The 69,640-nt window shown below is 53.0% G+C and overlaps 1 protein-coding gene and 1 non-coding gene across 2 annotated transcripts; one reads left to right on the top strand and one right to left on the bottom strand.

The window, feature by feature from the left end:
• Positions 1 to 9,125: 9,125 nt before the first annotated feature.
• LOC128062199 (immunoglobulin lambda-1 light chain-like) lies at positions 9,126 to 44,682 on the bottom strand. The gene is made up of 4 exons (XM_052654577.1): positions 44,615 to 44,682; positions 44,150 to 44,455; positions 17,268 to 17,294; positions 9,126 to 9,556 (listed from the first exon to the last, which is right to left on the bottom strand). The coding sequence occupies exons 1-4, from the start codon at positions 44,658 to 44,660 to the stop codon at positions 9,237 to 9,239; spliced, it is 699 nt and encodes a 232-aa protein (XP_052510537.1). The 5' UTR covers positions 44,661 to 44,682; the 3' UTR covers positions 9,126 to 9,236.
• Positions 44,683 to 45,907: 1,225 nt separating this feature from the next.
• TRNAS-GGA (transfer RNA serine (anticodon GGA)) lies at positions 45,908 to 45,979 on the top strand. Its single transcript has one exon. It is a non-coding gene; the product is annotated as a tRNA-Ser (tRNA).
• Positions 45,980 to 69,640: the final 23,661 nt, after the last annotated feature.

The following is a 69,640-nucleotide window of genomic DNA, read 5'->3' as shown; positions in this document are numbered from 1 at the left end:
CCGCTGTTAAAAGTCATGCCAGCTTGGTACTGAACTCAGGGAGCCTGACTTCCAGCTCCATTTTCCTTTCTCAAGATTGCTTGGGCTCTTTAGGATCTTTCTTGTTTCCCTGCAACTTGTAAAACTGTTTGTTCTAATTCTAATTCTGTGAAGAATGCCTTTGGGAGTTTGATAGGTGTTGTACTGAATCTACGGGTTGCTTTGGGTAGTATAGGCATTGTCACAGTCTTGATTCTTGTAATCCAAGAGCGTGCTATCTCTCTCTCTCTGTGTCGTCTTTGATTTCTATTTTACGGTTTTCTGAGTGCAGGTCTTTGCCTCCTTAGGTAGACTTATTCCTAAGTCTGATGCGATGGTAAATGGGATGGTTTCCTTAATTTCTCTTTCAGACCTTTCGTTGTCAGTCTATAGGAGCGCAGGAGGTTTCTGTGTATTAGTTTTATCCTGCAACACACTTGGTGATGAGCTCTAATAGTTATCCGGGAGCACCCCTAGGGTCTGCTGTGTGTGAGCGCCCCGTCATTTGCACACAGTGACAGGTTTACTCCCTCTTTTCCAATCTGGGTTCGTTAATGTCTTTCTCTTCTCTGACTGCCATGGCTAAGACTTGCAGAGCCGTGCTGAGTAGAGATGGAGCGAGTGGGCATCCTTATCTTGTTTCTGATTTCAGAGGAAATGCTTTCAAGTTTTCACTGCTGAGCATGTTTGCCCTGGGTTTGTCGCTTATGTGCAGACTCTAAAAAAGTGGCATAAATGAACTTGTTTACAAAACAGAAATAGAGTCACAGATGTAGAAAACAAACTTATGGCTCCCAAGTGGCGGGGGTGGGGGGGTGATAAATTGTGAGAGTGGGGCTGCCGTGTGCGCACTGCTGTATATAAAATAGATAACTAATAAGGGCTCTCCATACTGTCCATGGGGTTCTCAAGGCCAGAATACCGAAGTGGTTTGCCATTCCCTTCTCTAGTGGATGCTGGGAAAGATTGAAGGCAGGAGGAGAAGGGGATGGCAGAGGATGAGATGGTGGGATGGGCATCACCGACTCGATGGACACGAGTTTGAATATGCTCCCAGAGTTGGTGATGGACAGGGGAGCCTGGCGTGCTGCAGTCCATGGGGTCACAAAGAGTCAGACACGACTGAGCTGAAGTGGACAGGGACCTTCTGCACAGCACAGGAAACGCTACTTGATACTCCGCAGAGACCTATATGGGAAGAGAGTCTTAAGAGAGCTGGACACATATATGCGTACCTGATTCACTTTGCTGTTCAGCAGAGACACACACAAACACTGTCAATCTACAGAAATTAATTTACCAAATCACGGACTTGTTAAGACTCAGGCGTGAGCTGGGACTGTAGGGGAAATGCAGGAGGCAAGTCCACCCCCTGGAGCCCCCACTGGGCCCGATGTTCTGGGGGAGGCCGTCACTGGGAGACTCCTGGCCAAACAGGATTAGCTTTGCTGTGACCCCAGGTGACCAACTGTCTTTTCAGAAAATCGGGTCCAAAGACCGGCCCTGCCGGGACCCACTCCCCTCTGTCGCACCACTGTACTTGTGTCCCCGAGACCCACGTGCGATCCCTCTGGGTAACCTCACAGAAGCAGGGGATCCCTGGCCACCCCAGGGGGGTGCGGCCCCTTGAAGCCTCTCAAAGGCTCCTGCCCGGCAGTGTGTTGGAGCAGCCTGGCCCGCGGGTGCTGGCGGGTGATGCTCCCGTGTGTGCCGCCAGGGGCTCTGGAGACCTGGCCAGCTCCTCCCACGCGTCCTGCTCAGGAGCTGCAAGGAGGAGGCTAACGATGCGCCGTCACAGCCACAGACGGGCCGGGGGCCCTGGGCCTGACCAGGCGGAGGACGGCGCCCTCTGAGAGATGCGCACTTCATCTCTCTGTGTCCTGGTCACTGACCCAGAGGGCACAGCTGCTATAATTTCAAAGCGGCTGGAAACCTGGGTTTAGGCCTTTGTGCTGGGTGTGAGGGTCTGTGTTTCCCGCCAGACACAGGGACCTTGCCCCTCCCCACGGCTGCTGGGCTTGGTGAACACTGTGGGGTTAAGGAGACGTGTGCCCTGCCCAGGTTTCACCAGGCTGCGCTCTCTTGTTGACTCGCAGGGGGTTGGGCAGTCGGGAGAGTCACCCAGCTCAGCTCAGTAGAAACTCCTGGACGTCCCCCAGGGCCCCAGCAGTCCCCTCCCCTTCCCCACCCCCAGCCAGAGGCTATTCTAGGCTCTGCTTTTCGGCAGTGGAGGAAGTCACAACCCCCCTCCCCCACCCAACTCAATCGCCTCTCCCTGCCTTGGTCTCAGCAAGCAAGCCCGGGGCCAAGGGTGCTGCCCAGTGTGGCTCAGCGAGGCAGGGCAGGGCCAGGCCGAGCTCCCTCTTCTGACCTGACCATCTTCTCTTTTCCTCCAGGGGCCGCGAGCTGGGACTGCTCAGCCCAGCACTCTGGGGCCTTCAGTCCACAGAGGCTGTGCCAGCACTTGGCTGAGCACGGCAAGCCTGGTGTGTTTGAACTTGGTCGATGTGCCCTCTGTCAACTTAAAACCAAAAAAAAGCACAGCGTGAGAGTTGCAAGCTTCATCTGGGACAATATGAGGACTGCAGCCCAGGGGACGGCCCCTCAGATAGCTCTGAGAAACTGCCCCGAGGAGGCAGGGGGAAAAAGGTCAGTTTGTGTGTGATTTCGGTGAAGGGGAAAGACGTGCAGCCGAGCACATATCTTTCCAGAAGATTCTACTAGTCTTGTGGGGCTTTTGCTAGGCACAAGGAACAATCATCACCGTGGGTATTTTTGGTGCATTTCTAGATATGAGGACATACAAGAACTGGGCTCATAAAATCAGCTCCTGAGAACGTCTAACTCTCTGCAGACCTGTCCGGTCTGTTCCCCGACCCTGCTCCCAGCACAGAGGGCCTCCTTTCTGCTTTCCGCCCTGAACTCCTTTCGGCGGGTGTTGACGGTCGGCAGCTGCTGCAGCGCGTGTTCAGTCCTCGTAGAAGCAGATGGCGAGTCCCATGGCAAGCGCCAGTTTGTAGCTGACGCCCCTGAAGCGGGCAATGGCGGCCCTGACGGACCTGGAGCCTCTGAAGAAGGGGTTCCTAGGGCCTGTACCCCACCTGAGGCCTGTTCATGCTGCCCATGCTCGGCCGCCTCTCCAGGGGACTCTGGACTCCGTGTTTAGTGCCTGTAGAAACTGCAGTAGAAGGATGAGCCCCTCTCTGGACCGGGGCACCATGCAGGTCACATCCCGGCTACTCATCGCCTAAGAGAAAACACACGTAGTCACCCCTGCCTCCGGACAGGCCATAAGTTCTTTCTGTATCTATTGGAGCGAAACCGCAGGCTTATAGATTATTAACTGTTTGAACACCTATTTGAATGATGGGGTTATTGTGATTGTATTCACCCTTCCTGTGTTTTATGTAAGTCTCAAGGAAATTGGGGTGGTGTGTTCGGACACGTACACATGGGGTATAAAAGATTTTCACAAATGCTGGTCGGGGTCCTCGGCTAAGAGGAGACTCCGCCTCGGGCTGCCAGTGTCATAAACTGCGCTCCACTATCCGCATTGTCCTGAGTGAGTTTGTTTCCCGGAATGCATGGCTATAACACCTCCTCAAGGGGTGAGATGGGGGCAGAGGTCAAAGGGGAAAGGAGAGAGGCGAGAAGCTGCTGCGGCTTTGAAGCAGAGGGGAAGGGTTGAGCTGAGGACTGGGCTCATCTGGACGCTGGAAGCTCTCGGTTCTCGGTTCACGATTGCTGAAGCCCAGCCTACAGGATTCTGAGCGCAGCTTTCCTAGCACGTGCCCAGTTGTATGACAGTTTGAATGGTCTTTGGCATTGCCCTTCTTTGGGATTGGACGCTGACACTGATCAATCCAACGAAAACTGACCATTTCCAGTCCTGTGGCCCCTGCTGAGTTTTTCAAATTTGCTGACATATTGAGTGCAGCAATATGGGCTTCCCTGGTGGCTCAGCTGGTAAAGAATCCGCCTGCAACATGGGAGACCTGGGTTCAGCCCCTGGGTTGGGAAGATCCCCTGGAGAAGGGAAAGGCTACCCACTCCAGCATTCTGGCCTAGAGAATTCCATGGACTGTATAGTCCATGGGGTTGCAAAGAGTTGGACACGACTGAGCGACTTTCAGTTTTTGAGTGCAGCACTTTGAAAGCATCATCTGTGAGGATTTTAAATAGCTCAGCTGGGATTCCATCACCTCCACTAGCTTTGTTCATAGTAATGCTCCCTACTACTTCAAGCTAGCCTTCAGCAGTATATGAACCGAGAACTTCCAGATGTACAAGCCGGATTTAGAAAAAGCAGAGGAACCAGAGATCAAACTGCCAACATCCATTGGATCATAGAGAAAGCAAGGGAATTCCCAAAGGACATAATTTAATACTTCTGCTTCACTGACTATGCCAAGGCCTTTGACTGTGTGGGTCACAACAAACTGTAGAAAATTCTTATTAAAGAGATGGGAGTACTGGGCCATCTCACCTGCCTTCTGAGAAACCTGTATGCAGGTCAAGAAGCAACAGTTAGAACCAGACATGAAACAATGGACTGGCTCCAAATTGGGAAAGGAGTACGTCAAGGCTGTATATTGTCACCCTGCTTATTTAACTTATATGCAGAGTACATCATGTGACATTCTGGGTTGAATGAATCACAAGCTAGAATTAAGATTATTGGGAGAAATATCAATAACCTGAGATATGCAGATGATACCACTTTAATGGCAGAAAGTGAAGAGGAACTAAAGAGCCTCTTCATGAGGGTGAACGAGGAGAGCAAAAAAACTGGCTTAAAACTTACCATTCAAAAATCTAAGATCATGGCATCCAGTCCCATCACTTGATGGCAAATAGAAGGGGAAACAGTGGAAGCAGTGATAGATTTTTTTTTAGGGCGGGCTCCAAAATCACTGTGGCCAGTGACTGCAGCCATGAAATTAGAAGACGCTTGCTCTGAGAAAGGAAAGCTGCAGCAAACCTAGACAGTGTATTAGAAAGCAGAGACGTCACTTTGGCGACAGAGACCAGCGTAGTCAATGCCACGGTTTCTCCAGCAGTCATGTACGGATGCGAGAGCTGGACCGCAACGAGGGCTGAGCACCAAAGAACTGATGCTTTCAAGTTGTGGTGCTGGGGAAGACTCTTGAGAGTCCGTTGGACTGCAAGGAGATCGAGCCAGTCCATCCTAAAGGAAATCAAGCCTGGATATTCATTGGAAGGACTGATGCTCAAGCTCCAATACTTTGGCCACCTGATGCAAAGAACTGACTCATTGGAAAAGACCCTGATTCTGGGGAAGATTGAGGGCAGGAGGAGAAGGGAACGACAGAGGATGAGATGGCTAGATGGCATCCCCGACTCAATGGACACTAATTTGATCAAACTCCAGGAGATGGTGAAGGACAGGGGGCCAGTCCTGCTGCAGTTCATGGGGTCGCAAAGAGTCGGACACGACTTAGTGACTGAACGACACACAGCAGAGGCTGGAAAAGGCCCCCGGAAGGAACTCAGCCTGAGAGACCTGGAGTTTCTCCTGTAGGACTCGTTTTGTGCTTCTGCCCCCTGACCTGTAAGAGTAAATGTGTGTCGATTGCTTAAAGCCTCTGGGTGATTCATTATAGCCACTAAAGCAAGAGCCAAGGGGCAGAGTCGCCGAGGGACACCCTGAGCCCTGACCGCGGCCTGCCTTTCTAGCCCCCACGTGCAGCGGGAGGGGGCACCGCCCAGGGCCCCAGCATGGAGGGCCTGTTTGGGGCTCATCACACCCCTCGTCGTCAGAGCCTCTGGAGCCGGCGGACCCTGGGGGCCTCACAGAGGGAGTGAGTCCTGACGTCATGGTGTAAGGGAGCAAGTGGCCAGTGGACAAGCCCCGGGGAGGTGGCAGGCCCCTTCCTGGGCCTCAGACCTGGGAGAGCAGCCCTCCCCTCTTTGCGCCCACCTGGCAGAGCTGGGTGGTGAGTTGGGGGACAGCTTGGGGGCCCTGGGGCACCCAAGGGGCCTCAGGCAGGGGTGGGAGAGGCCTTAGGTGTGCGGTGTGTGCAGAGTGGTGGGTTTTTGTTCCAAGGGTCCACCCTGGGTCCAGAGGCAGGAGCTTACCTGGTGCACCTCCCAGGGGCCAAATCCAGGGACCGTTACTATGTAGCTGTTGCCTGCCCCCAGATGGCACCCGAGACAGGAACACGGCGGGCTCCCTTTGCAGGGGCAGCCGTGCCAGCTCGTGGTCCTCGCCGCGTCCTGAGGCTACTGGACTATCACCTGTGTGTGTGTCAGAGCCCGGCTCCCAGCAGGGCTGAGGTCTCCGGAAAAACACGACCCCACTTTTGACGGTGGTACAAGGTGCCTGGCTTCGGCTCGGAGACACCAGTTTCCCTCCAGCAAAGGCTTTGTTGTGAATCTCGGAGCTTCCGAGGGACCTCTTGCCGCCTTCCTGAGGAGCTCAGAGCTCATCTCTGTCGCGGGCTCAAGCCTCCTCCACGTGGGTCTTTCATGCAACCGTTTTCCTTCCTGGCTCCTTCCAGCCTCTTGCATCCTTGAACCTGTCGTTGGGTGGAGAACCGAGACGCGCCCTAGATTTAGGAGCCTATGAAGCTGACAGTGCAGGACTGGCCCCGTGGATGATCCAGCCCTCGGGAGTGACGAGGAGGATGTGCGGGTGGGCAGGAGACGAACTGGGCAGTGAGGGAGGGGGGCATTCCAGGGGCAGGGCCAGGGCAGGAGAGAGACGACACGGTGGCGGTGGCGGGGTCGCCGTCTAGAGGGTCTGGACCGGGGCAGGGAGGGAGGGCTCATCTGGACGGCACCAGTCCAGGAAGGTGGTGGGGTGGGCAAGGCCCTGAGCTGGAGGAGGAGACGGCGGGTGCGGGGTGGGTCCCCACCAGTCTCCCAGAGATGCCCCCCCACCCTGACACTGTAAGCTGCTCCCCTTGGGGTATTTTCCTCCTTGGTGCCTGGGTTTCCCCACCCCAGTTCCAGAATCCTGGAGAGGCTGACGATTAAATACGGGACAAGGCAAAGCATGAGCAGAGAGCAAGGTTTCTGAATGACAATGAGAAAGTTGATTGGGTGCAGGGAGATGGCTGGGGTGGGCCCGTGGAGCCTCCTGGTTCCTGTTAGGACCCAAGGCCTAATCTTGGGAGCTCCGGGCCCCCGCTCTGGGCCATTCTGACTCTTCAGGGTCACACGCCCTGTCCTGTCTGCATGACTTGTCCCCCGGCCCGTGCTCCCTGCAGCTGCTAGCAGCGGCGGCCATGACCTCTCACCCCTCCTGGGGCATCAGTCTGCAGTGACCACAGTCCCCCCAGACCCCACTTGCTCCCAGGGTCCCCACACAGCACGGTCATCTGCCCCGGGGTAGGGTCTCCTCCCTTTTGGGGAGGGGGTTTCTTGCCTCACAGTCTCAGAAGGTGAAGCATCCAGGGAGGCAGCTCAGACAGTGTCTGGAGGTTGCGGGGAGCCAGGGGTGAGAGGGCCCGGGGCCTGGTGGTGGACAAGCCTGCCGTCCCATACTGCCTGCCCATCTGGATATTCTCTGGGCTTTGCTGGTGACAGGGAAATGTGAAGAACCCCAGAGGGAACAGGCTAAAAGTGGGCAGGTTACAGGCCTAGGGCGACTGAGACCTCAGCCCCAGACGGGTAAGGAGACACAAGAATCTACCCAGCTGTCACTCCTGACCCGGAAAGCTGGAAGGGGGAGACTCACCCCTCATGGCCGGCTGGGTCCCTCCACCGAGCAGACACACAGTGACACAGCCTCGAGCATAAACCCTGCTGCCAGCCCACCAGCCCCGGCCCAGGCCTGCCTGCAGCTGCAGAGGAGCCCCGGGCCGCCACCACCCCCCCCCCCCCCCGCCCCGGCCCCCGCACCCACCCTCCCCCCCCCCCGGCCCCCGCACCCACCTCCCCCTTCCCCCCTCCGGGCGGTTGAGGGGAGCTACCCCTCCCGTCCTGTGAGCTCACCCCTGGGAAATGGGGCTCTGGCCATCTCCAGGTGGGGGAGGGGCAGGAGGGACGGCTGGGTGTCACACTGGGTCCGGTCCAGGGGAACTTCTCCTGGAGGAGGTGGGGGCTGCTCATGAGCAGCTTAGGGGGTCAACCCAGTGGGAGACGGTTTACAGCCCGGAGGGGATGGAGCTGTGGTCTCCACAGAGTGAAGCCATGGTGGATTCTGGAAGCGCTCTGGTCCAACATGACTGTGTTTGCAGTAACTTGTGTGTGTGTGTCTAACGGTGCTCACGTGTGGTCCCATGTGAATACCTAGCACAGTCTATCCAGGTCTCAGATCCCATTCTGAGCTCCTAAGACAGTGACCAAGGTCAGAGATGAACACACCACGACCTCCCTAACCGGATTCTCGGCTTGCGCTCACGGAACGCATCAACCAAAACGGGCACTTGGGCCTGAGATGGTGCTGGGCTCCGTGGTGGGCTGAGTCCTAAGGGGTCGCAGAGGGCAGAGCTGGGCTGGTCAGCGACCTCGAAGGCAGCTGGGAGCCTCCTGACACGCAAGCGGGAGGAGGGCAACCTGGGGGAACTGTGAGATGAGTGCCCAGGGTGGGGGGCTTGCCGGTCCCCTGAAGAATGTGACGGGGAGGCCTGGGGGAGGGGCAGAGGGCTGTGGCCTTGGAAAGGTCGAGGCAGGGGAAGTCTTGGCTGTGACGACTGGGAATCAACAGGGTGGGGTTTCAGCCAAAACATGCATGATGTCAGGGGGGTCATCATCTAAGTGGACAGAGGGCCGCTTGAGCAAGAGCAGCTTCCAGATGTGATTGCTGAGCACCCAGGGGAGGGAGCCGAGATGCTGTCCTGGGGCTGTGGCAACCAAAGAGCGTGTGACGTGGACCATCGGAGCTGGACACGGTCCACACAGTGGAGGAAGCGTGGCGGCTGACGGGGAGGGTGGACAGAGTTGACTCCTGCCGTGGCCCCATCCCCTGTTCTAGAATGTTTCTCTGGGGAATTCTGGGTGACAGTGAAATCATCCCTCCCTGAACCCCCAAGCCTCTGCCCTCTCTCCTGATTCCCAAAGGCTAAGAGGATTTGTTTCCTTTGAGGATGATTGAGCTCAGGACACCAAATGTATCAACAAAAACGAGCAGAGAACATTCATTTCTGAATGACAATGAGGACGTTTTATTGAGAGCTGATTGCGTGCAGGAGGGAGGGCTAGGGGGAGCCGGGGTGGGAGGGCAGGGCTTTCCGGGGTGGGGGCCCGGGGCCCTAAGAGCACTCGGAGGGCTTCACTGTCTTCGTCACGGTGCTCCCCTCGTGCGTGACCTCGCAGCTGTAACTGTTCTTAGACTTCCACTCGCTGCCCGTCAGGGTCAGGTAGCTGCTGGCCGCGTACTTGCTGTTGCTCTGTTTGGAGGCCTGAGTGGTCTTCACGTTCTGATTGATGGTGCTGCCATCTGCCTTCCAGACCACGGTCACGCTACCCGGGTAGAAGTCGCTGATGAGACACACCACGGTGGCCTTGTTGGCACTGAGCTCCTCCGTGGAGGGCGGGAACAGGGTGACAGAGGGTGCGGACTTGGGCTGACCTGCAAAGTGGGGGAGGGGAAGAAGATCACAATCAGAGGTCTGGTGCCTGTCATGGGAGCCTCTGAGTCTGTGTCACAGTGGGACACAGGATCCTTTGAGAGCCCAGCAGGACCCTGAGTCCAGGCACCACTGTGAGCCAAAGGGTCCGTGCCAGGGAAGGTGGGTGGGTTTTCTCAGGCACCTCCCCATCTTCCTGGGAAAGCCTGAGCCTGGACCCCTGACAGTGCTGTCCTGAGACCCCCTGGGTCTTGGCTTCCCACACAGACATCTGACCCTCACTCTCCTTGCCTGCCCGTCTGATGGTTGATGGGGGTCTGCCTGGGGCTGTCTGTCTGTCCCCATGAGTGGATGATGTGGCCTCCCTGGCCTCCTGTGAGTCAGTCCAGGTATATTTTGAGCTGACATGTCTGTTCGCGCCTTTGCCCGAAGGAGTCCGTTGGTCTCCTAGTTAGTCTGTGCCCCTTGGAGCCTCTGTGCTGGGTCAAGGGAGAGCCTGTCTGCCTGTCCTCGGTCCCCCCATCTGCAGATCTGAGTTCAGGTTCCTCTCTGATCCTTCTTGGGTCTGGAGGTTTCCTACCCTGGTACCTGTCTCTCTGCTTCCTCAGGGACTCCTGCTTCTGAGGACTGTGTCTTGCAGACGCAGGAGTCTGTGTCCCCCGCGTCCTGACCGCCTATCCGCTTCCCCAGTTCTGAGTCCAGCACCTTCTCCTCCCCTGTCTTCCCTCTTGCAGTTTCCCTGGGTCCCAGGCCCGCCCAGAATCCGCGCGGCAGCCCCCTGGAGGCCTGGGCGAGCCCCTCCAGCTCTGCCAAGTCCCCGAGCCGCTCCCTAGACCCACAGTCCCCAGACTGTCCTGACGCTCTGACTTCGGTCCCCAGCCCCGAGGGTTCTGGGTCCCTCTGATGTCTCCCCATGGTCCCTCATCTGTAGCCCAGTTCCCTCTTCCCCATGAGATAGGTGACCCTCAGAGACAAAGTTGGGTCAACATAGAGCCCAGACTATAGGTTGGGGGAACAGAGGAGAGCGAGGTCCGAGAGCCAGACAGACCAGTCAGCAGGTCAGCCTGCTCATTCCCCTGCCTCTGGGGTCAGAGGGGAGCCTCTGGTGGCGGCCTCAGTGACAAGTAGGACAAGTCTGGGGTCAGGGGAAGGGAAGAGGTTAGGGCCCCAGAGGTGGGTCCTGGTTGAAGGCTTGACCACAGGCTGACACCGGGCCCAGAAAAGAGCAAAGTGACAGAAAATCCAAACCTTGGGGAAAGAAGAGGGAGAGAAAGGAGGAGGGAGACTCACCCAGGACGGTCAGTCTGGTCCCGCTGCCGAAAACACCACACAGTGACACAGGCTTGCACAAAAACCCCTCCCTGGGAGGGCCCGCCCTGCCTGCCCCGCCCCGCCCCCAGCCCCCACCTGCAGCTGTGCCAGAGGAAGTGGGGTCCCTGCCCCAGGCTGGTGTCTGCTCACAGAGGGGCTTCAGCACCCCTCCCCCGCAGCAGATGCCAGGACAGGGGACCCCGTGCTAGCTGCAGGAGCCTTGGACAGGCAGGTTCCCTAAGCAGGTGTGCGTGTTGGATGCATTCTTCCCACCAGGCGGCCAGGCGTGGGAATGGAATAATAGGGGGCCGGGGGCCTTCACCGCCCTAAGAGCAAAGTACCCTGGAGGAGAAAGCTGCTGCTTTTCTCTGTGGAGTTGGCAGCAGCCTGACCCCCTGGTGAGAGCACAGGCTGAGGGCGGGGGCGTCCCCATCCCCACATGGACACGGCTGGAATGGATTTGCCATGACCATCTTCCTTCTGACCCTAACTGGGGCTCCAGGGGCTCACCTCCAGTTCCTCGGGGTTCTCCTGGCTTCAAATGGGCATCTCTAGTGAGGCTTGGGTTGGTTGCTGTCCAAGTCCGGCCTCCGTCTGTAGGGAGGACTGGACAGTGTCCTGGCCAGCCCCCAGGGTCTCATCTGATGTTTGGAGACATCTGAGAGCATCTTATTCAGAACAGAGATGTGAGCAAGCCCCTCGCTGTGGTCCCGAGACAGCATCTCTTTAAGGAGAATCAGGCTGCTGGGCTACATGGGCCATTCCAGGCCTGAGTCGGGCCAGGCACCAGAGGGGCCTGGAACACACGGTCCCCACAGAGCGCAGGAAGTTGTGAGGTCTCCTGTGCCTGAGCGGGAAGGCCTGGGGCCACCAGCCGAGGCTGCCCTGGACAAAGGTGGGAACTCCAGCACCAAGACAGTATGACCAGGGCGGATTCAAACATTGCCTGCACGCACCCTAGACTTCCCCGAGATACGATGAAGTGTTGGCTTTCAGAAGATGGCAGAGACCACTCATCATTTTGTAAAAGTGCTCCACTAAAGGACAGAAATAAGATCCGAAAGCTACTCCTGGAGAAGTGAAGAGCATCGGAGGGGTCTCCCTTTGTGGACCAGTTACTGCTTTCACTCCTGGAGAAGGAAATGGCAACCCACTCCCGCAGCTTTGCCTGGAAAATCCCACGGGAAGAGGAGCCTGGTAGGCTACAGTCCATGGAGTCGCAAAGAGTCAGACAGGACTGAGCAACTTCGCCTGCTTTCACTAGAGCGAGGAGAGAACTACAGTTGCCCCTGGCTTCCCATCCCACCTGAGGGACCTGGGATTGGAGCGTCCAAGGAAGATAAGTGGGCTAATGACCTGTGATCCCAAAAGGGCCCTGTGGGGGGAATTGGCCAACCGTCCTAGGACTGCCCCCGGATCAAAATATGCCCCAGAACCCTGCTAGCCCTTTCTAGCTAGAGCCACTTTACTTTGCAGGCACGTAAAGCAGTGGGAATTTCCCAGGTCCAGCTTGAGGTGAGGGGCTGGGGGTTGCACCCCAGCAACCGCACTCTTGCAGCCTCTTCCAGCTAGAAAAAGCCAGAGCGATTTGGGAGAGACTGAAGGACCCACCAGGCCCCAGACATACCCACCAATCAAAGGGTCAAGGCTTTCCAACCCTCGTGGAAAGAACACAAAACACACCAAATCAAATGGCTCCCTGAACACAGCCAAGTAACCAGGAGGCACATGGAAAGATGCTCGACATCACCAACTATTAGAGAAGTGCAAATCAAGACTGCAGTGAGGCACCAGCTCCAAACGGTCAGAACGGCCATCATCTAAACGTCTGCGAAGGTGCATGCTGGAGAGGCTGTGACGAGAAGGGAACGCTCTTGCACCGCTTGCAGGAATGTCAGCTGGTGCAGCCGCTAGGGAGAAGACTGTGAAGGTTCCTTAAAATCCAGAAATAGAGCTACCGTATATGATCCAGCAACCCCACCACGGGGCATATACCCCGAGAAAACCACAGCTCAAAGAGACACGTGTACTCCAGTGTCCACTGCAGCACTGTTCGCAGTAGCCGGGGCGTGGAAGCAGCTTAAATGTCCGTCGACAGATGAATGGATAGTGAAGATGTTGGTGCGTCCGCGCAAGGGAACATGAGTGACCCATAAAGAAGAATGAAGTAAGGCCATGTGCAGACATGGACGGACCTGCAGCTTGTCATACGGAATGAAGTCAGACAGCAAAAGACAGATAGCCCTCGATACGGCTTAAATGTGGAACCTAAGAAAGTGGTTCAAAGGGACTGATTAACAAAACAGAAATGAAGTCACAGGTGTAGAAAACAAAATTATGGTTTCCAAGGGGGACAGAAGCGGGGGGATAAACTGGAAGATTGAGATTGACATACACATGCTGCTCTTAAAAAGTCTGTATATCAAGTAGACGGCTAATGAGAAGCTATTATACAGCGCAGAGAACGCGAGTCAGTCCTCTGTGATGACCCGGATGGAGAGAGAATCTAAAAAGGTGTGGGCACACGTGTGTGTATATACATAGACACCTGACTCACTTTGCTGTGCAGTAGAAACTTATCCAACCACAGCTCAATAGAAATTGAGTGAACACAGGGTTTTCTTGGTGGTCCAGTGGTTAAGAATCCGCCTGCCGGTGCAGGAGACGTGGGTTTGATCTTCCCTGACCTGAGAAGGTCCCACGGGCCTCGGAGCGCCTACGTCCTCACACCGCAGCTGTTGAGCCTGGGCTCTAGAGCCTGCGCTCTGCAACAGGAGGAGCCTCTGGAACGGGGGGCCTGCACACGGCGAGGACAGGGCAGGCTGCGCTCGCTGCGGCCAGAGAAAGAGCTGAAGAAGCAGTGAGGACCCAGCATCAGATTCCCCTCAGAACTGAGCCCACCCCGGACCTGGCTTCAGGTGCCTCCAGTCCTCCTGCGGGAGGCCCCGCTCCCCGCTAGGGCCCCAAGGCTGCCCTGTGTGTCTCAGTCTCACCCGGAACCCTCCTCATTTCTCCCCGAAATGAATGAGATCAAATAAAGGGAGACTTTAAAAGCTAATCACTGTCAACATGAAAAATTACCAGGAAAAAAGACATTGCAAAAAATGAATGGAAACAAAATACAGCCAAGTAAATCTGCTACGACAACTGTGAGTCATTTCATGAGAAGCTATTTTTTGGACTTCAGGAATCATGGATGATTTCTGTTTGGCTTTGCTCATGATAATTTAGTTACAGTTTAGGTTCTTTCTTTCCAGGCCACGAGTGACATCTTTTCAGATGAGACGACGTAGTGGGGGATGGGCGCCAGAGGCTCCCACTGGGGAGGAGGGATTCTGTTGTGGGGAGGAGCTGGCGGCGCCCCTGAACTGATGACCTGGGGTCCAGGCGATGAGAACCTGGGGGCATTATTATTTCCCTGCCTTCTCATGTCATGCTCTCAGTTCTTCACGATGAACATGTGTGGCGATACAGGGGAGTTAGATTCGGGCGGCCGCAGCTCTGGGTGGGGGACACGGTGGCATTGTGCCCAGCAGGGCCATCAAGACGAGGGCGACCTGGGTGGTCCCCTTCTCCCTTGGGGCCTTAAGTTTCCCATCATGGAAATGGGATCAGGCATCAGCTATGGAACACCGCGCCGCTGGCTTCTCTCACCTCCTTGTCTGTGATGTGGGGTCGGGGTACCAGGGATGTGGGCTGCCGTCTATGGGGTTGCACAGAGTTGGACACGACTGAAGCAGCTCAACAGCAGCAGCAGCAACCAGGGATGAAGACCTGGGGAGGGGGTCTCTCCTCTGCCGCAGGGAGGCCGCAGAGTCCTCTGTCCATGTGGACTTCGTCTCTGGGCTGACCCGGCTGTCTCCTGGAGGCTGAAGCTAGAGGCACAGACGGGCTGTGAGCCTGGAGTCCTGAGGACCACAGAGCCAGTGGGGCTGCAGCTCTGGGTGGATGGTGCTCGCCCCGGGCCCTGAGCTCGTGTGTCCAGCTACAGGTGCGCTCGGGTGAGCCACTCGGTTATGGGGGGAGGGCGCTCTGGTCAGGGATCAGGGGCGCTGACTCCTCTGAGAGCCCGACCCTGTGGGAGCCCTCTGGCCATACTCTAAGCCTGGTAAGACCAGGGTTCATCGGCCTGACTCTCCTCCTGAATTTCAATGCACTCTCTCCAGGTGGCAGTCACTGGATGGCCTCTTTATCCCCGATGGTGTCCTTTTCTGCTGACCCAGCTCTCCTGACCACCTCCCACCCCTCTACCATACAGGAAGATGGCACCTGGTCCCTGCAGATTCCCCTCAGAACTAAGTCCACCCCGGACCTGGCTTCAGATGCCTACAGTCCTCCTGCGGGAGGCCCGCTCCCCACTAGGGCCCCAAGGCTGCCCTGTATGTCTCAGTCTCACCTGGAACCCTCCTCATTTCTCCCCGATCCCCAGAGCCATCCCCTGCCCCTTTCACAGGCCCTTGGCCCTTCCTGGGGGGACGGGGTGTGAGGGAGGGCAAGCCTGCCCCCAGCAGCCTGCACCACTGACCATGGCCTGCTCTGCGTCACGGCTGCCCGGGCACTCAGGACGCCCTGGTGCCTGGCGATGTATTGGGGTGGTGACAAGTGGATGGACTCTCAAGTCACAGCTGTCCCTTCCCTAAGGAACTGACCCTTAACCCCGACACTAGCCCAGACCAAGAAAGCACTTCAGACATGTCGGCTGATAAATGAGAAGGTCTTTATTCAGGAGAAGCAGGAACAAGGAGGAAGGAGAGGCCTCTGGTCTGAGCCGACCTGGGTGGGGGCTCAGGGGTCCATGGCGAGCTGGGGCAGGGGGTGTGGGCCAGAGGGCCCCCGAGGGTGGGGGCCCAGGGCCCTAAGGACACTCGGAGGGCTTCACTGTCTTCGTCACGGTGCTCCCCTCGTGCGTGACCTTGCAGGTGAACTGCTGTTAGAGTTTCACTCACTGCCGGTCAGGGTCAGGTAGCTGCTGGCCGCGTACTTGCTGTTGCTCAGTTTGGAGGCCTGGGTGGTCTCCACGTTCTGATTGATGGTGCTGCCATCTGCCTTCCAGACCACGGTCACGCTACCCGGGTAGAAGTCGCTGATGAGACACACCACGGTGGCCTTGTTGGCACTGAGCTCCTCCGTGGAGGGCGGGAACAGGGTGACCGAGGGTGCGGACTTGGGCTGACCTGTGTGGACAGAGGAGGGGGTGTAAGACGCTGGGGAGGTTCTGACCTTGTCCCCACTGTAGTCCTGCTTGCCTTCTCTGTGGCCCCCTGCCCCTTGCACTCAGCCCCTGGGCTGCAGGCAGCCCCTCAGAAGCCGTTGCATGTCACTCTCCCAAGTCACCTGCCAAGCGTGGCCTCAGAGGCCCCGCTGTGACCAGGGCAGCTCTCCTCTGTCCTCCTGGCCCCGGGAGTCTGTGTCTGCTCTTGGCCCTGACCCCTTGAGCCCTCAGCCCCTGCCAGACCCCTCCGTAACTTTCCGCTTCTGCAGCCAAGTGCCTTCTCTGTGAACCCGGGTGCCCCAGCTGACTTGCCAGGACAGTCCTGACGGGAGGCGTGGGGACAGGCGCGCCAGGGGCACATGTGGAGCTGGGCCCGGGCCTCCCTCTCCTCGCCCAGCCCAGCCTCAGCTATCCCGGCCAGAGCCCGCGACTCCTCTGAGGCCCTGCCTGTCTCCCTGTCCCCCCTGCCTGAGTGTAGGGCCCCTCGCCTCGCCTGCCTTCAGGGGACGGTGCCCCCACACAGAACCTCCAATGACCCTGATTTTGTGGGGGTCAGAGCCCTGTTCATCATATTCTAAGTCTAACACCCGCTTCGAGGCCAGCGGAGGCCGACCCTCGGACAGGTGTGACCCCAGGGGATCAGGGCTCCCGGATGGAGGCGTTTCTGCCCCAGGGGACCCGCTCCTTTCTGACCGCTGTCCCGAGAGCCTCTGGTCAGCTCACCAGAGACCCTTCTCTCTCTGCCCTCCAGGGGCCTCCCTCAGGCTGCCCTCTGTGTCCCTGGGGGCTGGTCATAGCCCCCAGTGAGCCCCCAAGTTCCTGTCTGGCCCTCCTGGCTGGGGCACGGAGCTCACAGCCCAGAGCCCGGGGCTTGGAGACGCCCCTAGTCAGTACCAGCCTCTGGTCCACACCCCAGCATCTGCCCTGCAAGAGGGTAATGAGTCCCCTCATTCCTGGACCAGACACCAGCCGTGGTGCCCGGACCGGCCCCGTCGGATGGTCAGCCTCTGGAGGCTCCTGCTGGTTACCACAAGACCAACCCGCCTCCCCTCTCGGCCCCACGGAGAAAGGTGGGGATCGGCCCTTAAGGCCGGGGGGACAGAGAGGAAGCCGCCCCCAGAGCAAGAGAAGTGACTTTCCCGAGAGAGCAGAGGGTGAGACAGGCTGGGGAAAGGGTGAGAGCCACTTACCTAGGACGGTGAGCTGGGTCCCGCCACCTAAGACGAAGCACAGTGACTGAGCCTCGGACCAAAACCCTCCGGGCCAGCACCTGGGGGCTGTCCCCTGGGGGCTGGGCCAGGCGGGAACCTGCTGGGCGTGACGGGCGCAGGGCTGCAGCTGGTGGGGTTGTGTCCTCGGGCTGAGGGGTGTTGTCGAGCCAGTCTTCCAGAGGCCAGGGCAGCCCGGGTGGGCTCATGTCCTGGAGGTGTCCCGTGCCCAGCCCCCTGGCCGAGGCAGCAGCCACACATGCCTTGGGGTCACTCAGTGCCCCCTCACTCGGAGGCTGTCCTGGCCACCACTGACGCCTCAGTGCTGATGGAGACACGGAGCGCCGGGCCTGCGTGGTGCGGCAGAGGAGTACCGGGCTGGCTCCGACCGCTCCTGGCCTCACTGTAAGGCTGCTGGGTGTCCCTTCCCCACAGTTCCTCACAGTCCAGCCAGGTAGCTTCCTTCCTGGGACTGTGGACACCGGGCTATTCCTCAGGCCCCAAGTGGGGGACCCTTGCCCTGTTTCTCCACCCACGGAGACACAGTTCAGCTTGTTCTCTCTGATGAACATTCTCTGCTGTCAGTTCACTGTCTTTCTGTACATCTGTTTGTCCATCCATCGATCCAACATCCATCCATCCATCATCCAACATCCCTCCTTCCATCCATCATCCGTCCGTCATCCAACATCCATCCTTCCATCCTTCATCCATCCATCTGTCCATCATGTATCTGTCTGTCCAGCAATGGCCATCAAGCACCCGTCTGCCAAGCCCTGTTTCACACGCTGGGACTTGGTGGGGGGAGCCCTCCTCCTCCCACCCCCATCCCTCCCTGAAACTTCTGAGGTCAAGTCTAACAAGGTCCCGTCCTGTCGAGTCTGAGGCCCCCCACAGCCCCCAGTGCTCTTCCACTCTCTCTGCTTCTGACCCACACTGTGCACTCGGACAACTGCCCAGGGTTCTTGCATCCCTATTTCCTTCCTGACCTCTTATTTCGGCTCTGGATTTATACACATTCTGCCTCCTGGATGTGTCTCTGCCTGAGTGTCCCACAGACACATCAGACTCAGCATCTTCCATCGAAACTGCTGCCAGGCCCTTGCAGACCTTGTCCCCCGCATTGTTCTCAATTCGGTGGATTTCTCCGCAGGCCAGAGGCCTGGACTCATCCCATAACGCTTGGCCCTCATTGAGTCAGCCTCTGTGTCCTACCATAACAAAACATACCTTTAAAAATCTCAGAAAAACAAAAAAGCATCCAGATTGCACTGTCAGAGTTTATGATGACAAGAATCCTCAGACCTTGCCAAATCTGATATTATCTCCCTATGTGGTGAATCTAAGCAGGAAGGTAACCAGTATTGCATTGGGTCCAGCATTCTTTTAATTCAGCAATGGAACTTTTGGGTCATGGTTGTATTTAAGGTATGCACACAGAATTTTTGAAACAAAATTTACCAGGACAGCAGTCTAAATTCAGCACTTATTTCTGATTAAAGAGAGCAAATATTCAGCCTTTTACTAAGTTAATTAACTAAAGAAACATCCTCAACTTAATGAACAGTATCTCCTGAAACTTACAGAATGCTTCACATTTAAAAGCAAAACCAGTTTAGAGGCCAGGGTTCCCACGCTTACTTTTATTATTTCACATATTCTACAGATTCAAGCCCATGAAATGAGATGGGGGGAAGAGTGTGAGTGTTAGGAAAAATGAGATAAAATTGGTTTTTGCAGGTGGTGGGCTAGTTTACTTCAAAAAACAAAAACAAGCTCAAGATGAACTGAAGGACAGTTAGAACCGGTACAAGAGTTAACCTGTGATCGAATACAAGCAGCCTGGGCAAAACTCAGCGGGTGTCCTTCTGTACAGGCGGTAACCGCTGAGAATGCGAAATGGCGGAAGCACTGACAAGCTCGGTGACAGCTCTAGCAAAAGCCCTAGGAATAAACTTAACACGGGATGCCTAAGATCTGTGAGGATAAAATATAGCACAACCTAGTGAACGGACACAGCAGCAAAGACATCAATTCCCCTCAAGCGAACCCATGCACTCCATGAAATTGCAAGCACAACATCAAAGGAATAATTTCGGCCTTTCCTGGTGGTCCGGTGGCTGAGACTCCAAGCTCCCAGTGCGGGGGCCTGGGTTCGACCCCTGCCCAGGAAACTGGAACTCACGTGCTGCGGCTAAGAGTGTGTAAGTCGCAACTGAAGGTCCAGAGTGCCGCAGCTCAGACCCGGCGCCGCCAAATAAACAAGCATTTTTAAAGTCAGTGAGCCAGTTCTAAAGTCCAACAGTACGAATAACTGTGGAGTTCAGTTCAGTTCATTTGCTCAGTCACCTCTGACTCTTTGTGACCCCACGGACTGCAGCACGCCAGGCTTCCCTGTCCACCACCAACTCCCAGAGCTTACTCAAACTCACGTCCACTGAGTCGGTGATGCCACCCAACCATCTCATCTCAACGGTGAACAGACACAAATATTTTGATTGAGAATAACACCGGCGGGATCGTTCTCTAGCACCAACACACACTGTAAAGCTACCATCATTAAAACATGGTGGAAGGGATGCGGGAATTGATGGTCAGAGCCACAGAGAGGATGCGGTAAGTCGGTAATTCAACGTTTGATGAAAGCTGTGTTTGTATTCAACAGATACAGGACGACTGGTTTCCCATTTGGAAACTATATAGGGACACATTTCCACCAACACAAAAATAAATCTCAGGCAAAGTAAAAACAAACACCGAGACAATAGAAGTACCTGAATTAAAAAAAAAATCAAAATAGAAATGTCTTTGCTATGCTCGCCACAGATCACAAACACCATAAAGAAAAACAACCAACCTGACACGTAAAAGTTAAAAGCTTAATGTTGAAAGACCCCACAGATGAAATTGGAAAACAGATCAGGGAAGCATATTTACCACATACATACTGAACGAGGGGTTACTATCCCAAATGGATGAAGAGTTTCTATGAACCTTAAAGTACAACCAACCGAACAAAAAATAAGCCAGACAAAATGACAACCGGTGCATTCACAGAAGAAAAAAAATCAATCAATAAAAATATGAATGGAAAATAAATTTCACCAACAAGCAAAGAAACAAACAGCAGACAGTTTTGTTCTCATTTTTGCTCTTCAGACGCACAAAATAAAAAAAGATCCGAATGTCACATTATTGGTGAGAATGGAGGGGAAAAAGCACCGTCATTCTGGAACAGACTTCCGGGAGGACCATTGGCATCGCCTATGAAAATTTCAAAGCCTGTTCTCTCTGACCCAGCACCCCATTTTTAGGCATCTTTCTGGGGAGATAAAGTGTGCAAAGTACAGGCACATAGCTATGCATGTGGGGGTTTCCACGTAGCATCTCTTGTAATTTACGTTTTTTAGTGGAAACACCCTAAATGTCCATTAATAGGCAAATGATTAAAGATACGCTGCTTCTTCCAAACTTTGAATTCATACAGAGCCATTCAGAGAACATGGGGGATCCATGTGGGCTGATATAGAAAATCTCAACAGACTGTTTAAAAAGATAGTTGCAGGCTCATAGGCAGAGGATAAGTCTGTTTTGAAAAATACAACCCCAGCACCATTAGTCGTGTGTGTGTGTGTTTTCAGGGACGTACATGCCTAGGAGGAAGGCCAGATGTGTACAGACCCACGTGACATTGTCTCCTGCTGGAGAATGGGTTTTAGGGTAAGACGTGTGCGGTTGGCGAGCAGAAACCCTCAAGGCTTACTTTATATGCTTCTGTGTTCCATCGTTTTTAAAAGCACATATTATTCTGGGATTAAAAAGTATTGTAGAAGATAAAATCACATATATATCTTCTTGTGAACATTTTTACAACCATTTTTTATAGTTTATAATTTTATAATTATATTTGTGTTATAATTATACAATTATAAGTTTATAATTTTATAAAATTATAAAGCAAAAATTAAACATATCTGTCATATTATTGTCATATTTCTATATTTTCTGACAAGCTTTTGAAAGGGCACACATGCTTTAAAAACCAAATTTTAGAAATATCGTTTTGGAAGTTTGTGTCAGGATTTCTTACGACGGACGTTCCATGCTGTGTTTCATCACACCCTATCTGTTGGAGATTTAGGTTATTTCCGGCTTTCTCCTGTCATTAATAAGCTGAGTTTCTGGCTTGTAAACCTTTGGTCACATCTTTTTTGATTGTTCCCCCACCTCCAGATGAATTCCTAAAAGCGGAATTACGCAATGTAAAGAAATAGGCTTTCTTTAATGACTTGCTGCATATTGCCGAAAAGGGTGTACATTTTAGATTTTTGTAGCCGGTTCATGACAGTGCCTGTTCCTCCCGACAGCCCTCTGACGACGTCACTGTAAATTCGCCTGTGGATTCCAGAGGCGATCTCGGTGCCCGGTCACCGAGGACCGTCCCCCCACTCTCCATCACCTTTTCACAGCTTCTTCTCCATCTAGCCTGACCTCACACTGGTCTCTGATCTGAAACCATTTTTCCACAGCACGAACTGGACTCCGACAGCCCCGCACGTAAATCCCTCAATACCTGCCCTGGGTCCCAGGATAAAGGAGGGGTGGACAAGACCCCCGTTCTGTACCCCGTTCTCCCCAGCTCTGGAAGCTCCCTGCATGGCTGTGCACCCCTCCGTCCTCCTCGGCCTCCCTACTCCGTTTGCCTGGAGCACCCCCATCCCAGGTCAGGGCCCCATACCTGGGCGTGACCCCTTGGTTCAGGCTTGGCCCCATTAGACACTTAGGAACCTCGCTGAGGAGCTGACCTCCGTGGGGGAGACCGAGCCAAGCCCTTGCTCCCTTCTCTGGCCGCCTTGCAGGCTTGCCCCTTCTCTTGGACCGTTTTCTGGTGCCCGTCTAGTCCCGGGATTTCTACAGTCCTGGGACTGCACCCGTGTGCTGTGTGACCCTGGGCAGCTTGCCTCACCTCTCTGGACCTCTGTCCCCGCCTGTAAGAAGGGGAGGAAGGCAGACCTGCCTTGTGGGCCGCTGCCCCTCAAAATGATCAGTGCCTCCTGGACACGTCCTGCCCCGTTGCACTGTGTCTGCCCTGCTCAGAGGGCCGGGGTGAGGCAAGTGCGACACCAGCCGTGTGTGCAAAATCTCAGGGCGCCGAAAGCTCCACAAGATAAATAGTATTTCAATACAAAATTAAAAAATAAAAACCAACACAAACAAAGGCACTCTAAATACAGCCGCTGTCTGCTCAGGCTCCTTCTCTCCGGCTGGTCTTCCCTTCTCGTTCCCCGCCCCTGCGGTCGTTCACCCCTGGGTCCCATCGAAGGGAAGCCCCGCGACTCCCCCGGCCCTTACCTGCCCCGCAGGCTCCTCGGGCTCTTTCCTGACGGGGCTTCCATGCGGGGGGCCGTGTTCCGGGGCGCCGCCGTCGGGGGCAGCAGGCCGTGGGCGCCCACGGGATGAGAGGCCAAGCCCAGCAGGACGAGAGGCCAGGGCTGCCTGGGGACACCGCGCTGACCCCTGGGGGCCTCACGGGCCCCCTGGCCTGGCCTGGGCCTCATGCGCGCTGGTGCGGGCTCCTCCTTGGAGGGGGTTGAAAGCGCCCCCGCTTCCCCTTGCTGGCAGGGGCCGTCTCGGGGCGCCCCGTCCCTTGGGGCCCCGTCCTCTGCCTGGGCCTTCTGTCCCTGCCCCCAGCCCCGCCCCCTCCCCCAGGGCCCAGGGCCGGTACTCCGGGGGGCCTCTCCCAGGGGCCTCTGCCAGCTGCCCTGCTCTGGTTCCAGGACTCAAGGGCTTCTCACTAGAGCCCGCCCACCAGCCCCGCCCCAGCCCCGGGGCCTGGTCCGGCGCACCAGCTCTGTTCCGCTTCTCTGCTCTGCGGGGGTGTCTCGGGCCCTGGAGAGGCCGTGGAGGGCCAGGTCACAGCGCTGTCGGGACTCTGGCTGTAGGAAGAACTCCACGCGGCAGGTCGCACGTTCCCGCTCATCACAGCCAGCACCTGCCCTCCGGCTTGCCAGCTGCTTCAGTTCTGTCTGTCGCTCAGTCGGGTCCGACTCTGTGTGACCCCATGGACTGCAGCACGCCAGGATTCTCTGTCCATCACCGACTCCAGAGTTTACTCAGACTCATGTCCATTGAGTTGGTGATGCCATCCAACCATCTCATCCTCTGTCGCCCCCTTCTCCTCCTGCCTTCAATCTTTCCTAGCATCAGGATCTTTTCCAATGAGTCAGTTCTTCGCATCAGGTGGCCAAAGTATTGGAGTTTCAGCTTCAGCATCAGTCCTTCCCATGAATATTCAGGACTGATGTCCTTTAGGGTGGACTGATTGGATCTCCTTGCAGTCCAAGGGACTCTCAAGATTTCTCCAGCACCACAGTTCAGAAGCATCAATTCTTCGGCGCTCAGCTTTCTCTATGGTCCAACTCTCACATCCGTACATGACCACTGGAAAAACCATCACTTTGACGAGACGGACCTCTGTGATGCAGGTGCTCGGGCCCACTGAAGTCCAGCTCTGTAGCCCTCCCGGCTCTCTGTTTCAGCAACTCTGGGGAAGGACCCCAAAGGGACTTTCCTGGAAGGGACCTTTCAGACATGTCTGGCCCTCATGTTTTGAGGCTGATACTCCTTAACGTTCCTGCGACATTTGGTGAAAATCAGTGCAGCCTGTTCCATGGGATGCGGTACCAGACACACAGCCTGGGACTTCAGTTCCTTCACATAGATAGGGTGCTGGGAGACAGTGTCTGTGGACCTCTGTGCTTCTGCACGTCTCAGGAGCAAAGGCACGGGCCGCCTTTGGTGTGGATTGTCTTTGGATGTTTGTGGAATGAGAAACCCTAGAAGGTGGAGCTGGTGTCTCCCTCCGGAGTGGAACGTGCTTACTGTCCGGCATAACAGACTTGGGGTCCCCCAGCTTGGACGTGCAGGTGGCTCCTGGCTCCTTTGCATCACCCTGTCGGGCTCAGAGAACCACTGCTTGGATGATGCTCGTGGCCCGACCGCCGCTGTGGCGGAGTGACAAGCTGGCCTTTGTCTCTGGCCCAGCATTTCGGGTCTGCCCGCACCAGTGCAATTGCGGCAGCGTCACGGTTTAGCTGGCAGGCGGGATGACCTCCCAGACCCTCCACAGCTCTCGATAATGACAATAACGACGGTGATAAGTAGGGCAGAAGGGGGCGAATGGATGGTAGTGATCAGAACCTCACGGTTTGACCAAACTCATAAAGCAGTTTTGGAGGAACCCCAGGCTGCCTGGTCCAGTGCTGAGGCTGGACTGCGCGCGGGTGCGCGTGCGTGCGCGCGCGCACACACACACACACACACACACACACACACACACCTGGCCTTGGACACTGGCCAACACTGAACAGCAGTGGGGTGCGAGTGCCCTAACAGCGGCCGTGCAGGTATGGGGGAGCCCCTAGGGGCCCGATCCAGTCCAACTTCTCCCCACCGTGGTGCTTTGCTCACCCCAGCCTGGGACCTGCACTCCTTGCATCTTGGGGGCTGGGTTCCCTGCCTACCCCTGAGGTCCCAGGCAGAAGCTGCTTCGTCCCAGCACCCCCATGCGGGTGTGACACTCCCCCACTGCCCAGGGCCTGGAGGCTGCGGTGGCCCCTGGGACAGCCCCAGGTTTCGGGGAGAAAAAGGGACTGTCCCTGAACTCAGCGGGTGACTCCAGCTGCCCCCTTCCCCCACCCTGCACCTGCCCAGGCCTCTGGGCCGACTCCACCACCGACCACTTCCTCCTGTGGGGGCTGCGGTCGGAAATTGGAGTCTGGCTAGACCCCGGGGGATCCCGGGGGACGGACAGGGCCTTCCCAGCCCTAGCAGCTGCAGCTCTGGCCACTGTACTCAGGCCTGCCCTGCACCCTGCCTGGGCTGAGCACGGCTTAGAGCTGGATTCCAGCTGGCTCAGAGATGTCTGGGTCCAGCGGCCCTGCTCGGTGGGCCCCCTTCCCAGGGTCTCTTGCTCCTCTGTGCCCCTGCCCCTGCCCACCTCCCCTGGAGTGGAGGGGTGTGTCGTGTCCAGTCACCTCTGTCTGCTCCTGCCCGCTCCCCACCCCGCAGGCCCCAGAGACCCTGCCTGCAGCCTCTGTGGATTCCTGTCTCCCAGGCCCAGGCCTCTCCCAGCTCCCCACTTCCCTCCTCCCTAAACTCAAGCGTGGTGGATCCTTCTCTTAAGTGCTTCACTGTTGGGGCTTGGAACGTTTGAGGGGGAGCGGGGGGGACAAAGGGTCGTCTGGAGGTGTGACCAGGTTTCTGGAATCAGGGTCTGGCTCTGTGGTTCCTGAGCCCCCTCTGAGGGATCCCGGCTCCTCTGGTGATCCTAGGGGTGCAGAAGCTTCCACCGCCTTGAGCTCTCTTTCAGCAAATGGGGAGAGAATCCTGTGGCTTCTGGAGACGTCACAGACTCCCCCACCTGGCAGTCCCTTCTGCGGATGAGGGAGCAGAGGTGCAGAGAGGGAGAGTTTCTTTCCTACGACACACAGCAACTTGATGTAAAGACAATATCCTGGGACTTAGTGGCACCAGCCGGAAACCTGGGAGGACCAGGCTTTCTGGGACATGGGAGTGGGGTGGGGCCCAACCTGGAACTTGGGGGCTCTGGGAGATTTCCCTTTCTTAAATAGATGGGGAAACAGTGGAACCAGTGTCAGACTTTATTTGGGGGGGCTCTAAAATCACTGCAGATGGTGACTGCAGCCATGAAATTAAAAGACACTTACTCCTTGGAAGGAAAGTTATGACCAACCTAGATAGCATATTGAAAAGCAGAGACATTATTTTGCCTACTAAGGTCCGACTACTCAAGGCTATGGTTTTTCCAGTAGTCATGTATGGATGTGAGAGTAGGGCTGTGAAGAAGGCTGAGCGCCGAAGAATTGATGCTTTTGAACTGTGATGTTGGAGAAGACTCTTGAGAGTCCTTTGGACTGCAAGGACATCCAACCAGTCCATCCTAAAGGAGATCAGTCCTGAATATTCATGGGAAGGACTGATGCTGAAGCTGAAACTCCAATACTTTGGCCACCTGATGCGAAGAGCTGACTCACTGGAAAAGACCCTGATGCTGGGAAAGATTGAAGGCGGGAGGAGATGGGGATGACAGAGGATGAGATAGTTGGATGGCATCACTGACTCAATGGACATGAGTTTGAATAAGCTCTGAGAGTTGGTGATGGACAGGCAGGCCTGGTGTGCTGCAGTCCATGGGGTGACAAAGAGTCGGATACGACTGAGGGACTGAACTGAGCTGAACAGAGGGGACGGGCCCGGTAGCGGGCAGCAGAAACCAGCTGTAGAGGGAGGCACTGCCCAGAAAGTGTGGAGACCAGACCCAGGACAGGGGAGACCTGGGGGCAGGGATGGGGTGTAGGGGAGTGAGGGGTGGGGTGGGAGGTGAGGTAGGCAGCTCCAGTGGAGGAGTTGGTGGGGGGAGGGGGCAGGGGCTGGACTCCGTCTTCCTGGCACCCCTGGAACTCCTGGAACCCCAACCAGTCCTAGGGTGGGGGGTGCTTAAGGTGAGTTACATCAGTGCACATCAGAGCCTGACTTCACTTACTATTTCTATGCTTTATTCATCCGGATTGGGCGGGGGGCGGGCAGGAGCTTAATTTCAATTCTAAAACCTATTGCATCAAATATTTCTCTCTCTCTCTTCTTTGTTTTTTAAATTTGGCCATGTCTTGTGACTTGTGGGATCTTAGTTCCCTGACCAGGGATTGAACCGGTGCGCTTGGCAGTGAAAGTGCAGAGTCCTAACCACTGGATTGCCAGGGAGTTCCCGAAATATTATTTACCTTGATGAGTTTTGGGGACACTTCCTGGGCCAGCAGCGCCTGCCTCTCCTGGCCAGGTGGGTTTATATTAATATCTGGTGGATAGCACTTATTTTCCAGGTCCTTTCCAAAGGTTTGGACTGACACCCGGGAAGGGCACACTCCTGCCACGAGGAGACCCTACTTTGGCAGCTGGTGGTTTCACAGCAGCTGCTGCTTCCTTACCTGTTCCTCCGGCAACTGTCAGCTCGGTGAGTCCTCCTGGGACCCTGGGACGGTGGTTCAGACGGACACATTCTCACATCCCTGTTCCGTGCATGGGAAATGCTTCACCTGCTGGCTAATGATGCCAAGGTGATTTATATTTGATTCTTACTTCATCATTTCTGAACGCCAAACACCTAAACACCCTGACGTTTATTCCTCACTATCCATGGCGGCCAACAGGATCTGCTGCTAATTCAAGAATGATAAGTAGCCTGGTGACTAGTTTTTAAAGAGCTTTTATAAATGTAGGTAAAGTTAATGTTGATTTCACTAGACAGACACATCGTTTAATTTTCAGTGATTTTGTGATAGTCCTCAAAATGCACACTGATATGTTTGTTTGTACTGACGCAGTGGGAAGGCTTCTGACAGAACGTGGTCGGAATGGGACGTTTGGCAGGAGGACTAGCTTTGTTAGATCATGCGCTTAGACTCTTCCATCGATTGAAGGATTCAAGTCGGCGGCCTCAAGCTTGGGAAGAAGCATTTACTGAAAGCAGCAGTCCTTTTTGGCTCCAGGGACAAGGGTGGGAGGTGGCTTCAGGCTGGTTCAAGTGAGCTACGTTTATTGTGCAGCTTATTTCTATTATTGGTGCATCAGCTCCACCTCAGAGCTCAGGGGTTAGATCTTAGAGGCTGGGGACCCTTGACTTAGAGGGCATGATAAGACGCAAGCGTTTTCCTCATAAGATACCCGATTGGCAAAGATGCACGAAATTGACTAGCATGGGCATGCCAAGTCGTGTCCGACTCTTGCGACCCCGTTGATTGTAGCCTGCCAGGCTTTTCTGTCCGTGAGATTTTCCAGGCAAGAGTACTGGAGTGGGGTGCCATTTCCTCCTCCAAGGGATCTTCCCCACCCAGGGATGGGACCGATGTCCCTCGTCTTGTCTGCGTTGGCAGTTGGGTTCTTTACCAACTGTGCCACCTGGGAAGCTCTGAGATGGCAGATATTTAAGATTTCCTCAGTCTTTAAAGCTGCGTCTTCTACAAGGGGCCTCTAAAAGTGAAGATTTAAGGGGGAAGCTCTGCTAGCGCTTTCTTGGTATTCACCCCTGAAACGGAGAAAGTGAACAAGGGACCGGGTGACGCCTCTCAGCAGGTGGTTTCTTGAAAAGCTGCCTCTGGGGTAGGGCCAGCTTGCGGGGATTTCCCCCAGTGGATGGGACAGTGAACCCTCCTCTCAGACGGTCCGGAGGTGCATCGAACGGGTCCCTCTCGAATCCTCTTGAGGTTAGATGCTGTCCGATGTTTTGCGATCTGCAAAATCAAAAGACAATGAATTGGAGCTGTCAGCTGATAAATCGTTCAGAGAAACAATTTCTGACCATCCAGCATGAATCGTTTTTGGCAGCTAACCAGGAAGGAGTTCATGGCAGGCAGTGACACTCTATTGCAAAACTCCTATTTGTGGGACTGAAGTTTCTCCAGGTTTGTTGTAGAAACGAAAGCCAGAGCCGCATTGTTTACCACGCTGGACCTACTTCATTCCAGAGGTAAAGAAAGAAAGAAGGAAAGCGAAGTCGCTCAACCGTGTCTGACTCTTTGTGACCCCATGGACTCCTCCAGGGAGCCCTACCAGGCTCCTCCAGGCCAGAACACTGGAGCGGGTAGCTGGTCCCTTCTCCAGGGGATCTTCCCAACCCGGGGATCAAACCCAGGTCTCCCGCATTGTGGGCAGATTCTTTATCAACTGAGCCACAGGGGAAGGCCCTAGAGGTAAAAGCAAATTGTACCAATTGATGGATCCATGAATCAACACTAGCTGATAATTATTTGTAAGGATTTCAGGACGTCCCTGGTGGTACGGTGGGTAAGAATCTGCCGGCCAGTGTGGATCTGATCCCTGGTCGGGGAAGGGCCCACCTGCCACCGAGCGACAAAGCCCACATGCCGCACCCGCTGAGCCCGAGCGCCTGGGGCTGTGCTGCACAACAAGAGACGATTCCACAGCGAGGAGCCAGGCTGTGCCCCACAACAAGAGATGACATCACAGCGAGAAGCCAGAGAGGCCCGCTGGTCACGGGTAGAGAACGCCCACCCGGCGACAGAGACCCAGGGCAACCAAAAATTAAAAATAAGTAAATAAACTGTAAAAACAAAGATTTCAATACATTTATGTTGTTTGAGTCAAACTCTGCTACTAACAGGGTAATAATTCAAGGTAGGAGGAAACTTTTAGCACTTTAAATCACGGTGCCGTTGAACATTTTAAAAGGAATGTACATGTTCTGACAGAGATGTACGGCAGGATACTGAACGAGATTCTTGGGTGTGAAAACGCACGAGCAGAAGTCTGTCCGCTCCGTCTGCGTCTCTACTCCTGCCCTGGAAATAGGGGCATCTGTGCCATTTTTCTAGATTCCACACGTATGCATTAATGCGCGACATTTGGTTTCCTTTCTGACTTACTTCACTCTGCGTGACAGAATCTAGGTGCAGCCACATCTCTACCAGTGACCCTATTCCGTTCCTTTTCGTGGGTGAGTAATACTGCATGGTATGTGTGTACCACGTCTTTAAAAAAAATTATCAAATCTTTCTCTTTCTTTTTTGCTTTCTAAATGATGAAAGTGTAACAACACACTTAGAGGAGACTTGGAAAATGCAGGACAAGTTTACATAGACTTCCACTATATATTACAGTTATTTTTTTAAGTAGATGAATTAAGATTTTTAGTTGGAGTTTCAACATCAAGCTCTCAAGAATGAATAGAACGAGTATACAGAGAATGAACCAACTCAACATCATTAAGGTCTATACAGTTTTCCCACAACAGTAGAATCCAAATCCTGTTCAATTTCCCAAAGACTATAAGCTAGGAGCCAAGGGGACATATCCAGGGACACAAAACAGCTGCAAAAGTATAATGGGTTAAAGGTACTGAAATCATGCAGAGTCTGTTCTCTTATTACTGTGGAAATACGTTAGCAATCAATACAAAAGATATTTGAAAATAACCCACGTATTTTGTAGTGCAGTGTGACATATATCAAGAGAGATCTTTGAGTTAACCATTGAAACCCTCAATAAAATCAGAAGACTGAAAAAACACAGAGGGTGATTGCAGAGAAGAAAACATTTAAGTGAGAAGTTAATATCAAAATGAGCAATGACTATCCAAGATACTGAAAAAAAATCTCATGGAAATGAAATGTCCACTTTTAAATGATGGGTGTATCTAAGAAACCATAGCAAGGAAAGTTAGAGAATATTTATAACAGAATAAAAATGACAAGAGAATTTACCAGAAGTGGTTGCAAGCGGCTGAAGCTGCTCCGTGCATCACGCCCTCTCTACTCATTTTCTGCCAGTGGGCATTTACGCTGTCTCCATGTCCTGGCTATTGTCAACGGAGCAGCTTTGGGAAGGGGAGAGTGGGGTGGGCTGGGAGAGGAGGCCTGACACATACACACTGCCTTCAGTGAAACAGGTAGCTCGCGGGAGCCTGCTGCAAAGCGAAGGAAGCTCGGCGCGGTGCTCTGTAACAGCCAGGAGAGTGGGACGGGGTGAGGTGGGAGGAGGCTCCAGAGGGAGGGGATATGCGCATGGCCTTTGCCTTTTGCTAAGTTGCTTCAGTCGCGTCCAGCTCTTTGTGACCCTATGGACTGTAGCCTGCCTATCCACGGGATTCTCAAGGCAAGAAATAGGTTGCCATGCCCTCCTCAGGACAGTTCAGTTCAGTTCAGTTCAGTTGCTCAGTCGTGTCCGACTCTTTGTGACCCCATGAATCGCAGCACGCCAGGCCTCCCTGTCCATCATCATCTCCCGGAGTTCACTCAAACTCATGTCCGTTGAGTCGGTGATGCCATCCAGCTATCTCATCCTCTGTCGTCCCCTTCTCCTCCTGCCCCCAATCCCTCCCAGCATCAAAGTCTTTTCCAATGAGTCAACTCTTCGCATGAGGTGGCCAAAGGACTGGAGTTTCAGCTTCAGCATCATTCCTTCCAAAGAAATCCCAGGGTTGATCTCCTTCAGAATGGACTGGTTGGATCTCCGTGCAGTCCAAGGGACTCTCAAGAGTCTTCTCCAACACCACAGTTCAAAAGCATCAATTCTTCGGCACTCAGCCTTCTTCACAGTCTAAATCTCACATCCATACATGACCACAGGAAAAACCATAGCCTTGACTAGACGGACCTTTGTTGGCAAAGTAATGTCTTTGCTTTTCAATATGCTATAACTTTCCTTCCAAGCAGTAAGCGTCTTTTAATTTCATGGCTGCAGTCACCATCTGCAGTGATTTTGGAGCCCAAGAAAATAAAGTCTGACACTGTTTCCACTGTTTCCCCATCTATTTGCCATGAAGTGATGGGACCAGATGCCATGATCTTCATTTTCTGAATGTTGAGCTTTAAGCCAACCTTTTCACTCTCCTCCTTCACTTTCATCAAGAGGCTCTTTAGCTCCTCTTCACTTTCTGCCATAAGGGTGGTGTCATCTGCATATCTGAGGTTATTGATATTTCTCCCAGAAATCTTGATTCCAGCTTGTGCTTCTTCCAGCCCAGCGTTTCTCATGATGTACTCTGCATAGAAGTTAAATAAGCAGGGTGACAATATACAGCCTTGACGTACTCCTTTTCCTATTTGGAACCAGTCTGTTCTATGTCCAGTTCTAATCATTGCTTCCTGACATGCATATAGGTTTCTCAAGAGGCAGGTCAGGTGGTCTGGTATTCCCATCTCTTTCAGAATTTTCCACAGTTGATTGTGATCCATACAGTCAAAGGCTTTGGCATAGTCAATCAAGCAGAAATAGATGTTTTTCTGGAACTCTCTTGCTTTTTCGATGATCCAGCAGATGTTGGCGATTTGATCTCTGGTTCCTCTGCCTTTTCTAAACCAGCTTGAACATCTGGAGGTTCATGGTTCACGTATTGGTGAAGCCTCGCTTGAAGAATTTTGAGCATTACTTTGCTAGCATGTGAGATGAGTGCAATTGTGCGGTAGTTTGAGCATTCTTTGGCATTGCCTTTCTTTGGGATTGGAATGAAAACTGACCTTTTCCAGTCCTGTGGCCACTGCTGAGTTTTCCAAATTTGCTGGCATATTGAGTGCAGCACTTTCACAGCATCATCTTTCAGGATTTGAAATAGCACAACTGGAATTCCATCACCTCCACTAGCTTTGTTCGTCGTGATGCTTTCTAAGGCCCACTTGACTTCACATTCCAGGATGTCTGGCTCTAGGTGAGTGATCACACCATCATGATTATCTGGGTCGTGAAGATCTTTTTTGTACAGTTCTTCCGTGTATTCTTGCCACCTCTTCTTAATATCTTCTGCTTCTTTTAGGTCCATACCATTTCTGTCCTTTATCAAGCCCATCTTTGCATGAAATGTTCCCTTGGTGTCTCTAATTTTCTTGAAGAGATCTCTAGTCTTTCCCGTTCTGTTGTTTTCCTCTGTTTCTTTGCATTGATCACTGAGGAAGGCTTTCTTATCTATTCTTTCTATTATGTGGAACTCTGCATTCAGATGCTTATATCTTTCCTTTTCTCCTTTGCTTTTCACCTCTCTTCTTTTCACAGCTATTTGTAAGGCCTCCCCAGACAGCCATTTTGCTTTTTGCATTTCTTTTCCATGGGGATGGTCTTGATCCCTGTCTCCTGTACAATGTCAGGAACCTCAGTCCATAGTTCATCAGACACTCTATCTATCAGATCTAGTCCCTTAAATCTATTTCTCACTTCCACTGTATAATTATAAGGGATTTGATTTAGGTCATACCTGAATGGTGTAGCGGTTTTCCCTACTTTCTTCAACTTAAGTCTGAATTTGGCAATAAGGAGTTCATGATCTGAGCCACAGTCAGCTCCCGGTCTTGTTTTTGCTGACTGTATAGAGCTTCTCCATCTTTGGCTGCAAAGAATATAATCAGTCTGATTTCGGTGTTGACCATCTGGTGATGTCCATGTGTAGAGTCTTCTCTTGTGTTGTTGGAAGAGGGTGTTTGCTACGACCAGTGTGTTCTCTTGGCAAAACCCTATTAGCCTTTGCCTTGCTTCATTCCATACTCCAAGGCCAAATTTGGCTGTTACTCCAGGTGTTTCTTGACTTCCTACTTTTGCATTCCAGTCCCCTATAATGAAAAGGACATCTTTTTTTGGGTGTTTGTTCTAAAAGGTCTTGTATGTCTTCATAGAACCGTTCAGCTTCAGCTTCTTCAGCATTACTGGTTGGGGCATAGGCTTGGATTACCGTGGTATTGAATGGTTTGCCTTGGAAACGAACAGAGATCATTCTGTCGTTTTTGAGATTACATCCAAGTATTGTATTTCAGACTCTTTTGTTGACCATGATGGCTACTCCATTTCTTCTGAGGGATTCCTGTCTGCAGTAATAGATATAATGGTCATCTGAGTTAAATTCACCCATTCCAGTCCATTTTAGTTCACTGATTCCTAGAATGTCAACGTTCACCCTTGCCATCTCGTTTGACCACTTCCAATTTGCCTTGATTCATGGACCTGACATTTCAGGTTCCTATGCAATATTGCTCTTTACAGCATCGGACCTTGCTTCTATCACCAGTCACGTCCACAGCTGGGTATTGTTTTTGCTTTGGCTCCATCCCTTCATTCTTTCTGGAGTTATTTCTCCACTGATCTCCAGTAGCATATTGGGCACCTACTGACCTGGGGAGTTCCTCTTTCAGTATCCTATCATTTTGCCTTTTCATACTGTTCATGGGGTTCTCAAGGCAAGAATACTGAAGTGGTTTGCCATTCCCTTCTCCAGTGGACCACACGTGTCAGACCTCTCCACCATGCCCACCCATCTTGGGTGGCTCCACGGGCATGGCTTGGTTTCATTGAATTAGACAAGGCTGTGGTCCGTGTGATCAGATTGACTAGTTTTCTGTGACTATGGTTTGTGTGTCTGCCCTCTGATGCCCTCTCGCAACACCTACCATCTTACTTGGGTTTGTCTTTCCTTGGACGTGGGGTATCTCCTCACGGCCGCCCCTCCTGACCTTGAATGCGGAGTAACGCCTCTCAGCCCTCCTGCGCCCATGCAGCCGCCCCTCCTCAGGACATGTGTAACTAATTCACATTGTTGTACAATAGAAACCAATTCAACATTTGTAATGCAAATATATTCCAATAAAAATTTTTCAAAAAGAAAATACCCGAGCAGCCCAAAGGTAGTAAGAGATGCGGACTGAAAAGACGTCCAAGGAGCGGGAAAGACGATCGTATGGAAGAAGTTTAAGGAGAGTGGTTAGCAAGTCATGGTAATTTTTAGCCTCTGAGGAATGCGCGTAAAGGAGCGGTGTGAATATTGTGCAGAAGTTCTGATGAAAATGTGCGGATGTCAGGTTGCAAAGGGCAGGCATCCTGGGGAGCCCGGTTCTTCGAGGGTTTGGGGTGACGGTGTGGGGGGCCGGGCTGCAGTCCCGCATCCTGCCCTCCCAGGGAGGCCCTGGGTCTCAGTGCTGGACGATCCGGTAGGCTGACCAGAATGGCCGCCTGACTCAGGGGCCAGCAGCGGCCACCAGCGACTGACAGTTTCCTGCCTGTTTCTGGAATCTTCCCAGCACTCCTGAGAGAAGCTGAGCATGGAGAGGGGACATGGCTGTCCTAGGACTCTGCCGGCATGGGGGACCCTCCTGCTCAAGGGTGCTGGTATGCCCCCAGGACTCGGGACCCAACATCCACTTACCACTGCTCAGCAGGATGAACAGAGGCCCTGAGCACAGAGGGCAGCGGGCCTCAGCGGGACCTGCAGCTGCTCAGAGGAGGCCGGGGCGTGCGGGCCAGGCAGGGGTTTGCATCTCGCTTCCCGTCTGCCTGCGTCACTGTGAGGATTATAACTGCTGTCCCACAGCTGACAGTCATAGTCGGCCTCGTCCTCGGCCCGGGCCCCGCTGGTGGTCAGGGTGGTTGTGCTCCCCGAGTTGGCGCCAGAGAACTGGTCAGGGACTCCCGCGGGTTGGTTATCGTCTCCATAGGTGACCAGCGCAGGGGCCGGCCCGGCTTCTGCTGGTGCCACTGAACGCTTTCACCTCCAGCACTGGTCCTCCCACACGTGATCCTGGCATCTGTGCCGGGGACACTGACGCTGAGGGTGGCTGAGTCAGCTTGCAGGACAGGCGCCTGCAGGAGTGGAAAGGGGAGGCGGCTGGACACGAAGAGCCCAGGAACAGAAGCCCCTGCCTGACCCAGATTAAGTGCCTAAGAGTCTTTGGGACCCAGGGACACCCTCCCCTCAGTCTCAGCCCCCCCGGCTCACGGGCCTGGTGGACGGAGTCTCTGAGTAAAGGAGACCCCCCTTTCCCTGGCAGGCACAGCCCTCAGGGCTGACCCAGCAGTGAGCAGAGAGTGGGGATTTCAGCCCCTCCAGTTGCCCACCCTGCAGCAGCCCCAGGAGCCCCCTGCCCCCACGGGCAGATCCCACTGTGCTCAGAGTCAGGGCCAGGCCTGTCCCCGAGTCCTGGGCTGGGGTGGGAGGACCGTGGGGCTCACCTGTGCAGTGAGCCAGGAGGCCGAGGAGGAGGGGGGTCCAAGCCATGGTGGAGGCGCCCCGAGTCTGCTCGCCAGGCCCAGGCTGGGCAGGGCTCCTCCCAGGCCTGTCTTATCCCCTTGCTGCTGGGGATGCCAATCAGCCTGAGCTGGGGGTGGGGGTCGGGGGGGTGCTGCCTGTGGCCGTGGTGGGAGAGGCTCAGCCCAGGAACACGGGGGAGGGCCGCCCCGCACACTCCCCTCAGCCTGGGGAACACGGGGGTGGGGGGCGGGTCAGCCCAGGGCTCCCCCTGCACCTGCTGGTCTCAGGGTCTGGGGGGACAGCTGCACCCTAGTCTGGGTCCTGGCCCCACTCCTGGGAGAGAAGCCCTTGTCACTGAGAGCCCAGAGGTGGAGACTGTATTTTCCAGGAAACCTGAGTCCTTTGCACCAGAGGATCCTGGGCCCTGCCGTGCACATGGCCAGAGTCACGGTGGAGACGTCGGGGTTTCCTGGAAGCCAAGTCTTCCCTCTGCTCCATCCTGGTTCCACCCTGGCCTGGACCCCCCTCCTCCTCGGCCTCCTGGCTCACTGCACAGGTGAGCCCCTGGTCCACCCTGGTGAAGGACCTTAATCTCATCCAGGACTTTGAAGTGTCTCCTCCTTCACTGTTTCGGGGTGACGTTCACATGTGGGTCTGGTTCTAGCTCCACCTCCAGAACTTTCAGTGGAAGGTTCTTCTGACCCTTCAGGTTCCCTGGGCGGTGACCCTCACCAGGCCCACACCACAGGTGACGCACAGCTGCAGGGCCCAGCCCAGACACAGCTCCCGAGTGACAGAGCCAGGATGACATGCTCCTCTGCCCAGAGCAGAGGGAGATCTTACAGGCCCCTGAGGTCCTGTAAGCGTCCACCGTTGCCCCTGAGGTCCTGTAAGCGTCCACCGTTGCCCCTGAGGTCCTGTAAGCGTCCACTCTTGGCCATGAGGTCCTGGGCAGCTGGTGGGTGCTGGCCCTCAGTATCGCCGTGTGTGGTCTGGGCCATCGACCGATCATGTGCTCAAAGGAATGACTAAGTATAAGGCAGAATACGGGCTGTGAATCATAAAAGCACCTCATGTGAAATGTATACGTACTAAACTTTTGTTTCTTTGCCTACATCGGGTGGCATGCAGGGTCTTTATTTGCCACCTGTGGGATGTAGTTTCCTGAGCAGGGATTGAACACAAGCTCAGAGTCTAGCCACTGGAGCACCAGGGAAGTCCCGGAAATACATTTTTAAAAGTTGCCTTCAGTTACTGGGGAAACGCAGGAATACAAATAGTTTTTCTAATTAAGACAAATAGACCTCTTGGCTCTGTGTGCCTGGAGTGGACAAGAGAGATCACTGTAGGGCCCCAGCCCTGTGGGGAGAGATGGGCGAGGAGCCTGTCCTGCAGGAAGGACAGAGGCTGTCAGTGCAAACGAAAAGGTGGAGTCTGTGCATCCTGACGGGACGACACCACAGAAAGCCGGCCCCTGTCCTCAGGTGTGAGGTCTGGGTACCCAGTCCCTGCCCGGGGACCTGATGCCCAGGTCTCCCCAGCTCCAGGTGCGGTGTTGAGTGACTCTCTGCTGCCCCCTGATGGCCACTGACTGCTGAAGGGGCCAGGAAGTCATCTGCCAGGTGCAGATTCAGAACCCGCTGCCCAGGTGGTGAATCCCTGGGCCTTGACTGTTGGTCCCGTGGGAGGAACCACGGCTCTCTTCATGCCCTCAAACTGCCTCAGTGTCAAGCTTTAGGGTCTCAGGTTACCTGTGAAATGATGGGCAGACCTGTTTGGAGAAGGAGGCCCAGGGTTGCACCTGAGGCGTCTCTGTGTTGCCACCTTTACGACATTAAGTCTCCAAAACACAAACTGTCTTTCTATGTGATTTGCTCGTATTTAATTTCATCACCAAATGTTTTATAACTCTCTGTAAACAGGTCTTTTCTCTCCTAAGTTAAATTAACTCCTTGGATACTATTGTTAATGGAATTGTTTGTTGGAGCATCAAAACCCAGATGATTTTTGCATCTGAATCTTGAGCCCTGACACATTTCTGGATTCATTATGAGCTCTAGTACGTTTTTGTGGGCTTTCGAAATTTGTCTATATTGTATTATGCGGCCAGAGAATAGAGACCCTTTGATTTCTTCCTACCAGTTTAGACGGCCATTATTTCTTTCTCATGTTCAGTTGCTGTGACTAGAACATCCAGGACGGAGTTCAGTGGCAGTGGGGAAAGCTTTCAGTCTTTCTCATGGAGTGAGATGTTTGTTGTGGGTGTTTCATAAATGCCCTTCATTGGCTTGAGATGAAGTCTTTCTACACAGAATTCTCTGGTGTTTTGTTTCTTTTTTTCCTTCGGTCATGAAAAGATGTTCAATATCGCCAAATCTTTTTCTGCACCATTTGTGATATTTAATGTCTTTTCTCTTTAATTTGTTTCGGTGGTACACTCATGACTGATTGTCTTAGGTTGAATCAGACTTGCATTCCTGGGGTGAATGTCACTTGCACTTTTGATACATTTTTGTTGATTATGTTGGCTAATATCTTAAAAGATTTTTTCTTGTATATTTATAAGGCATTTGGGGCTTCACTTTCTTTTCTTGTAATGTCTTTATTGGTAAGCGTAATTCCAACTTTATGGAATAAACTAGAGAGTATCCTTCCTCCTCTACTGTTTGAAAGATTTTGATAAAGATTAGTGTGCAATTAGTGTGTGTATACACCATTAGTGTATAATTACCATCTGTCCTCCCTGCCGGCTCAGACGTCAAATATCTGCCTGTTAGGCAGCAGACCCCATGCACAGGGGGCGACTCGGGTTCCATTCCTGGGTTGGAAAGATCCCATGGTGAAGGAAATGGCTACCACCTCCAGTATTCTTGCCTGCGAAATCCCATGGACAGAGGAGCCTGGCGGGCTGCAGTCCATGGGTTGCAAATGGTCAGACATGATCTTGCAACTAAACAATAGTAAGAATTAGTTAGCAAACCAAGACAGGAGTGGAATGCCTCCCTGCTAAGAAATGCATCCGGAGATGGCCAGTCACAAACAGCAGGCGGTCTTCGCAGCTCCCTGTTCCTGCCCTCTGGCCATCACGCAAATTCCTTGCTTTGCTTCCACTTCTTTCCAGCTCCTGATGGTGGAGCAACCGCTCCTGAGACTTTCCCATTTGTTGCTAACCATTCAAGTGTATTTTTGTTCAGCTAAAACCCCACGTAATAAAAAATGCCAAGCTTTTCTTTTGAAAAGAAAAAAAACCCCACCACATTGGACATATGTCTTTGCCGGACTGTAAATGAGACCCGAGCTCTACATTTCACACATTGTCAAGAAAACACCATGGAGCCTGGTCCTGGAAGCCCTAAATCCATTCCTGACCCCCTGTGCAGAGCCTGCCGAAGGGCCGGGAGGAGGGGCCGCCTGGGGGCTCAGCGCTGAAGGTACTGGGCCAGGCCTGTCCCTGCGGTGTCCACAGTCCTCCCGGGGCTGGAGGAGAGCGTGAGCAGGACGGGAGGGTTTGTGTCTCACTTCCCTGTCTGTCTGTGTCACTGTGAGCTTCACCACTGGTACCAACTGACTGACAGTAATAGTCGGCCTCATCCTCGGCCTGGGCCCCGCGGATGGTCAGGGTGGCTGTGGTGTCTGATTTGGAGCCAGAGAACCGGTCAGGGATCCCTGAGGCCCGGTTGCTACCACCATAAATGACCGTCACAGGGGCCTGGCCCGGCTTCTGCCGGTACCAGTTAGCAATAAGAAATGCTAAGTTGTCTCCCTGGCAGGTGATGCTGGCCGTCTGTCCCAAGGACACAGACACCGCAGGCGGCTGAGTCAGCTGAGAAGAAGCCAGGTGACCTGGAAGAGAGGAGAGGACGGGGCGTGTGAGGAAGAGGGTCTCCTCCCTGCGGCCCCCACCCCCTGCAGCAGCCCCTGCGCTGAGCGGACGTTCAGGGCCAGCCTGAGCCCTGGCCACTTGGGGGCCGAGCCTGGGGGGCCGCACCTGTGCAGAGGGTGAGGAGGGGCAGCAGGAGAGGGGTCCAGGCCATGGTGGATGTCCCCCGAGCTCTGCCTCTGAGCCCGCAGCAGCGCTGGGCCCTCCGAGCCCCTTTATTCCCTCTCAGAGCTTTGCGGGGGGGCAGTGAGGGTTCGGGTTTATGCAAATTCACCCCCGGGGGCCCCTCCCTGAGAGGCGGGGTCACCGCACCATCAGCCCTTGTCTGTCCCCAGCTTCCTCCTCGGCTTCTCACGTCTGCACATCAGACTTGTCCTCAGGGACTGAGGTCACTGTCAGCTTCCCTGTGTCTGACCACATGACTGCTGTCCCAAGCCCCCCGGCCTGGGGTCTCCCCTGGGCTGTCCCAGCAGAGCCCTCAGCCTGGCAGCATCCTGGCCATGGGCTGAGGCGTGGACTGTGCCCCTTGCCCTGGGTGTCCTGTGTGTCCTGAGGGGATGGCCTGCCCAGTCCTGACTTCCTGCCAGCGCTGCTCCTTGGCCCCCTGTGGACCCGCAGGGCTGGCTCCCCTGAAGCCGGCCTTGGGCAGCCCAGCCCCTGACCTGCTGCTCCTGGCCGCGCTCTGCTGCCCCCTGCTGGCTGCCCCACGTGCTGCCTCTAGTAGAGCTCTGATTTCTCAGCCTGGCTGATTACTTACTGTCCTGAGTTCAGCTCAGTCGCTCAGTCCTGTCCGACTCTACGGGGAATTCTCCAGGACAGAATACTGGAGTGGGTAGCCTTTCCCTTCTCCAGGGGACCTTCCCAACCCAGGAACCGAATCGGTGTCTCCCGCATGGCAGGCAGATTCTTTACCAACTGAGCTATCCTGAGCGTGAGTGTAATTACTGTCTTCAGTTCTGTTCGGTCCCGCAGACTTGTCCACCTCTTTGAGACCCCATGGACTGCAGCACGTCAGGCCTCCCTGTCCATCACCAACTCCCAGAGTTTACTCAAACTCACGTCCATCGAGTCAGTGATGCCATCCAACCATCTCATCCTCTGTCATCCCCTTCTCCTCCCGCCTTCAATCTTCCCCAGTATCAGGGTCTTTTCCAATGAGTCAGTTCTTCGCATCAGGTGGCCAAAGTTTTGGAGTTTCAGCTTCAGCGTCAGTCCTTCCAGTGAATTTTCAGGACTGATTTCCTTCAGAATGGACTGGTTGGATGTCCTTGCAGTCCAAGGGACTCTCAAGAGTTTTCTCCAACACCACAGTTCAAAAGCATCAATTCTTTGGTGCTCAGCTTTCTGTGTAGTCCAGCTCTCACAGCCATACATGACCACTGGAAAAAACAAAGCTTTGACTACACAGACCTTTGCTGGCAAAGTAATGTCTCTGCTTCTTAATATGCTGTCTAGGTTGGTCTTAAATTTTCTTCCAAAGAGCAAGCGTCATTTAAATTCATGGCTGCAGTCACCATCTGCAGTGATTTTGGAGCCCCCAAAATTAAAGTCTGTCACTGTTTCCATTTTTTCCCCATTTATTTGCCATGAAGTGATGGGACCAGATGCCATGATCTTAGTTTTCTAAATGTTGTGCTTTAAGCCAATTTTTTTCACTCTCCTATTTCACTTTCATCAAGAGGCTCTTTAGTTCTTCTTTGCTGCCAGGCTGAGGGCTCAGCTGGGGCAGCCCAGGGGAGACTCCAGGCTGGGGGGCTTGGGACAGCAGTCATCATAACGGTGATGTCATCTGCATATCTGAGGTTATTGATATTTTTCCCAGCAATCTTGATTCAAGCTTGTGCTTCATCCAGCCCAGGATTTTTCATGATGTACTCTGCATATAAGTTAAATAAGCAGGGTGACAATATACACCTTTGACGTACTCCTTTCCCTATTTGGAACCAGTCTGTTGTTCCAGGTCCAGTTCTAACTGTTGCTTCCTGACCTGCATATAGGTTTCTCAAGAAGCAGGTCAGGTGGTCTGGTATTCCCATCTCTTTCAGACTTTTCCACAGTTGATTGTGATCCACACAATCAAAGGCTTTGGCATAGTCAATCAAGCAGAAATAGATGTTTTTCTGGAACTCTCTTGCTTTTTCGATGATCCAGCAGATGTTGGCGATTTGATCTCTGGTTCCTCTGCCTTTTCTAAACCCAGCTTGAACATCTGGAAGTTCACGGTTCACATACTGTTGAAGCCTGGCTTGGAGAATTTGGGGCACTACTTTGCTAGCGTGTGAGATGAGTGCAATTGTGCGGTAGTTTGAGCATTCTTGGCATTGCCTTTCTTTGGGATTCGAATGAAAACTGACCTTTTCCAGGCCTGTGGCCACTGCTGAGTCTTCCAAATTTGCTGGCATATTGAGTGCATCACTTTAACAGCGTCATCTTTTAAGATTTAAAATAGCTCAACTGGAATTCCATCACTTTAGCTAATTCGGTCCATTAGCTTTGTTTGTAGTGATGCTTCCTAAGGCCCACCTGGCTTTATATTCCCGGATGTCTGGCTCTGGTGAGTGATCACACCATTGTGATTATCTGGGTCATGAAGATCTTTCTGTATAGTTCTTCTTAGGAACAGATTTTATGATCTCCATCCTTGCATCTCCTCATATCTAGAGAGGCACTAACTCCCTTCATGGTGACATCAGACTCTCATGACTAATAAAAAGCCTTTTGTAAAACGAGTGCTTCATGGTATTGAACTCTCCCTTCACCAAAACCTTATGTACCGACTTTTCCCCACTGCCCCAGATAGCTCCCAGAGCTCTCTGAGAAGCTGCCTCCTGGGCTGCAGTCCTCATTTTGCCCCACGTAAAACTTAGCTCGCAACTCTCAAGCTGTGCATCTGTGTTTAGCTGACACTACAAATATAATGGAAAATTTAAATTAAATATAAACCATGGGGAGAAATCCAAACATCTTATGAGGGAGAGAGAGGGAGAGAAAGGAAAGAAGAAGCACCAGGAGGAGGAGAGGAGAGAAGCACGGAGAAGGCGGCAGGGAGACAGAGGGGAGGACACCGAGGGGAAGGGGAGGAAGAGGAGTGAAGTGAGAGAGAGGCCAGAGTTCATCAGAGTCTGGACTCGCAGCCCAACCCCGCGGGTGTGTCCCGAAGCCGGGGAGAGCCGGAGCCAGGCGGGGGACAGAGCTGTGTCTCCAGTCCTTGTGGCCGTGACCTGGAGCTGTGTGGTCAGCCCCCCCTGACCCCAGCCTGGCTCTGTTGTTGGTCAGGGGCTGTGATCCTGGGCACAGTGTCTGAGCGTCTGTCTGAAATCCCTGTGGAGGCGCCACTCAGAACGGACCCTGCCCGGCCCCACCTGGATCTGCAGATCCAGGCCCGAGTGGGGCTTCCTGCCTGGAACTGAGCAGCTGGCGGGGGGGGGGGGGCGGGGGGGAGGGCGTCTGCACCCCGGCAGTGGAGTGGCCCCAGGGTTACTCAGAGCTGCCGGGGAGAGACAGAGCTTGTCTGAGACCCAGGGCTCATCTCCAAGGGGTCCCCTAAGGTGTCTCCTGGCCACGGTCGAGCCAGGATGAGCACGTGGTCTGAGTCGGACTTTCAGAGCTGGTGGCTGCATCCCTGGGGACAGAGGGCTGGGTCCTAACCTGGGGTTCAGAGGGCGGGATGGAAGCCCAGCTGACCCCTGGGGACTGGCCTCCTCTGGGTCTCCCTTGGGCGGTCACAGCTTCCCCTGGAGGTGGACTCTGAGGAGGACAGCTGGGGCCCAGCTGTCAGGAGGGGGTTCGGGAGGCCACACTCAGGGGAGGAGACCCTGACCTGCCCGGGTTGTGACTGAGTTTTGGGGTCCTCCTGGAGGCTCTGGGCCGGCAGGCCCTGTAAGGTCATCTCTAGTGGAGCAGGACTCCACAAGACTGATGAGCCGAATCCTCTAGGAGAGGCGTGATTGTGAGGGGCAGCGTTCTAGAACCAGCAGGGTGCTCAGGTAGCTGGCACTGGACCCAGTTGGCGGTGGGCAGGGCACTCAGGGCCGACCAGGGGTCTGGGGGATTCGATGATGCCCACAGCACTGGGTGTTCCATCGGAATCCCAGACGTCACAGGGCGGTTTCGGGGATCAGGTCAGGACATGAGGGCCACAGGGAGGTGGCGATGGCCTGGACAAGGCCGTCACAGAGAGAGCTCCAGGGACCACGATGGGATGGATGCGTCTGTGTTGTCAGTTTCCCCACATCAACACCATGGTCCCGCCAGCCCGTCGTCCACTGGGGACGCCCCGGTGCAGAGCCTGCCTGGAGGGCCGGGAGGCGGGGCCGCCTGGGGGCCCCGTTCCGGGGGACCCGGGCCAGGCCTCTCCCCGCGGTGTCCACGGTCCTCCCGGGGCTGGAGGAGAGCGTGAGCAGCACGGGAGGGTTTCTGTCTCACTTCCCCGCCTGTCTGTGTCACTGTGGACATTGTAACTGCCACTGTCCCACGACACACAGTAATAGTCGGCCTCATCCTCTGCACGGACCCCGCTGATGGTCAAGATGGCTGTTTTGCTGGAGCTGGAGCCAGAGAACCGGTCTGGGATCCCTGAGCGCCGCTTGCTGTCTTCATAAATGACCAGCTCAGGGGCCTGGCCCGGCTTCTGCTGGTGCCACTGAGTATACTGTTCATCCAGCAGGTCCCCCGAGCAGGTGACCTTGGCCGTCTGTCCCAAGGCCACTGACACTGAAGTCGGCTGGGTCAGTTCATAGGAGACCACGGAGCCTGGAAGAGAGGAGGGAGAGGGGATGAGAAGGAAGGACCCCTTCCCCGGTGAGAAGGGCGTCTCCCTGAGGTTGTGTCTGGGCTGAGCTCTGGGTTTGAGGCAGGCTCTGTCATGGGTGCTGTGGGACCAGGGCCAGGGTGCAGGGCTGGGGGCCGCACCTGTGCAGAGGGTGAGGAGGGGCAGCAGGAGAGGGGTCCAGGCCATGGTGGACGCGCCCCGAGCTCTGCCTCTGAGCCCGCAGCAGCGCTGGGCCCTCCGAGCCCCTTTATTCCCTCTCAGAGCTTTGCGGGGGGCAGTGAGGGTTCGGGTTTATGCAAATTCACTCCCGGGGGCCCCTCCCTGAGAGGCGGGGTCACCGCACCATCAGCCCTTGTCTGTCCCCAGCTTCCTCCTCGGCTTCTCACGTCTGCACATCAGACTTGTCCTCAGGGACTGAGGTCACTGTCAGCTTCCCTGTGTCTGACCACATGACCGCTGTCCCAAGCCCCCCGGCCTGGGGTCTCCCCTGGACTCCCCAGTGGGGAGGTCAGCCTGGCAGCGTCCTGGCCGTGGACTGAGGCACTGGGGTTCACTGTGGATGTGACCCTCAGAGGTGGTCACTGGTCCTGAGGGGATGGCCTGCCCAGTCCTGGCTTCCTGCCAGCGCTGCTCCTTGGCCCCCTGTGGACCCGCAGGGCTGGCTCCCCTGAAGCCCCCGCCTCGGGCAGCCCAGCCCCTGACCTGCGGCTCCTGGCCGCGCTCTGCTGCCCCCTGCTGGCTGCCCCGCGTGCTGCCTCTAGTAGAGCTCTGATTTCTGAGCATGACTGATGACCGTCTCAGGTACATTCGTGTCCCCGTGAAGGGCTCACTTAGCTTTTCTCACGCTAGAGAACCACGGTCCTCCTGTGTACAGTGATCACACGCCTCTCTGTGGGACTTTTTCAGAAGATGCTGCAGCCAGGAGTCACAAGGAGTCTTAGCTGAGAAATGCTGGATCAGAGAGACCTGATAACCAGTGTGAGGGGGGAAGATCTTATCTGGTGACGATACTCACAGCTATGACAGATGTTCTGGGCATCAGGGAACGTGGGGGCTGTGGACTGGTGAGACTTATGTGAAATCTTCCAAATACATACATGCATGCAAATATGTATGTATGTACATGTAGAGATAGAGACAGAGGCTGTGAGTGTCACAGCACCAGGTACCCATGTTACCTCCACAGAGATCACAACACAAGGATTTCTTCTGGTTTCTTGGTCAATTGACTTCACAATTCAAATTCTTGTACTCCATGTTGAACTGAACACATTTTAAAATACTGCAGAATACACTTCTGTGTGTTTGCGTGTGTGTTCAGTCTTTCTGACCCCATGGACTGTAGCATACCTGGCTTCTCTTCCATGGAATTTTCTAGGCACGAATAATGGAGTAGGTTGCCGTTTCCTTCTCCAGTGAATATACATGGGGCTTCCCTGGTGGCTCAGAGGTTAAAGCGTCTGCCTGGAATGCAGGAGACCCAGGTTCAATCCCTGGGTTGGGAAGATCCCCTGGAGAAGGCAATGGCACCCGACTCTAGTACTCTTGCCTGGAGAATCCCATGGAGGGAGGAGCCTGGTAGGCTACAGTCCATGTGGTCGCAAAGAGTCGGACATGACTAGAGGTTACTCTTTTAATCATCGAGATGGTTTGTAACGTGTGTCCCACTTGTCTGGGAAACGAGGTGCCATTCCATTTATTTCTGGGGGTCTCTTGGGGGAGTGTGTCTGGAGGACATGAGCAATTGAACCTTCTGGCTCAGTGAAGCAGGCGACCCTCCCCGTGTGGGTCCTGGAGGAACAAAAGGCTGAGGAAGGCGGAGTCCCCTCCTCCCTGATGTGAGGTCTCTGCTCAGAAGAGGGATAGTATAACAAAGAAGAAAAAGAAAAATGGACTGTTGGAGCTCAGTTCTCTGGAGCTAAATTGCGCTCTGAGGGTCTCGTGCAGAAATTCCGGATACAAGACAGCTCACCTCACCCCACTCCCAGCCTTTCGGGAAAGGATGGGATGGAGGAGGCAGTATGGTGACCCGGGGGCCGTCACAGCCAGGCCTGCAGGAGGACCCGGGAGCTCTGGTAGGGGTGAGCTCTTCAGCTCAGCTCAGTTCAGTTCAGTCGCTCAGTCGTGTCTGACTCTGCGACCCCATGAATCTCAGCACGCCAGGCCTCCAGTCATCACCAACTCCTGGAGTTTAACCAAACTCACGTCCATCGAGTCGGTGATGCCATCCAGCCATCTCGTCCTCTGTCGTCCCCTTCTCCTCCTGCTCACAATCCCTCTCAGCATCAGGGTCTTTTCCAATGAGTCAACTCTTCGCATGAGGTGGCCAAAGTACTGGAGTTTCAGCCTCAGCCTCAGTCCTTCTAATGAACACCCAGGACTGATCTCCTTTAGAATGGACTGGCTGGAGCTCCTTGCAGTCCAAGGGACTCTCAAGAGTCTTCTCCAACACCACAGTTCAAAAGCATCAATTCTTCGGTGCTCAGCTTTCTTCACAGTCCAACACTCACATCCATACATGACCACTGGAAAAACCATAGCCTCGACTAGATGGACCTTTGGTGGCAAAGTAATGTCTCTGCTTTTTAATATGCTATCTAATTTGGTCATAACTTTCCTTCCAAGGAGTAAGCATCTTTTAATTTCATGGCTGCAGTCACCATCTGCAGTGATTTTGGAGCCCCCCAAAATGAAGTCTGACACTGCTTCCACTGTTTCCCCATCTATTTCCCATGAAGTGATGGGACCAGATGCCATGATCTTCGTTTTCTGAATGTGGAGCTTTAAGCCAACTTTTTCACTCTCCTCTTTCACTTTCATCAAGAGGCTTTTTAGCTCCTCTTCACTTTCTGCCATCACGGTGGTGTCATCTGCATATCTGAGGTTGTTGACATTTCTCCCGGCAATCTTGATTCCAGCTTGTGTTTTTCCAGTCCAGCATTTCTCATGATGTACTCTGCATAGAAGTTCAATAAGCAGGGTGACAATATACAGCCTTGACATTCTCCTTTTCCTATTTGGAACCAGTCTGTTGTTCCATGTCCAGTTCTAACTGTTGCTTCCTGACATGCATATAGGTTTCAAGAGGCAGGTTAGGTGGTCTGGTATTCCCATTTCTTTCAGAATTTTCCACAGTTTATTGTGATCCACACAGTCAAAGGCTTTGGCATAGTCAATCAAGCAGAAATAGATGTTTTTCTGGAACTCTCTTGCTTTATCCATGGTCCAGCATTTGTTGGCAATTTGATCTCTGGTTCCTCTGCCTTTTCTAAAACCAGCTTGAACATCAGGAAGTTCACGGTTCACGTATTGCTGAAGCCTGGCTTGGAGAATTTTGAGCATTCCTTTACTAGCGTGTGAGATGAGTGCAACTGTGCGGTAGTTTGAGCATTCTTTGGCATTGCCTTTCTTTGGGATTCGAATGAAAACTGACCTTTTCCAGTCCTGTGGCCACTGCTAAGTTTTCCAAATTTGCTGGCATACTGAGTGCAGCACTTTCACAGCATCATCTTTCGGGATTTGCAACAGCTCCACTGGAATTTCATCACCTCCACTAGCTTTGTTCGTAGTGATGATTTCTAAGGCCCCCTTGACTTCACATTCTAGGATGTTTGGCTCTAGGTGAGTGGTCACACCATCGTGATTATCTGGGTGATAAAGATCTTTTTTGTACAGTTCTTCTGTGTATTTTTGCCACCTCTTCTTAATATCTTCTGCTTCTGTTAGGTCCAGACCATTTCTGTCCTTTATGGAGCCCATCTTTGCATGAAATGTTTCCTTGGTATCTCTAATTTTCTTGAAGAGATCTCTAATCTTTCCCATTCTGTTCTTTTCCTCTATTTCTTTGCATTGATCTCTGAGGAAGGCTTTCTTATCTCTGCTTACTATTCTATTGAACTCTGCATTCAAATGGGAATATCTTTCCTTTTCTCTTTGCTTTTCAGTTCTCTTCTTTTCACAGCTATTTGTAAGGCCTCCCCAGACAGCCATTTTGCTTTTTTGCATTTCTTTTCCATGGGGATGGTCTTGATCCCTGTCTCCTGTACAGTGTCACGAACCTCATTTCATAGTTCATCAGGCACTCTATCAGATCTAGTCCCTTAAATCTATTTCTCACTTCCACTGTATAGCCATAAAGGATTTGATTTAGGTCATACCTGAATGGTCTAGTGGTTTTCCCTACTTTCTTCAATTTAAGTCTGAATTTGGCAATAAGGAGTTCGTGATCTGAGCCACAGTTAGGTCCCGTTCTTGTTTTTGCTGACTGCAGAGAGCTTCTCCATCTTTGGCTGTGAAGAATATAATCAATCTGATTTCGGTGTTGACCATCTGGTGATGTCCATGTGTAGAGTCTTCTCTTGTGTTGTTGGAAGAGGGTGTTTGCTATGACCAGTGAGCTCTTAACAGCCCTTCTAATCGGGGCAGGGGCCCTGCCTCTATCGCCCCCTCACACACAGGTCCCTAGTTGCATCTGCCACTGGGATGAGGAGTGTCACTGGGGCCAGAGACTACAGCAGAAGTGACACCAGAATCTGGGGCTGTGGACCCCAGCGTCTGGGGAAAGGAAGGCTTCAGTCCTGCAGCTGACAGGCTGGATACGGGCTGGATTCGTGCTGTCACACCGACACCTGGGGCAATGATGGTCACAGCACAGCTACTTCTGGTGTTATGACCATTAAAGAATAAAGACAGACAGACAGACACACAATGGACAGGGGGAAAAATGAGAATCAGTGCATGAGGAGAGGACAGAGGTATAACATGCAAATGTCACGCAAGATTTAGATAAAAATATAACCTATGGGGAGGAATCCAAACATGTTAAGAAGAAGAGAGAGAGGAAGGCAAGAAGAGGAAGAAGAAAGAGGAGACGGAGGTGAAGAGGGAGCGGGATGGGAGGGCGGGCAGGAGGGTGAGGGGCCAGAGAGAGGGAGGGCTCGGGGGAAGAAGTAGAGAAGAAGGTGAGAGGGGCCAGTGTCAGCCCAGAGTCAGGTCACCCGAGGTCAGGCAGCAACAGGTAGAGGCGGACAGGGAGCAACGGACTGGCTCCAACTTGGGAAAGAGCTCGTCAGAAGTGTACATGGCCACTCTGCTTATTTAACTTACACGCAGAGTGCATCATGCAAATTGCTGGGCTCGATGAGGCCCAAGCTGGAATCAAGATCTCTGGGAGAAATATCAGCAACCTCAGATATTCAGATGATACCTCTCTAACGGCAGAAAGTGAAGAGGAACTAAAAGGGCCTCTTAATGAGAGTGAAAGAGGAGAGTGAAAAAGCTGGCTTGACACTCAGCATTAAAAATACTTACTAAATCCTGGCATTCACTCCCAAGACTTCAGGCAAATAGATGGGGAAAATTGATAACACGAGCGACTTTAATTTCTTGGGTTCTGAAATCACTGTGAATGGTGACTGCACCATGACATTAAAAGACACTTGCTTCTTGGAAGGAAAGCTATGGCAAACCTAGACAGCATATTAAAAAGCAGAGACATCACATTGCCGACGGAGGTCCATATAGTTTAAGTCACAGGTTTTCCAGTAGTCACATGTGGATGTGAGAGCTGGAATACAGAGAGGACTGAGTGCCAAAGAACTGATGCTTTCAAACTGTGGTGTTGGAAAAGACTCTTGACAATCCCTTGGACAGCAAGGAGATCAAACCAGTCAATCCTAAAGGAAATCAGCCCTGACTATTCATTGGAAAGACTGATGCTGAAGCTTCAATATTGTGGCCACTTGATGTGAGTTGGTCTATAAAGAAAGCTGAGTGCTGAAGAATTGATGCTTTTGAACTGTGGTGTTGGAGAAGACTCTTGAGAGTCCCTTGGACTGCAAGGAGATCCAACCAGTCCATCCTAAAGGAGATCAGTCCTGGGTGTTCATTGGAAGGACTGATGCTGAAATTGAAACTTCAATACTTTGCCCACCTGATGCGAAGAACTAACTCATTGGAAAAGAACCTGATGCTGGGAAAGATTGAAGGCAGAAGGAGAAGGGGATGACAGAGGACGAGATGGCTGGATGGCATCACCGACTCAATGGACATGAGTTTGAATAAACTCCGGGAGTTGGTGATGGACAGGGAGGCCTGGAGTGCTGAAATTCATGGGGTTGCAAAGAGTTGGACTCGACTGAGCAAACTGAACTGAAAAGAACTGAACTGAACTGAATTGTCAATATTTTTGATGGCAATTTTCCGTCATTTTCTCTCTATCCTCCATATTAGACGTCAGCTCTCAAGCTAGACAGGGGTGTACCTGGAGGAAAGCTCTGCCTTTTCTTTTCAAAGCAATTCACAGGGGACCTTTTTCTATTTCTGATGTGGACATTCCCCTGCAGCCGCTGGAATTCTGTGTCAAGTAGGAGGTTTATGCACCCCTGGCCCAGGTTGTCACATGTTTATTCAAATATTCTCCAGGGAAATCTTTGTATGAAAATTCACTGTTTTTGTAGGACACCCAGAAAGTTCCTCTTGCACCTCTAAGACTTTGGACAGTGGCCTGCTGAGCAAACCAGTGAGATGGTCTGGATTTTCTCTTTTTATGGGAAGGAGAAACATATCCAGCCAACAAATCGTGGATCAATAGCTGTCCAGGTAGCAAGCCAGTTCCTCCCCGGACCTTGTCTCAGAGGAACGCCGGGGTCCAGCCCGCGCAGGATCCAGGGAAACCCGAAGGAGAAACAGCGTCGGCGATTGTGATTGATTTAGAGAGAGAGACAGTTAAGAATGTTATAGATAAGAAAATAGAGGAGAGAAGAAAAGAGGCTGGTGTTCCTTGGTTTATACAGAAAATCAATAAAGTCTCAAGACAAGAGACTGGCACCGCCTACGTGAGGCCACAGGTGTCCTCCCGCTCTCCCAGGGAGTGAAGGTGCAGGACGTCCTCCCATTCAGGTCGTGGAAGCCCGGGCAGATAAGTGAACGCAGGGAGCCCCCATGCTCCAAGGGATCAGCCTGAAAAAGAGAGGGAAAGGGAGAGAGAAAGAGAAAAAAAAAAAAAAAACACGGGGTGACCAAGCTTCTGCGAGGCCCAAAAGCTTCATTTTCCAAAAGGTACTTTCATACCTTGCCTTATACATAGAGGGAAATGAAAGATGCAAGGTCATACAGAGTCAGCCCAAACATTCCAGCAGTATTGCCCTTATCGAAACCATGATTTTTCTGCATGCCTTTTCCACAAAAGATGTTGTGTACAGTATCTTCTCGCCTTGGAGGCCTGTGAACATTTTATGACCCTCTTTTGATAAAGGCTGCTCAACCAGAAAACTTATTTTCCCTCAAAGTGTTTTTTCTTTATCTTTCTAATCTATGTCAGCCTCAGAAAATGCCAAACAGAGTCACGTTTTCATAGAGCAAAGGTGCAGTGAGCTACAAGAAAGAACCAATTAGCTCAAAAGTCTGATGTGGTTAAATTCAAGGCTGCATGTGTTTTTCTAGCATTCTCACTATGTTGACTAACGCACTCCCAGGTGCGCAGTGGAGAAGAGATATGGGGACTTAGCAACAGGCATCGGCCCAATAATGAAATCCTACATCAGCGCCAGCACTACTCTAATAAATTTTAACTCTTTCAAAGGCTCTATGTTTTAGGCTTTCCATGCCTCTCACAGTTGGGAGGCTGTAAATAATCACATGAATAGCTGTAAGAGTCTGGATATACCTGCCGAGCAAGCTAGAATGCTAACAGAGGGGGTTTGATTTGAAATATTCCTCTCATGTTCAGGAGACTTATTAGCTATAGCCCTAAGTTGATTTTCTCCAGAAAAAGGTGGTCAGGGTTAGCCCCCTGTTAATGTCAGAGGAGTTGGGGAAAGTCATGAAACAGTGAAACAGACCGATTCTGGTTCTGGGGTAGGTGCTCGAGAAAGCCTAAGGAGCCCCTTGAGTTCAGAAGCCTTGCTTAACAGTTCTCTTCCACATGACTTTGTCATGGGTGGCATCTCCCATGGCGGCTCCCGGCAGAGGAAGACAAGCCTTTGGTGTAATTGAGGTGCTTGCTCTCAAGGCTCGGGCAGCACTTTGAAACAGAACAGGTGTTCCTGGTGGCCCTCGTCACTTACAGCACCTACATACGGGCACAGCCTGAGGGCTCTGGGATTCAGACACAGCCCAGGGCCAGCGTGATATTGCCTCTGAGGTAAGAATTCGAAGGGCAGCAATGACATGTGGCCAGGCAGTGGCACGGGGGAGCTTCTGGGTAATAAATCTGGGTGTTTGCAGCTGCCTGGCCCAGGATGGCACCTGAGGAGCGGAACAGGAATGACACTCGTGGGTTGAGGCCAGCCTTGACCTTCACTACTTTCTCCGGGGCCTGAAGACCTTCAAGGAGGTTCAGCTGCTGCATGTGGCTGAAGGTCCTCTGGGCCGGAGCCCTGTCTACTGTCACCGTGGTGACCATCCATGCCTTCCCCAGATATCTGCAGATTTTCTGCTGTGCGTGTAGCACAGGATTTAGGGAGCGGCCTTGACGGGGAAAGGCAGGGGCTGAGAGGGCGAATAACAACGCCAAGTTCCCTGGGGGAGGAAGAGGTTCTTTCTGGTGGACCTTGAAAAGCATTCTCCTGAAGTCTCAGGTTAAAGAGGTCTTGCTTGAAAACGCTGGATCAGCCTGGCTGGACGGACCTGTGAAGGTCATCACTGGCTCAGCCTCCGATCTGGTCTTTGTCCCCAGTGTGCTTTGCCCATGGTCAGCTGAGAAAGGAGCTGCTCTTCCTACGGAGAAGGGACGTCCCGTCTGTGGAGCTGATCCAGGCTCTGGGCTCTGGAAGGACCAGGCGGGGAGGAAGGTGGAGTGGGCTATGCCAGGCTGATTCAGCCTCCTCGTGAGAAGCTGTGAGTGTGAAGCAGGTGCATCGGGCCCGAATATGCAGAGGTCCTCAGCCTTGTCCCCAGCGATGGTGCGGTCCGCTCTGCCCCCAAGGATGGACTTAAGAGTGCCTGGGGGTGGATGCAGGTGAGGGTGCCTGTCGGCCTGGATGACAGCGTAAGGAAGGGTCTTGAGTCCCCACAGGCTGGGAGCTGACAGCCAAAGAGAAGGAGACACCCACAGGCACCCCTGTTAGGAACCCCTCCACAAGGCCCCTTGCCCAGGCCCATCTGCATCACCCAGGGAGTCTGCCCTGACCTGTGCAGAGGCCCGTGAAGGGGCCCGTGGTCAGGACATGCTGGTGATGCTTCCACACGCGCTGCTTCCTGAGGGCCTCGTGGCTGCGGCCGGGCTCCCGCACCGTGAACTCTCCCCTGTCTCTCCAGGGAGGAGCGGCCCTCGGGCCCATCCCCAGCCACCCAGCTTCCTGCCTGCACCGGGGCTGGGTCCCAGCTGGGGACCCCTGCCCGACCAAGGGAGGGCGGAGGGGGTGGTGAGGGCTTCGTGCCTGCTTTCCTTCCGCTGTCACCCACTGTCCCTGGGCTGAGGGCCCTCGTGGCTCCTGACACACGCGCGAGGACACACTTTCAGGAAAGGAGAATGGCGTCACATGAAAAGATACTCAGCTGGGCCAGCTCCCACTAACGGAGACAGGGACTCACAGTGCCCCCTGCTGCTCAAAAGTCTGAAAGTCTCCTTTCCCCAGACTCCAGGCCTGATAGACTTGACCGTGGGCCTCTGGTTGATTCCCTCGAAAAGAAGCTTCGGTCTCCTTTTGTTTTTTAAGTACTTTTAGCTGTTTTTTAGAACATTTATTTATATTTCTTTTTGACTGCACCGAGTCTTCATTGCGGACTGGGCTTTCTCCAGTTTTGGCAAGTGGGCAGAGGAGCCTGGTGGGCCACAGTCCATGGGGTTGCAAGAGTAGGACACGACTTAGCAGCTAAACCACCACCACCACCAACCTGGCCCAAGGCTGGAAATGGATCCAGGCGCTGTGACTTCACTTAGACTTTTGTTCACTTGACCTAGAAGGTTTTGGGGCAAAGTAGGAGTTTGGCGTTGGTTTAATTGCTAAGTTGTGTCCTACTCTTGCGACACCATGGACTGTAACCCACCAGGATCCTCTATCCATGGGATTTCCCAGGCAAGAATACTGGACTGGGTTGCCAATTCCTTCACCAGGGGATCTTCCCCATCCAGGGACTGAACTCCGGTCTCCTGCTGGGCAGGTTGATTCTTTTGCACTGCACCCCCTGGGAAGCCCCTCCAAGTGTGGGTAGCAGGTCTTTAAGCACAAATCTCTTCTAACCCTACAGTCTCCTTAGGTGTTGAGTCCCTTTGTGTTCAGGCGGACAGGTCTGGGTCCTCTAGGTCACTCACTAGTGAGAGGGAAACAGGAAGGAAGGCTGTGGGTCTACAAATGGAGGAAACAGGCTTCCAGTGTCAGGCGTTTTTTCTCTCTCTCTGAAGGGCCAGGAGGAAACAAACTACAAGTGTCAGAGTTTTTCCGCTCCTGTCTACAACATTACAAGGAGGTTCCTCTTACAGTCTGTGTTGCCATGACAACACCTGGTTCCACCAGAACTTAGCTTTTCTCAAACCTTGAGCTAACCAGTGCATTTTCTTAACCAGTGCATTTTCTTATGGAAACGCTTTCCTTAAGTTATGTTAATGAACTATGTATTTACCCTGGAAGTGAAAGTGAAGTCACTCCTCCTGTCCGACTCTTTGCAACCCCGTGGCCTGTAGCCTACCCGGCTCCTGTGTCCATGGGATTTTCCAAGTAACAGTCCTGGAGTGGATTGCCATTTCCTTCTCCAGGGGATCTTCCCAACCCTGGCGTCGGACCCGGGTCTCCCGCATTGTAGACAGACACTTTCCTGTCTGAGCCACCAGGGAAGCCTTGTGTTTACCCTGGACTCTTGTTTTCCTTCAAGTTGATCCTGCCTAGGGCCCAGAACCATAATGGCTCAGCACACCAGTATGTTTTACTTATGCAAATGTTCTCTTAAGCTATGTGAATGAGACTATGCATTTGCTGGGAAACCCAGCTTTCTTTAAGAATCACCTCAAATGTTTTATGGCCTGGGGTGACTTACCTTGTGCCAATATTATCTCAAAATGCATGTTGTGGTTGAGGGGCCTGGTGCCACTCTCTGAGTTTTGAGACATTTCCTTTCAGCAGCCTGCTCATAGGTATATAACTTCCTGCTAAAAACTAGCAAGGGGCCACTCTTTCTGCCTGCTTCTGATGTCTATGTCAGACGCTTTCTCTATCTCTTTTACACTTTAATAAAACTTTATTACTCAAAAGCTCTGAGCCAATCAAGCCTCATCACTGGCCCCGGATCGAATTCCTCTCCTCCGGAGGCCAGCAATCCCAGCGTCTTTCCTGGCTCAGCCACAACCTTTCACTAAGGATCACGTTTTGGACTCTGCTTCCAGTAACTAATCAACCAAACCACTGGGACTCCCCTGTACCCTCTGCCCCCCTCTGCCAGCTGCAGGCAGCATGAAACGCAGAGTCTGTGTGAAGGGGCCCCAGGTCAGTGAATCCAGCTGATCCAGCTTTGTGCTCCACCCACCACTGACCACCTCCCCTTCTGTCCGCTGCCTGTTTGGTCTAGGGGATTCTGGCCCTGTGAAATAGGAGAACCAAGCAGTTCCGGCAGTGCAGTGTCCCTCCTGTGGGTCATAGCCTCTGCTCAGCCTAGGAACCTGCTGAGGTGATTGCGGTTGTTGGTCTAGAAGCAAAGGGGGGCAACACGGGTGGGGGCCCAGGGGAGAATCAGCACAGGCCAAGTGGCAGCTTCCTCATGAGCCGTGACTATTTTCTTGGGTCATGCTCCCACTCAGATGGGGCTTAAAGAGGAGGGAACACAACCATGAACCACCGCTTCCTCTTCTCCTCATCCCTGAGAAGGGTCCTCAGGGGCCCTCTCAGCTGCTGACGCTTCAACATCAGAGGCAGACGCGCTACCAGCAGAGTCAGAGCAACAGGGAGCCTGTGGCCTCAGGTGGGTTTTGGTCTCACTTCCCCATGAACTTGAACCACTGTGCACAGTACCACCACTTTTATATGAGCTGCAGTAATAGTCAGCCTCGTCCTCTGCCTGGAGCCCAGAGATGGTCAGGGTGGCTGTGTTCCCGGACTTGGAGCCAGAGAACCGAGCAGGGATCCCTGAGGGCCGTTTGTTGACATTATAAATCAGAGTTTTGGGGGCTGAGCCCGGGAGCTGTTGGTACCAGCCCACACCATTATAAGCCCCAATGTCACTGCTGGTGCCAGCACAGGAGATGGTGACCGTCTGTCCCAGATTCCCAGACACTGAGGCAGGCTGAGTCAGGCCAGACTGGGCCCAGGACCCTGCAAAGAGGAGAAACACACCGTGGTCAGTTCCCTGCTGGGGCCCAGGTCACCCTGAGGACAAAGACACCAGGGATGAGTCAGGTCCCCGGGGCCCTTCCCTGGAGGCCTCACCTGAGCCCTGAGTGAGGATGGTGATGAGGAGCAGAGCCCAGGCCATGGTGGAGACGCCCCAGACGCTGCCTTCTGAGCCCGCAGCCCTGGGCCTGGTCCCCATTGCCCTCTTATCCCCTCCCCCAGAGGAGGGCGGGGCCCCCATGCAAATGTGCTTCCTGCGCCGGCCCCCCTTCACCCCCTCTGCTCACCCTCTCTGACCTGGCCCTTTGTTCTAGACACTTCTCCTCCCTGGTTAGCAGAGCTTCCTGAGAATTAACTCTGTCACATGCTCAGTGAGAACAGACCAAGTCCAGGACAGGATGTGGGCAATGAACCTGGGGCTTCCTCTCTTTCCACGAGTCACCGTGTTTCCTGGAGGAGAAATCCCAGAATGTCCTGTGGCTGATCCACAAAGAGAGAACTGGGGCCCCGATGGCTCAAAGCTCCAGCTGTCCCACACTCCAGGACTCAAACGCAGAGCTGGAAACCTTTACCCCTCAGCTCCTTCTGTTCTAAAAGCTGTTATTGAGGGACTTCCCTGGTGGTCCTGTGGTTATCTCTCTGAGCTTCCACTGCATGGGGCTCGGGTTTGATCACTGGGAACTAAGATCCTGCATACTGCGAGGCACAGCCAAAAAGAAAAAGGAAAAGAAAAAAACAAAAGATTCTATTGACGTATAGTTGATTTACCATGTAGTGTTAATTCTGCTGTAGAAGAAAGTGGTTCGGGTATACTCACGTATACATTCTTTCTCCATGTTCTTTCCCGACACGGTTTATCACAGGATAGTGAACACAGTTCCCTGTGCTCTGCATAGGACCTTGGTGTTTATCCATCCAACGGATAAGAGTCAGTTCTGCTTGTCCCAAACTCCCCACGGGTTCCTCCTCACCCCCAGCTCCTTCTTGTCCCCCTCTCTTTGGAGAGCCCTCCCTCATGTTCCCCTCCACCCTGTCTCGGCGGTGCTCTGAGTCTGAGACCCGAGCCCGAGCCATTGGCCATCTGTTAGCACTTCTGAAGATGGTTTATTGCAGCGCGAATGCATTGGGACATAAGAAGGGATCTGGGCGAAGCAGCTGCTGACACCTCACTTGCTGTTGTTGTTTAGGCATCAGGTGGTGTTAAGTCTGTGCGACCCCTGCACTGTACCCACCAGACTCCTCTGTCCATGAGCTTTTCCAGGCGAGAGTACTGGAGTGGGTTGCCATTTCCTTTTCCAGGGGGTCTTCCTGACCCAGAGACTGAACCCAAGTCTCCTGCAGTGGCAGCTGGGTCCTTTACCACTGAACCACTGGGGAAGCATCTTGAAGCTTCACGAGGGACAGTGTAAGCCACAAGAACCTTCCCCGAGTCGTGGCCTTTACTGCCCCCTGGTGGGTGCAGACGTTGCCAACCAAGCCCAGGGAGGCAGCTGAGTGGCAACTGGAAATCCCTCCCTCCTGCCCTCCCCTTCCCATCCAGCTCAGTACCAGAGGGCTCCCTCCAGCCCACCGCCCTCCCTGCCCCAATCCCCTCTAAGCTCATGTCTCTTTGTCCTTAAACTCCCTCCAGGGTGGGACGTATCACCTGCCCCACCAGGTGGACGGACCCTCACCCGAAACTGTATAACTCATCCCACCACAGCCTAGGCACCAGGTCACCTGCAAGGCAGCTGTTTATACCGAGTGACACACACTTCAGAAGCACAAGAGACGTGACTCTGTGGCCAGTGATGGGCAAAGCTAAAGGGATCTCCTTTCCAGTTCAAGTCCCACAGAGGCATTCTTTGCCCTCCCTGTTTTCTTCAGAGAATCAGTGACAACCTCACTCTTTAAAACCATGGGCTTGTGGTGGTTTTGTTTTGGTGTTTTTCTGTTTCCACCCTAAAACTGATGAGCACATGCCTTCTTGAGCATCGCACCAGAGGTCGCTCAAGGACAAATGTTATTTGAATGAGTCTGGATGAGAGGAAGGAGGGGAGGGCTGAGCCTCCTGTTTCAAGATGAAAAAATTGAGTTTTGATCAGCTCTGTTCCAGGTGAACATCCTAGGTCCAGATGGAACAACAGTATGCTTAAAACAATGCTTAAAACTGACATTCAAAAAAATGAAGATCATGGCATCTGGTCCCATCACTTCATGGCAAATAGATGGGGAAACAAAGGAAACAGTGACAGACTTTATTTTCTTGGGCTCCAAAATCACTGTGAATGGTGACTGCAGCCATGAAATTAAAAGACGCTTGCTCCTTAGAAGAAAAGCTATGATAAATTTAGACAACGGATTAAAAAGCAGAGACATCACTTTGCTGACAAAGGTCTGTATAGTCAAAGCTATGGCTTTTCCAGTAGTCATGTACAGATATGAGAGTTGGACCCTAAAGAATACTGAGCTTGAAGAATTGATGGTTTCAAACTGTGGTGCCGGAGAAGACTCTTGAGAGTCTCTTGGACTGCAAGGAGATCCAACCCGTTCCTCCTAAAGGAGATCAATCCTGAGTGTTCATTGGAAGGACCGGTGCTGAAACTGAAACTCTAATACTTTGTCCACCTGATGCAAAGAACTGACTCGTTGGAAAAGACCCCGATGCTGGGAAAGATTGAAGGTAGGAGGAGAAGGGGACGACAGAGGAATAAATGGCTGGATGGCATCACCGACTCAATGGACATGAGTTTGGGTAAACTCCGGGAGTTGGTAATGGACAGGGAGGTCTGGTGTGCTGCAGTGCATGGGGTCACAAAGAGTCGGACCCGACTGAGTGACTGAACTGAACTGAATTGTCAATATTTTTGAAGGCAATTTTCCCTCATTTTGTCTCCATCTTCCATATTAGACGTCAGCTCTCAAGCTAGACAGGGGTGTACCTGGAGGAAAGTTCTGCCTTTTCTTTTCAAAGTAATTCACTGGTGACCTTTTTCTATTTCTGATGTGGACATTCCCCTGCAGCCGCTGGAATTCTGTGTCAAGTAGGAGGTTTATGCACCCCTGGTCCAGGTTGTCACATGTTTATTCAAACATGATCCAGCGAAATCTTCTTAGTATGAAAATAGGCTGTTTTTGTAGGACACCCAGAAAGTTCTCTTGCACCTCTAAGACTTTGGACAGTGGCCTGCTGAGCAAAGCAGTGAGATGGTGTGGATTTTCTTTTTTTATGGGAAGGAGAAACATATCCAGCCAACATATCATAGGTCAATAGCTGTCCAGGTAGCAAGCCAGTTCCTCCCCGGACCTTGTCCCAGAGGAAGACAAGCCTTTGGTGTAATTGAGGTGCTTGCTGTCAAGGCTGGGGCAGCACTTTGAAACAGAACAGGTGTTCCTGGTGGCCCTTGTCACTTACAGCACCGACACACGGGCACAGCCTGAGGGCTTTGGGATTCAGACGCAGCTCAGGGCCAGTGTGATATTGCCTCTGAGGTAAGAATTCGAAGGGCAGGAGTGACATGTGGCCAGCCAGTGGCACCAGGGAGCTTCTGGGTAATAAATCTGGGTGTTTGCAGTTGCCTGGCCCCGGGTGGCGCCCGAGGAGTGGAACAGGATTGACACTTGTGGGTTGAGGCCAGCCTTGACCTTCACTACTTTCTCCGGGGCCTGAAGACCTTCAAGGAGGTTCAGCTGCTGCGTGTGGCTGAAGGTGCTCTGGGCCGGAGCCCTGGCTACTGTCACCGTGGTGACCATCCATGCCTTCCCCAGATATCTGCAGATTTTCTGCTGTGCGTGTAGCACAGGATTTAGGGAGTGGCCTTGACAGGGAAAGGCAGGGGCTGAGAGGGCGAATAACAATGCCAAGTTCCCTGGGGGAGGAAGAGGTTCTTTCTGGTGGACCGTGAAAAGCATTCTCCTGAAGTCTCAGGTTAAAGAGGTCTTGCTTGAAAACGCTGGATCAGCCTGGCTGGACGGACCTGTGAAGGTCATCACTGGCTCAGCCTCCGATCTGGTCTTTGTCCCCAGTGTGCTTTGCCCATGGTCAGCTGAGAAAGGAGCTGCTCTTCCTACGGGGAAGGGACGCCCCATATGTGGAGCTGATCCAGGCGCTGGGCTCTGGAAGGACCAGGCGGGGAGGAAGGTGGAGTGGGCTATGCCAGGCTGATTCAGCCTCCCCGTGAGAAGCTGTGAGTATGAAGCAGGTGCATCGGGCCCGAATATGCAGAGGTCCTCAGCCTTGTCCCCAGCGATGGTGCGGTCTGCTCTGCCCCCAAGGATGGACTTAAGAGTGCCTGGGGGTGGATGCAGGTGAGGGTGCCTGTCGGCCTGGATGACAGCGTAAGGAAGGGTCTTGAGTCCCCACAGGCTGGGAGCTGACAGCCAAAGAGAAGGAGACACCCACAGGCACCCCTGTTAGGAACCCCTCCACAAGGCCCCTTGCCCAGCCGCCCCCCTCCCCACCACCCAGGGAGTCTGCCCTGACCTGTGCAGAGGCCCGTGAAGGGGCCCGTGGTCAGGACATGCTGGTGATGCTTCCACACGCGCTGCTTCCTGAGGGCCTCGTGGCTGCGGCCGGCCTCCCGCACCGTGAACTCTCCCCTGTCTCTCCAGGGAGGAGCGGCCCTCGGGCCCATCCCCAGCCACCCAGCTTCCTGCCTGCACCGGGGCTGGGTCCCAGCTGGGGACCCCTGCCCGAGCAAGGGAGGGCGGAGGGGGTGGTGAGGGCCTCGTGCCTGCTTTCCTTCCGCTGTCACCCGCTGTCACCCTCTGTCCCCGGGCTGAGGGCCCTCGTGGCTCCTGACACACGGGCGAGGACCACGTTCAGGAAAGGAGAATGTCGTCAGATGAAAAGATACTCAGCTGGGCCAGCTCCCACTAACGGAGACAGGGACTCACAGTGCCCCCTGCTGCTCAAAAGTCTGAAAGTCTCCTTTCCCCAGACTCCAGGCCTGATAGACTTGACCATGGGCCTCTGGTTGATTCCCTCGAAAAGAAGCTTCTTGTTTTTTTTTTTGAAGTACTTTTGGCTCTTTTTTAGAAAATTTATTTACTTATTTATATTTCTTTTTGACTGCAGCGAGTCTTCATTGCGGACTGGGCTTTCTCCAGTTTTGGCAAGTGGGCAGAGGAGCCTGGTGGGCCACAGTCCATGGGGTTGCAAGAGTAGGACACGACTTAGCAGCTAAACCACCACCACCACCAGCCTGGCCCAAGGCTGGAAATGGATCCAGGCGCTGTGACTTGACTTAGACTTTTGTTCACTTGACCTAGAAGGTTTTGGAGTTTGGCGGTGGTTTAATTGCTAAGTTGTGTCCTACTCTTGCGACCCCATGGACTGTAGCCCATCAGGATCCTCTATCCATGGGATTTCCCAGGCAAGAATACTGGACTGGGTTGCCATTTCCTTCTCCAGGGGATCTTCCCCATCCAGGGATTGAACTCCGGTCTCCTGCTGGGCAGGTTGATTTTTAGCACTGCACCACGTGGGAAGCCCCTCCAAGTGTGGGTAGCAGGTCTTAAAGCACAAATCTCTTCTAACCCTACAGTCTCCTTAGGTGTTGAGTCCCTTTGTGTTCAGGCGGACAGGTCTGGGTCCTCTAGGTCACTCACTAGTGAGAGGGAAACAGGAAGGAAGGCTGTGGGTCTGCAGATGGAGGAAACAGGCTTCCAGTGTCAGGCGTTTTTTCTCTCTCTCTGAAGGGCCAGGAGGAAACAACCCAGAAGTGTCAGGTGTTCTCCCTTCTCTCTACAACATTTCAAGGAGGTTTCTCTTACACTCTGTGTTGCCATGACAACACCTGGTTCCATCAGAACTCAGCTTTTCTGACACCTTGAGCTAACCAGTGCGTTTTCTTAGCCAGTGCGTTTTATTATGGAAATGCTTTTCTTAAGTTATGTTAATGATCTATGTATTTACCCTGGAAGTGAATTGAGGTCGCTCAGTCACGTCTGACTCTTTGCGACCCCATGGCCTGTAGCCCACCCGGCTCCACTGTCCATGGGATTTTCCAAGTAACAGTCCTGGAGTGGATTGCCGTTTCCTTCTCCAGGGGATCTTCCCAACCCAGGGGTCGGACCCGGGTCTCCCGCATTGTAGACAGACACTTTCCTGTCTGAGCCACCAGGGAAGCCTTGTATTTACCCTAGACTCTTGTTTTCCTTCAAGTTGACCCTGCCCAGGGCTCAGAATCATAATGGCTCAGCACACCAGTATGTTTTACTCATGCAAATGTTCTCTTAAGTTATATGAATGAGACTATGTATTTGCTTGGAAACCCAGCTTTCTTTAAGAATCACCTCAAATGTTTTATGGCCTGGGGTGACTTACCTTGTGCCAATATTATCTCAAAATGCATGTTGTGGTTGAGGGGCCTGGTGCCACTCTTTGAGTTTTGAGATATTTCCTTTCAGCAGCCTGCTCATAGGTATATAACTTCCTGCTAAAAACTAGCAAGGGGCCACTCTTTCTGCCTGCTTCTGATGTCTATGTCAGACGCTTTCTCTATCTCTTTTATACTTTAATAAAACTTTATTACTCAAAAGCTCTGAGCCATCAAGCCTCGTCACTGGCCCCGGATCGAATTTTTCTCCTCCGGAGGCCAGCAGTCCCAGCCTCTTTCCTGGCTCAGCCACAACCTTTCACTAAGGATCACGTTTTGGACTCTGCTTCCAGTAACTAATCAACCAAACCACTGGGACTCCCCTGTACCCTCTGCCCGCCCCTGCCAGCTGCAGGCAGCATGAAACGCAGAGTCTGTGTGAAGGGGCCCCAGGTCAGTGAATCCAGTTGATCCAGCTGTGTGCTTCACCCACCACTGACCACCTCCCTTCCTGTCCCCTGCCTGTTTGGTCTAGGGGTTTCTGTCCCTGTTGTTATGCCCAGTGTCCGAGTCCCCAAACCTGAGAGAATAAGATGTCCACAGCAATGCAAAGGCATAAAGGGGTTTACTCTAGTTCGAGCCAGGGGTCCTGTTATATCCAACACAGTGGAGTAGAACCAGAGCCCCGAGCCCAGATTCACAGCAGGATTTATCAGTTTAGAACAAGGACAGGGAGTTGGCAAGGGCTGATTGGCTGCAGGGGTTTCCTGGTATTTACTGATTGGCCAGTCATCATCCCTCTGATTGGCCAGAGTTACCATCCCCAGAAGCCCCGGAAGCATGACTCAGGCATTATTTTTGGCCTAGTGCACCTCTCTGAGCCTGTCATGGCTCTGGTGAGGTTGTAACATTCCCCCCTGTCTTTAGATCATATAGAGGAATCTTCCTCTTTGTTCTGGGGTACAGTTTGATATTGCTGTCTAAGCACAAATAGTTGAACTGTATTAATACGCTCTTTTATAAACGTAATGAGCCTATTGAGGATGCATGGGCCAAAGGTGAGTATTAGTAAAAGCACCATAAGAGGTCTCACCAGGGTGGAAATTAATGTTGTCAGCCACAGAGATTGTTGAAACCAATATTCAAACCATCCCTGCTGGGCTTTTCGCTCTCTCTTTCGCTGGGCTAGTCCTTCTCTCACCTTTGCCAAAGATTCTCTTCTCCCGGTGTGGTCTGCGTAGAAACAACATTCTTCTCCCAGGGCCGCGCAGAGCCCCTCTTGCTGCAGTAAAGTTAGATCTAGCCCTCTTCCGTTTTGCAAGACCATCTCGGACAGGGAGGTCAGCGATTTTCCTAGGTGACTAATTGACTCTTCTAGGCGGGTAATGTCTTCATCTATGGCCGCCCGCAATGAAGCAAATCCCTGGCCTTGGAGGGACAAGGCTGCTATCCCAGTCCCCGCCCCAGCGATCCCAAGGCCAAACATGGTTGCTATGGTGAAGGCTGTAAAAGGCTCTCTCTTGGTTCTGTCTTGTATCATTTGACCGGGTGTTTGTTTTGGGGCCCAGTAGTTGTACATTATCTTTTCAGGGTGGTACAGGATTTTTGGCACAACTGCCACCAAGATGCAGAACTCTTCTTTAGGACTGAATATTGAGATGTGTAAACAAGGGGTTAGACCAGTACGTGAGCAGATCCACCATCCCCCCATCTCTGGGATAATCTATTTAATCCCAGTTAGCTCTGTGGGTGCGGCTGTGTAGGCACATAAGGGGGAATTTTTGGGTGGAACTCTGCCCACACAGAGTCCTTTTCCCCAAACTTTTTCCATTGTGAGGCCCATTTTTTGTTCTCCCCAGCGACATTGCGGAGGATCTATACTATCAGTCAGGCCGTAAGAGGCGTTAAGACCCACTGCTTCATAGTAAGGGGGGTATAGATTATAGCAAAGCCAGCAAGATCTAGTTGCTTCCGGGTTAGGTTGATTTAAGGTTATATAGGCTGCCTTAACTAATTTCCATAACGGGTCTGAGTTTCTGAGGTTGCGGATGGGACCCGGAGGATGGAGTGAGACGAAGGATGTGGAAACCGCTGTGGTCGGGCTGGGAGTTACGTCAGTTTTCTTTATTGGGTTGGGACCTATACTGTGTATCTGCGTTGGCTCTAGAATCTGGCTTATAATTATAATTTCTCCGTAAATGTGTGTGCCTGCCACCGTTCTTGTTTGTAATTCCCAGGATAAGCCAGAAATCCAAGCCCTCTCTTTTTTTGCTTTTTTCAGATTGAACCTTATCTTAACCTGTGCATAGTTACAACTCTCTTCACATTCAAAAGTTGGGTCCCCAAGGGCTCTGAGGGTGGGCTTTGCGAACGAGAAGTTAAGTAGGTCCCGATTTCCTACCTCCCAGCGCCGAGGCCCATCATCAGAAGTAACACAATCCCATGATTTACAAAAATAATCTTGTGCTCCCCCACAAGTCTTCCATTTGGTCCTCTGGTGGCCCGGGCATGCCCAGAACCCCTGCATCCGGAGGAAACCCCTAGCCCAAGGCACATTTACCACCGGCTTTAAGTCAAAATATAGGTCTGGCCACCAGCTGTTCGGAGGATGTACTTCTGTGGTTAAGTTGAGCACCTCTCGTGTTAGTCTGTCTTGAAGCTTCCAGGTGATTTTGGCTGGCTGGTGCGGGTTGTTATGGGTGGCTCCAGGGTTGAGGAGGATGGTCACCAACAGGACTGTCAGGATGACTTGTCTGGATCCCGTCCGCGGATGAGCTTTATCTTGAAGGGGTTTGAAGGGTGCGGCGTTACCTCCCATTCTTTTGGGGCCCTGCCTTGCTCTGGGGATTGTATTCACAATGCAGCTTCCATTTGGTCCCTAGGGCTAAGGCCAGTCCCTGTACAATCTGACTCACAAAGGCAGGTCCGTTATCAGAGCCAATAGTCACCGGCAGCCAAAACCTAGGTACTATTTCTTCTAGGATCTTTTTAGCTACTATCATTGCTGTTTCTCCCTTAGTAGGGAATGCTTCCACCCGCCCAGAAAAAGTACCCACCAAAACTAACAGATAACGGTACCCCTACTTGCCTGGTCTTACCTCTGTAAAATCTATCTCCCAGTGTTGCCCTGGCCTCTCTCCCCGGTACCTCATTCCTGTATGCTGTCCTTTTCCTGGCTTCATCATCTGGCATGCTTTGCAGGCCTGGACTATGTCTCGTACAGTTGCCTGTTGTTGGGGAAACCGCAAACGTGCTGTCTGTAAGAGGGTTAGAGTCTTTTTTTTTCTCCTAGATGGGTGGTCAGATGTAGGTGCGTACAGAGGTGTTGACCCAAGTTGGTGGGAAGTATCAAGTTGTCATCTTGGTCCCGATACCATCTGTCTTCGCCCTCCTGAGGGCTGGCCTTTTTTGAATCCAATTGAGATCAGAAGAGGAATACTTGGGGGTTGGGGGCAAGGTTCCCATACCTGGGGGTGGCAGCCCCACAGTCAGTATAGGGGCTGTGCAGTCCCTGTTAGGCGCCTCATGAGCCGCCGTATCAGTGGCTCGGTCGTCTCGAGCCTTGATGTCTCTTCCCTTTTCATGTCCAGGGACATGTACTATTGACATTGCTCGAGGCTGTTGGAAGGCTGTTAAGAGTCTGCGGATTTCAGGCAGGTTTTTAACTTGTTTTCCCTCGGCTGTCAAAAATCCCTGTTCTTTATATATTGGGCCCTGGATGTGTACGGTGCCGAATGCATACCGACTGTCGGTATAAATAGTGACTCCTTTTCCTTTTGCCCTCTTCAGAGCCTGTATTAAGGCTATTAGTTCCACTTTTTGGGCAGAGGTACCCGGGGGAAGGGCTTCAGCCCATATTATCTTTCCAGAGTCATCAACTATTGCAGCTCCAGCCTTTCTCTGTCCATCCTTTATAAAACTGCTTCCATCTGTAAACCATATCAGCTCACTGTTATTTAAAGGCACATCTGTTACGTCTTTTCGTATTGCCATCATCTCAGCCAATATCTGACCACAATCGTGGAGGGGGCTGTCTTCCTCCGGGTTGGGTAAGAGAGTGGCTGGGTTCAGGAAGCAGGGCATCTGGAAGTGTATCCATGGGGTGTCCAGCAGCAAAGCCTGATAATGGGTCAAATGGGCGTTAGAGATCCATTTACCTGGTGGCTGCTTCAGAATCCCTTCGATGGCATGGGGAGTGTAGACCAGGAGTCGCTGTCCATAAGTCAGCTTGTCAGCATCATGGACCAGGAGGGCAGTAGCGGCAATGATTCGGAGGCAAGGTGGCCACCCCACAGCCATCGGGTCCAGTCGTTTGGATAGGTAGGCCACTGGTCGCCTCCAAGGCCCCCATTGCTGCGTCAAGACTCCTTTCCCATTCCCCGTTTTTCATCTATGAACAATTGGAAGGGCTTGGAGGGGTTAGGGAGAGCAAGGGCTGGGGCTTCCAGCAGAGCCTGTCTGAGTTCTTGAAAAGCCCGTTTCATTGGCTCAGTCCAAGTCCAGTTTTTATTTTCTCTACTTCCTTTATATAGTGGCCGGGACTTTTCAGCAAATCCCAAGATCCATAGCTGGCAATACCCAATAGTCCCAAGAAATTCTCTCACTTGTTGAGGAGTTGCCAGCTCAGGGGTCTGCAATATGGCCTCTTTCATGGCCTGTGTCAGCCATCTCCATCTTTGTTTTATTTTATACCCTAGGTATATGACTTCTTGCTTAGCAATTTGGGCCTTCTTTGCACTAGCCCAGTACCCCAAGGTCCCCACAGTTTGAAGGAGGTTGCCTGTTGCTTTTAGGCATGCTTCCTCAGTGGTTGCGGCTAGCATAAGATCATCAACATACTGCAATAGAACAATGTTGGGGTGATCAACCCAGTACTCATGGAGGTCTTCACCCAGAGCCTCATTGAATAGCGTTGGTGAATTCTTGAAGCCTTGTGGAAGTCGAGTCCAAGTTAGCTGTCCTGAGGTCTGGCTGCCTTCTTCTATCCATTCGAATGCGAAGATCTCTTGGCTCAAGGGGACCAACGGTAAACTGAAAAAGGCATCTTTCAAGTCCAGGACAGTATACCAGACATAGTCTGGCGGGAGGCCACTCAAAAGGGTGTACGGGTTAGGGACGGTTGGATGTATATCATTCACCCGTTTGTTGACTTCACGAAGATCTTGCACAGGCCTAAAGTCTGTTCCCCCTGGCTTTTTCACGGGTAACAAAGGAGTATTCCATGGAGATCGGCACCTTTTAAGAATTTTTGCCTCCAGAAGCCATTGTATTTGTGGCGTGATTCCTCACCGGGCTTCTAGGTTCAAAGGTATTGTTTTACCTGGATAGGGGTAGCGTCCGATTTAAGTTTGACAATGATGGGAGGCCTCTGCTTGGCTAGTCCTACCCACGCAGTTTCTGCCCAGGCTAGAGGGTATTTTTGGACCCAAGGTTGTACATTGGGGTCAATGGCCATGAGCGGCTTTGGCTGATACAGTCTGTATTCGTCCCTCAGTGTCAGAGACAAAACTTGTATGGGATGTCCGGTCCCATCTAGAACTGATATCTCTCCGTGGTCAAAGTGAATTTGGGCATTGACTTTAAATAGTAAGTCTCTTCCCAACAAGGGTGCTGGGCATTCTGGTATTACAAGAAAAGAGTGAGTCACCTGCTGGGCCCCCAAGTTCACTTGACGTTTAGTAGTCCATCCATATTGTTTAGTCCCGGTGGCCCCTTGTACCCAGCTGGTCTTGTTGGACATTGGTCCGTCTTTCCAGTTAAGGTCCGAGTATTGAGCTCTCGTGTCCACCATGAAGCCAACCGGTTTCCCCTCCACATGTATAGTTACCCAGGACTCGGGGAGGGGTGCCGGGTCCTGACCCCCCTAATCGCTATCCTCTCCTGCATATAGGATGTGGGCCCCCGTGGAGGACACCTCCTGCTTGGTGGGTCTTTCCCTTAGGTTTCTCTTGGGGCACTTATTCTTCCAGTGTCCTATCTCCTTGCAAAACGCACACTGGTCCTTTTTAAGTCCTTGCCTTGCTGGCTTTCCTTCACCCTTTGAATGGACTTCCCTTGTTCTCCGAGAACTAGCTCCCTGTTCCACCCCTGCAAAGAATATTTGGGCTAATTCTTTCTGAATCCTACGGTTTTCTTCGGCCCTGAATTCTCTTTCCTCTCGCCTAACACGTTCCTCCCTTTCCTCTGGAGTCTCTCTATGATTAAAAACCCTCTCTGCTGCCCTCACCAGGTCTTACAGGGATTGCTCTCCCAACCTCTCTATTTTTTGTAGTTTTCTCCTGATATCTGGGGCTGCTTGATTCACGAATGCTAGCATGACGGCTGCGTGCGACTCATCGGCTTGTGGGTCCATGGGGGTGTACTGTCTAAAAGCTTCCATTAATCTCTCAAGGAAAGCTGCCAGGCTCTCATTTGGCTCTTGTCTAACCAGATTTACTTTAGCCAAATTTGTTGGCCTCCTGGCGGCCGCTCGGAGGCCGGCCATGAGAGTCTGGCGGTACACTCAGAGACGCTCCCTACCTTCAGCGCGCTCGAAGTCCCAGCACGGCCGCGTCAGGGGAAATCCCTCATCAATCAGGTTAGGCTGCATAGTGGGTCTCCCATCTAC

The sequence above is a fragment of the Budorcas taxicolor genome, chromosome 17, assembly GCF_023091745.1.
Source record: "Budorcas taxicolor isolate Tak-1 chromosome 17, Takin1.1, whole genome shotgun sequence".
Lineage (NCBI taxonomy): Eukaryota > Metazoa > Chordata > Mammalia > Artiodactyla > Bovidae > Budorcas > Budorcas taxicolor.
The sequence above is the reverse complement of the archived record's forward strand: the minus strand, read 5'-3'. Positions and strand labels throughout refer to the sequence as shown.

Coding starts and splice junctions, on each gene's coding strand:
- LOC128062199 (XM_052654577.1), bottom strand. CDS start 44,660: ATGGCCTGGACCCCTCTCCTGCTGCCCCTCCTCACCCTCTGCACAG. Junction 17,295..44,149: donor TGGCAGTTACAATGTCCACA/GTGACACAGACA, acceptor GCTTCGTCTTAG/GTGGCGGGACCCAGCTCACC. Junction 9,557..17,267: donor GACCCAGCTCACCGTCCTAG/GTAAGTGGCTCT, acceptor CCCACTTTGCAG/GTCAGCCCAAGTCCGCACCC.